This window comes from Schistocerca piceifrons, chromosome 1 (assembly GCF_021461385.2).
Source record: "Schistocerca piceifrons isolate TAMUIC-IGC-003096 chromosome 1, iqSchPice1.1, whole genome shotgun sequence".
NCBI lineage: Eukaryota > Metazoa > Arthropoda > Insecta > Orthoptera > Acrididae > Schistocerca > Schistocerca piceifrons.
This window is the reverse complement of record NC_060138.1, coordinates 824,930,029-825,002,117: the sequence shown is the minus strand read 5'-3', so window position 1 is coordinate 825,002,117 and position 72,089 is coordinate 824,930,029.

Genomic DNA, 72,089 nt, shown 5'->3' with positions numbered 1-72,089 from the left:
AGAAAGGACTGTTCGCAAACCACTTCTCTATATTTCTATTACAAACACTACGATATGCACACAAATCTTGTACTTTCGGAAAAACGCCTTTAATAATTTAAGTACATATCAAGATCCGATGTACAGTACTAACACATAGTAGACAGGAACTTGTGGTGGTGAAAAAAAGTACAGGCTCTGGAACTGTTCTGTAGAAAATTCTCTTCAAGTTGCTAATGACGGTGGTTACCAGTAACAAGAAAACGTCGACAGTTGCTGCCGATCCTACATTTGATCAGACTCCTTCATAATATTCAGTTAAGTGAAGAAAAGTCCGAGTTTGCTGTGCCAAAAAACTGGCATGTCAATGATCTGACGGTATGTCCATGAGCTTTAAGCACATCCTTCTGGTGCTACGGGGATCTGAAACAGGTGCCCTATACAGTAAACAGACTGCTTCCCGTAAGATCGCGTGGAATATTAAGACGAAGTTGCGCAATAGATATTATGGAACATCTGAATTTCAACAGAGGTATCTCAATTATACGTGAAATATGGGTACCGGTACCATAGTTCACATAGAAATAATGAGGAATGATTTCATCAAACTACCGAATGAAATCACATGTCACTCATTGACTTGACTCCAAATGTTGAATAGATGACACAAGTAATTATGAAGTGCATATGGTTAAGATGGATGGCTGAACATACACAATAATACCTTGGCACAGGGGGCGCGGAACTCAAAAAGAATCGCTAGTAATGACGTATAATTTGCTCTGTCCACGTAACCCGCCAATGATTGCAGAATTAATTAACATATTAAAGAAAAGACCCAGAAAATTCCAAATGAGCACCAGTACGCTTGAGTAAGCTTTGCTGAATTCAACTAGCTGAGTGCGTGAATTAATTCAGGAAAGGAAGACCCTAACTCGAAGCAAATGACTTAGAATTCACCTCATGATGTAATGCTGCACATGCTTACCATCGTTCTAAAACTCAGCTGCAGAGAATGGCTGCAGTGGTAGCTGAAAGTTACGGGTTCACTCCCAGCATCTATGATCGGTTCCGAAACAGTGTCTCGAAATGACCATCAGCCACAATGTTGTCTGTTGGGAGCACAGACACAGACCGAGTGTCCCTGTCTGAAGCTCTAAGACCAAGAAAGTGTGTGAATGGATTGGGTATTTCCTAACAGGGAGAAAGGAGCATGTTATCTTGGATGGACAATCATCGACAAATGTAGAAGTAGCTTCAGGTGTTTTTCAGCGAAGTGTAATGGGGACCCATGCTATTTATGTTGACGTGGGAGACAATATTAATACTAACATCAGACTTTTTGCAGATGGTGCAGTTATCTATAAGAAGTACTGTCTGAAAAATGCTGCACCAATCTTCAGTCATATCTTGATACGATTTCAAAGGGGTCCAAAGATAGCCAACTTGCATAATTTTCCAAACATGTAAAGCATAGTATAATACGAATACAACATCAGTGATTCACAGTTGGAACTGCTCAATTCACACAAATATCTGGGTGTAGCACTCTGCAGAAATATGAACTTGAACGGTCACATAGACTCAGTTGTAGGTAAAGCAGGTAGCAGAACTTGGTTTATTGGTAGAATACGAAGGAGATTGGTTATAAATCATTCGTGCGATCCATAGCGGAATATTGTTGCACTGTATAAGACACCTATAGGACGAACAGGGGGCATTGATTGTATACAGAGGAGGGCAGTGCGAATGATCACAGGTTTGTTTGGCCTGCGGGAGAATGTCACAAAAATGATGAAAGATCTGAACTGACAGACTCTCGAAGACAGACGGAAACTATCACGAGAAAATCTACTAACAAAGTTTTAGGAACCGGCTTTCAATGATTACTAGATTAATTACTGCACGCACAGTCATTTAAACAATGGTTCTTCCCGCTCTCCATGCGTGAATGGAACGGAAAGTAGTCCTAATAACTGATACAATGGAACGTACCCTCTTCCATGCATTTCATCGTGGTTCGCAAGAGATGCAGCTGTATCACAGCACTGAAATTAGTGAAACTCATACAGGCATCTTGGTGTAAGAATTTGTAGGGATATGAAACGAAATGATCACGTTAGATTAGGGAAAGCAGATGACAGATTTCGGTTCATTTGAAGGATACTGGAAAAATGTTGTCAGTTTACAGTGGAGATCGCTCTCATGCGACCCATACTGTTGTTCAAACGTTTGCGGGATACATGTTGTTGTTGTGGTCTTCAGTCCTGAGACTGGTTTGATGCAGCTCTCCATGCTACTCTATCCTGTGCAAGCTTCTTCATCTCCCACTACTTACTGCAATCTACATCCGTCTGAATCTGCTTAGTGTATTCATCTCTTGGTCACCCTCTGCGATTTTTACCCTCCACACTGCCCTCCAATACTAAATTGGTGATCCCTTGATGCCTCAGAACATGTCCTATCAACCGATCCCTTCTTCTACTCAAGTTGTGCCACAGTCTCCTCTTCTCCCCAATTCTATTCAGTACCTCCACATTAGTTATGTGATCTACCCATCTAATCTTCAGCATTCTTCTGTAGCACCACCTTTCGAAAGCTTCTATTCTCTTCTTGTCCAAACTATTTATCGTCCACGTTTCACTTGCATGCATGGCTACACTCCGTACAAATACTTTCAGAAACGACTTCCTTACACTTAAATCTATACTCGATGTTAACAAATTTCTGTTCTTCAGAAACGCATTCCTTGCCATTGCCAGTCTACATTTTATATCCTCTCTACTTCGACCATCATCAGTTATTTTGCTCCCCAAATAGCAAAATTCCATTACTACTTTAAGTGTCTCATTTCCTAATCTAATCCCCTCAGCATCACCCGACTTAATTCGACTACATTCCATTATCCTCGTTTTACTTTTGTTGATGTTCATCTTATATCCTGATTGAATAACATCGGGGAGAGGCTACAACCCTGTCTCACTCCCTTCCCCACCACTGCTTCCCTTTCATTTCCCTCGACTCTTGTAACTGCTATCTGGTTTCTGTACAGATTGTAAATAGCCTTTCGCTCCCTGTATTTTACCCCTGCCGCCTTCAGAATTTGAAAGAGAGTATTCCAGTCAACATTGTCTAAAGCTTTCTCTAAGTCTACAAATGCTAGAAACGTAGGTTTGCGGGATCCATACGAAATAGAAATAACTCGGATTGCTGAAAGTGTACAAATCACAAGTTTGATCAACAGGGACCGTCAGAGAAATGATGAAAAAGCTGGCATACTTTGAACACAGAAGCCAACTATCACATGAAAGCCTACGTACAGTCTTTCAAGAACCGCTATTAACTGAGGTAACTAGGAACTGGACCCCCTACGTATGGCTTCCGGCGGCTCTGGGAAGGTAAAGTTAAGACTAGGTACAGCACCAACAAAAGTATTTAAGCCAACATTCTTCCCCTATTCCACACACGAATGGAGCAGGAGAAAACCGTAATACATGGTGTAATGAGAAGTACCTTTTAGGACGCACTTGACAGAATTTGTAGAGTCTAGATGCAGATTCAGAACTGACGAGTTAAGGCTGGATCACTGGTTTGTAGCTTGGCACTTAACCATCTTTTTTTTTCTTTTTTAACCTTGAACAGAGGTCATACTAAACTTCTTTGTATCGCTCTAATTTTGATACATGCAGCGCCGAAGTGAGTATGCCCCCTTAGCCACAGAGCATTTCGGTAAGCGAAGAAAAATGTGACTATCCGAGATTGCTGCTTTATTTGTGCGTCACTAACCAGCCGCAGTCCATTACGGTGGGAATAGCGCCTCGTAGTATTAGAAAGCGACCGGGCTGACAGTAGAGTAGCAGGCAGTGGGTGAGTAGTGACCGGTGAGTAGTGACTAGTGAGTGAGTGGCCGCGAGCGTGTGCGCCGGCTCCCAGAGCGCGCACCTGGGGCAGGGTGAGCGCCGCGCCGCGCCGCGCCGCGCCGCGCACACGCTCGCGGCGTTGCCATCCCGGCCCGGCCGTCATGTCCTCTCTGTCTGTACCCCGCTGGTATGCGCCCGCTCGGTTCGACACACGCCACGCCTGCGCTCAGCGGACAGCTCTAATTTTCCGTGAACGTACGCAGTAAACTACCGAAATATTCATCATCAACCGATGCAGTTCAAGAGTATTACGCAATACGCCTTAGACAGGTATGCGCCGACAGAAGTTATGAGGGATGAGAAAGAGCCGCCGTTAAAAAGCTGCTGCGAAAGCAAAGAGAGCGTCACTGCAAATTTAAACTTAGCCGACACCTCACAGACCAACAAAAGACTGAACGAAACCAAAATTAGCCGAAGGAGAGCCATGCGTGAAGCGTTCAATTAATTCGAATGTAAAATGCAACTACTGACTTGCCGGTCGGAGTGGCCGAGCGGTTCTAGGCGCTACAGTATGGAACCGCGCGACCGCTCCGGTCGCAGGTTCGAATCCTGCCTCGGGCATGGATGTGTGTGATGTCCTTAGGTTAGTCAGGTTTAAGTAGTTCTAAGTTCTAGGTCCTGATGACCTCAGAAGTTAAGTCCCATAGTGCTCAGAGCCATTTATCTACCGACTTGACAGAAAATCCTAATCAGTTTCGGTGTATGCTAAATCAGTGGACGGATCGAAGTCATCTGTCCAGACACACTGGCCATAAATGTATGGAAAGCGCAGGATGACAGAAAAGGTCCAAACACTAAACACCTTTTCCCAAAACTATTTTACAGAGGAACACTGTTCTCTGGTTCTTCCTTTACATAGTCGCACGGACGTAAAAATGTTTACATCGTCGCACGAACGTCAGAATAACAGACATCCAAATAAGTGACAACGGGATAGAAAAAGCGACTAATATGGCACGACAGAGGAAAGGCTTCAGGACCTCATAGGATACGAACACGATTCTACATGGAGTATGCGAAAGAACTTGCTCCTATTCCAGAAGCAGCGTACTGTAGATCTCTAGAGGGTCGAAGCGTTCCTAGTGGTTCAAAGAAGCCGCAGATCATTCCAGTTTTCAAGAAGGGCCGTCGAACACACACACGAACTATAAGCCAGTATCTCTGATGGCAATCATGCTGCCGGCCGCTGTGGGCGAGCGGTTCTAGGCGCTCCAGTCTGGAGCCGCGCTGCTGCTACGGTCGCAGGTTCCAATCCTGCCTCGGGCATGGATGTGTGTGATGTCCTTAGGACAGGTTTAAGTAGTTCTACGTTTAGGGGACTGATCACCTCAGATGTTAAGTCCCAAAGCGCTTAGAGCCATTTGAACCATTTTTTGAGAAATCATGCTCGTGTATTGTGACATTTCTGGAGACCGAGAGTACCTCTGCATGGTTTCGAACACTACCATAGTGTGAAACCTAGCTCGTTCTGTTAGTCCACGAGACCCAGAACGCGGTAGATACCAGCGCCCACGTTTATGCCGGGTGCACTTTCTCCTAATGGCAAAATAAGAATTACGGACTGTCAGATCAGCTGTGTGATCAGACTGAAAAGTTTCTAGCAAACAGAACACTTTATGTCATTCTCAACGGAGAGAGTCTTCACGCGTTAAAGAACTTTGGGCACAACCCAACGAGTCCTATAGGACAATTACTTTTCACAATATATATAGATGTCCTTGTGATTAACGTCGAAAGTTCCATGAGGCTTTTCGCGGATGATGCTGTTGTATGCAGAGAAACCGTAACGCTAGAAAACAGTAGGGAAATGCAGGAAGACCTGCAGATTATCGACACTACGTTCAGAGATTGGCAGCTGACCCTAAACATCATCAAATGTAACGTATCGCGTTTAAGAAGTCAGAACTACCCATTATTGCATGATTACACAGCTACAGAACAATCACTGGAAGCAGGCACAGCCATAAAATTTCGAAGAGTATGTGCACGAAGTGATTTAAAGTGGAACGATCACATAAAAATAATAGTAGGTAATGCAGATGCCTGACTGAAACTCAATGGAAGAATGCTCCACCAGTGTAGGGCATGCACGAATGAGACAGCGAACTAAACCCTTGCTCCACCACTTGAATATGGCTCGTCAATCTCGGAACCGCCCCAGGTGGGAGAGACCAAATATAGAAGTACAAAGCAAAGCAGCGCATTTCGTTACAGGTTCAGGAAGGAGCTCAGCCAACTCCAGTGGCAGACGCTGCAGGAGAGGCGTCCTGCATCACGACATGGTGTACTGTTAAAATTCCGAGATGTGTACGTTTCTAGATGAGCTAACGAATATACTGTTATCTCCTGCATATATTTCGAGAAGAGCACAAGAAAGTAAAATTAGGGACATTCGAGCTCACGCGGAGGCTTGCCAACAGTCGTTCTTTCGCCCTGCCATTGGATATTGGGATAGAGTGGTGGAAGGTGAAAGTAGCCTGTGCCACACACCGAAAGGTGGCTCACGGAGTATAACTGTAGACGTGTAGATGTAAATGTAAAGGATGTACACTTTTATTTATTTGTATTTCACTGCTACACTGTGTGATCAAAAGGATCCAGACACCCCCAAAAACATACGTTTTTCATATTAGGTGCATTATGCTGCCACCTACTGCCAGGTACTCCATATAAGCGACCTCAGTAGTCGCTAGACATCGCAAGAGAGCAGAATGGGGGGCTCTGTGGAACTCATGGACTTCGAACGTGGTCAGGTGATTAGGTGTCACTTGTGTCATACGTCTGTACGCGAGATTTCCAAAATCCTAAACATCCCTAGGTCCACTGTTTCCGATGTGAGAGTGGAGTGGAAACGTGAAGGGACACTTACGGCACAAAAGCGTACAGGCTGAACTCATCTGTTGACTGAGACCGCCGACAGTTCAAAAATGGTTCAAATGGCTCTAAGCACTATGGGACTTAACATCTAAGGTCATCAGTCCCCTAGACTTACGACTACTTACACCTAACTAACTTAAGGACATCACATACATCCACGCTCGAGGCAGGATTCGAACCTTCGACCGTAGCAGCAGCGCGGTTCCGGACTGAAGCGCCAAGAACCGCTCGGCCACAGCGGCCGGCTGTGCTCTGACAGTTGAAGAGGGTCGTAATGTCTAATAGGCAGACATCTATCCAGACCATCCCACAGGAATTCCAAACTGCATCAGGATCCGCTGCAATTGCTATGACGGCTAGGCGGGAGATGAGAAAACTTGGATTTCATGGTCGAGCGGCTGCTCATAAGCCACACATCACGCTGGTAAATGCCAAACGACGCCTCGCTTGGTGTAAGGAGCGTAAACATTTGCCGACTGAACAGTGGAAAAACGTTGTGTGGAGTGACGAATCATGGTACACAATGTGGCGATCCGATGGCAGATTGTGGGTATGGCGAATGGCCGACGAACGTCATCTCCCAGCGTGTGTAATGCCAACAGTAAAATTCGGAGGCGGTGGTGTTATGGTGTGGTCGTGTTTGTTATGGAGAGGGCTTGCACCCCTTGTTGCTTTGCGTGGCACTATCACAGCACAGACCTACGTTGATGTTCTAAGCACCTTCTTTCTACCCACTCTGGAAGAGCAATTTGGTGATGACGATTGCATCTTTCAACACGATCGAGAACTTGTTCATAATGCAAATGCACGGTCTATGGCGGAGTGGTTACACGACAATACATCCCTGTAATGGACTGGCCTGCACAGAGTCCTGACCTGTATCCTATAGAACACCTTTAGGATGTTTTGGAACGCCGACTTCGTGGCAGGCCTCACTGAACGACCTCGATACCTCTCCTCAGTGCACCACTCCGTGCAGAATGGGCTGCCATTCCCCAAGAAACCTTCCAGGACCTGATGGAACGTATGCCTGGGAGAGTGGAAGCTGTCATCAAGGCTAAGGGTGGGCCAACATCATATTGAATTCCAGCATTACCGATGGAGGGCGCTACGAACTTGTAAGTCATTTTCATCCACGTGTCCGGATATTTATGATCACGTAGTGTATCTATTTCACTGTTGTTTATTCGGTTTTACTGTATTACATAACGACACGTTTCGACCTTGTGACGCTCGTCTTCAGTCGCTCGTGTACAAGAACTGGCAGTAACTTAAATAACAACTACGAATGCTAATGGAAATAAGGAATATGAACGAAATTTCCGTTATTTCCGCCATCACTGCGACCCCTAGGATGTAGCTGCACTTGGTCCAAGGTTCGAGGGGCGTTCAGTGCAACTGATGCAACATAATTTTTTTTTTCTGAAAGCTGGTTGGTTTTATTCAGGATCCCAGTACATCGTATTATTCTCCACTCTTCTGGATACAAAACTCTGTTTTACAAAATAATCTCAGTTCAAAGCGACGCCCTTGCGCCACTTTACAGAGAGGGTCTCTATGCCCACATGGTACCACTCTGCTGGTCGACATCGGAGCCACCGTCTTGCTGCATCAGTGACCTCCCCAGCATCCACGTACTGCTTCGCGCGGAGTGCAACCTCCATTGGGCCACACAGATGGCAGTCGGAAGGTGCGAGATCCGGGCTGTCGGGTATAGGAGGAAGAACAGTCCAATGAGGCTTTGTGAGCTCCAACGACTCACCGTCCTTCTGTTGATTGCGGGGTCTCCGTAGACAATCTGCAAGCGACTGCGAACATCTGCGATGCTCTGGTTTCCTACCAAAAGAAATTCAATGACATCTCTCTTCTTGGAACGCACCTACGTTACAGACACCGCTGAAGGCTACGTATAACTGCCGCCTATCGAAACTTCATGAAGCAGTAGGGGTGGAAGAGTGAATTTCCTACGATGTCCTACAACAAATTCCGTATATTTTCAACCGACACTGGCCGAGAAAAAATGTTTTACATTACTTATTGAATGGCACTCGTATAACGTTCCTGCAACATCTCCATCTGGTGACGAGGCTGTAATGGTTCGAAAACTAGTCAGTGGTGGAATAAATTCTATCAGATTTAAGAAGTGAAAACAACTAATTTGTCCTGTGTCTGAGTTATCATGCCATCACTGTTTTCACTTTTTTAATACATAAATACCGTTTTAATTTATTATGGTTTCACAAATTGTGAAACTAGAATTATACAGGGTGAGTCACCTAACATTACCGCTAGATATATTTCGTAAACCACATCAAATACTGACGAATCGATTCCACAGACCGAACGTGAGGAGAGGGGCTAGTGTAATTGGTTAATACAAACCATAAAAAAATGCACGGAAGTATGTTTTTTAACACAAACCTACGTTTTTTAAAATGGAATCCCGTTAGTTTTGTTAGCACATCTGAACATATAAACAAATACGTAATCATTGCCGTTTGTTGCATTGTAAAATGTTAATTACATCCGGAGATACTGTAACCTAAAGCTGACGCTTGAGTACCACTCCTCCGCTGTTCGATCGTGTGTATCGGAGAGCACCGAATTACGTAGGGATCCAAAGGGAACGGTGATGGACCTTAGGTACAGAAGAGATTGGAACAACACATTACGTCCACATGCTAACACCTTTTTATTGGTCTTTTTCACTGACGCACATGTACATTACCATGAGGGGTGAGGTACACGTACACACGTGGTTTCCGTGTTCAATTACGGAGTGGAATAGAGTGTCAGGCCAATAGATGTTCAATGTGGTGGCCATCATTTGCTGCACACAAGTGCAATCTCTGGCGTAATGAATGTCGTACACGCCGCAGTACATCTGGTGTAATGTCACCGCAGGCTGCCACAATACGTTGTTTCATATCCTCTGCGGTTGTAGGCACATCACGGTACACATTCTCCTTTAACGTACCCCACAGAAAGAAGTCCAGAGGTGTAAGATCAGGAGAACGGGCTGGCCAATTTATGCGTTCTCCACGTCCTATGAAACGCCCGTCGAACAGCCTGTCAAGGGTCAGCCTAGTGTTAATTGGGGAATGTGCAGGTGCACCATCATGCTGGTACCACATACGTCGACGCGTTTCCAGTGGGACATTTTCGAGCAACGTTGACAGATAATTCTGTAGAAACGCGATGTATGTTGCAGCTGTTTGGGCCCCTGCAATGAAGTAAGGACCAATGAGATGGTCGCCAATGATTCCGCACCATACATTTACAGTCCACGGTCGCTGTAGCTCTACCTGTCTGAGCCAGCGAGGATTGTCCACGGACCAGTAATGCATGTTCCGTAGATTCACTGCCCCGTGGTTTGTGAAACCCGCTTCATCGGTAAACAGGTAGAAGTGCAACGCATTCTCTGTTAATGCCCATTGACGGAATTGCACTCGATGATTAAAGTCGTCACCATGTAATTGGTGATGTAGCGACACATGAAACGGGTGAAAGCGGTGACGATGCAGTATGCGCATGACACTACTTTGACTCAGTCCACCGGCTCTCCCAATGTCCCGTGTACTCATGTGTGGGTTCATGGCAACAGCAGCTAACACACCAACTGCACCCGCTTCTCCTGTGACGGGCCTGTTACGGACCCGTTTGCGTGCTACGACCATACCTGTTGCATACAGTTGGCGGTAGATGTTTTGCAATGTACGGCACGTTGGATGCTCTGTCCGGGTACCGTTCTGCATACACCCTGCAGGCTTCAGCTGCATTTCGTCGACACTCGCCATAGATGAGTATCATCTCCGCCTTTTCAGAGTTCGAATACACCATGGTCACAGTTCCTACAACACTACACTATCACAGACGTCTGGTAACACGGTGTACTACAGTTGGTCTGCGTGCGGAGACGAATGCAGAATAACAATAGCAGCAAGCGCTACATGCGGACACTGCGACAGCTAGACCAAACCACAACAGTACACTACAGCCACACTCGTAAACACGGTCGTCATCGTAAACATGTCCCTGCAGATGCTGCTCGCCGTCCGTGGCCCGTGTTTGTTACAACACGCAACTGAACGTCGGAGGTTTCAAGCGTCAACTTCAGGTTACAATATCTCCGGATGTAATTAACATTTTACAATGCAACAAACGGTACTGATTACGTATTTGTTTATATGTTCAGATGTGCTAACAAAACTAACGTGGTTCCATTTAAAAAAAACGTAGGTTTGTGTTAAAAAACATACTTCCGTGCATTTTTGTATGGTTTGTATTAAACAATTACACTAGCCCCTCTCCTCACGTTCGGTATGTGGAATCGGTTCGTCAGTATTTGATGTAGTTTACGAAACATATCCAGCGGTAACGTTAGGTGACTCACCCTGTATATTAATACCTTCAGCTACGGGCGTTGATATATATATCAACGGGGACAGGCGAAAATGTGTTCCTCGACCGGGACTCGAACCCTGGATTTCCTGCTTACATGGCAGACGCTCTATTCATCTGAGCCACCGAGGGCACAAAGGATAGTTTGAGTGCAGGGACTATCTCAAGCACGCTTCCCGCGAGACCCACATTCTCACCTTATATGTCCACACACTACATTCGTTGTGTCCCTACCCAACACACTCACTTTTCGTGGAAGACATTCTTACCTAGATCCGTAAGAGTTCGGGTAATATGTGTGCATCCCTACAGGAGAATAAGGTCATGGCCGGTATTGTCAGAACTATATACTTATATGGATATGGTGTCTGTTCTGTCGGACATGTCCGAAAGAACAGACACCATATCCATATAATTATATAACTGTGAAACTAGAGATCAGGACTAATGATTTATAATGGTTGTAAAACATGTCCTTATATAGCTGTTAACAAAACAATTGAAAGAAACAGCAAAAGAAAGTAAAGTTCTCCATCTTGATGCTACTTTGAAAGTTTTGTTCTGAGTCGGCGGAAGGGGGAGTGGAGGAAAGAACGCGAAGTGGAGGTCACTGATTGTCAGTGGTTGTACAGGGTCCAGTAGGCAGACAAGCCTAACCATAGAGAAAGTAGGCGAAAGATAATCAGCGAAGGTGCATTCTCTTCAGTGTGAATGGTAGGCAGTAGCAGGCGAAGAACATTCGGTCGAGTTCGGTTCGTTCTGCAGGTACTCTCTCGTGTTGCGTTGGTTGTTGATCTTTCACAGATCATCGAAGGAAGTTCGCGAGCCCTCTGTTTCGAGAAAATTCGTATCCACTGCCTGTTATTTTTTGGGGGCGAAGTTATTTTATTGTTGAATGTGAGCTGTCTGAGCAACCGATTGATCAAAAGAAATGTTATCTCGCTAAGAACACAATACACCTCAACGAAAAGAGAAAAAAAAGGAAAACGGCGCACCACGAAGGAACTAACCGAATGGACGAAAATCGGTAGACGTGATGAAACGTACAGACAAACAAATGATTACAGTTTCAGAAAAGAGGAAGTCATTAATGCGTTGGTCCACCTCTGCGCCTTATACAAGCAGATGTTCGGCTGCGCATTATCTTGTACTGTAGTAGTATCTTTCACAGTCACGCTGTAGACGAGGCGTTAATTTTGCATGAGTTATCTGTATAATGCTGTCTTTTGTCGTTCAGGAGTAGCTATTGCTGCTACTCATCGCACAGCTGGAGATGAATTCGTAGTCTAGTGTGATTTATGTTACTGAAGCACCTTGGTGAACTCTAGGATGTTAAGAATATTTCTTCCTGAATTCAGTACCGGTGACTCTTGCAACAGAAAGTATGTAAAATTTCATCAGAACTGCCGTCCAAGTCGTGTTCTTTCTGCGTCTGTAACGTCGGGGAGGTGCCCGTACCATATTTACCAAAAAGCTGGTTACCACTCGCAGAGTGCCTCATACTTCTTGTGCAGTAGGAGTTAATGGAAACATATCTATCACGCAGTTCTGGCATGTGTCAGTGAAGTAGAGGGAAGAGTTTAGCAGGAGCGGTCGGCGCTGCAGAAGCGCCTCTGAGTTCTCAAGTCTTCCGCGGCGGGGTGTTAGCGACGAGTTGAAAGTCTGCTCGCTTAATGCACTGCGCATTAGCGTCGGTACTCACTAACATCAACGGGGTCGCAGGCTAACATTTGAAGACAGATTGTAATACGGACTAGTCGCTAATGAAATTCCATCCGAGTGGCAGAAATTCCTAGAATAATCCGCGCCGCATTATTGTCGCTATCGACCGTTACGGCTAACTGGCCGGCCGCGTCGCAGCGGCGAGATGCTTGTTGGTTGCTGGAAGCTGGAAGCCGGCCGCAGCGGGTCGCGCTGATTTGGAGGTGGCGTCGCTGGCGGTTCGCCCGGTTGCCATTCCACTCTCCTAGAGAGGCATTTCACAGTCAACACAACAACGAACAACTGTCACTTACTTGGTTGCCGTGTGGTAAATAACGCGTGACGGCCTCAAAAGCTACACGATAACAAATAACTCTTTGTATCTGGGCTGGCATTAGTCTCTCTAATCCAGTTGTCGTCCAAATTGTTACCCGAATCAAGTATTCGCGAGGCCAGCGGCACTCAACTGTGTTTTATAAAAAGTATGCAACTAACAGCAGAATCCGAAAACGTTGACTAACTTCAAGAGTTGTTGAAGAGTGTATTTTTATTACTCAGTAACAAAGAAAATACTTATAGAGACAGTAATATTTTAAGATGTGCTTAGTTTTAACTGACATCGCTGAATTCTGCACAGTGATCTAAATAGAAAATAGAAAGAAAATACTTATAGAGACAGTAATATTTTAAGATGTGCTTAGTTTTAACGGACATTGCTGAATTCTGCACAGTGATCGAAATAGAGTTTGCCACTTACGTCAGGGACAGAATACATCTAGTGTATAGCACGGCCACTGAGTGGTTGGCAGAAGTTAGAGGGGGAATATTTTATTGGGTTCCAGTGCTACCAACTAACTAGCACCGATCAGCTGCTATGGTATAAATGTCAAGAGGAAGTAACGTGGGTTCCTGAATGCGCTTCGCAGAGATATGAACTCAAATGGTTCAAATGGCTCTGAGCACTATGGGACTTAACAGCTGTGGTCATCAGTCCCCTAGAACTTAGAACTACTTAAACCTAACTAACCTAAGGATATCACACACATACATGCCCGAGGCAGGATTCGAACCTGCGACCTTAGCAGTCGCGCGGTTCCGGACTGCGCGCCTAGAACCGCGAGACCACCGCGGCCGGCGATATGAACTCAAGTTAAGGCTATTGTATAAGGAACGAACCAAAAGTTTCCATTCGAAGGTCACACTAACCCTTCCCCTGCATGTCGGGGCTTATATACCCGCTATACCCGCATTGCCGCATGTGAGTCTCGCAGGGTTGCACATACGCTGCAGCGATACCCTCAAACGGCAACTTCTTCATCGCCCCTTGTAATACAAAGACTGCAGTGAGTAAGAGAAAAATGACGTTCAAAACATTTAGCAAACATTTGTGATCGAGTCTCATAATGCAGTTACTTTTATTAATTAATATAAGATGCTAATTCATGTAGGTTACCAATTAATCGTATTTTCTGTAGGGGAACGTGTGGTAAAGTGGTAAGGACGAAAAAAAAAACAACAGCGCTGCTGGCTGCCCAGAAGTGGTCAGACTGGTTGTAATATACATCGCCTTTGTTGTCAATAAGATTGACAGTGGAAGTGTGTTCCGTAATTTTTTAGCAGAAACTTTTTTGTTTTTGAGTCGTCTGATGTTAGACATTCGTTTATATTATTCTTGTTACCTCACTTGTAAGGAGAGTAATAATATTTTACCACATCAGTATTTAAACAACGTCTTTAGGGCTACAAATGTAGTTCCTTGTTATTTATTTCAGTTTGGTAGTCTATTCTGTGGATGACTAATGCCGACATGGCACCCGATCGGGAAAAGTGATCACACTACTCGCCGGGAAAAGTGGCCAAGGTATTCATCACAATAAGAGTTAGTCACTTCCAAAAAACACCCGTAATACAACAGATAAAACTGACTTCTAAACCATTTTATATACAAAGCTATCATCCGCCATTCTACCCCTTTGAAAAAACTTTGAATTAAGTTACATCATTTAAAACCACCTCTGTTCTCTTACATTTGACCTAATAAAAAACTATCGAAATCGTTTGTTGCAGCAGCTTGGTATTCTTTCAGACAGATACCGGGGCGTGCAGATGCCTAGAAAATGTATGCGGAAATTAGAAACACAAACATGGGATCCTGTTGTGGTCACAATGCCGTCTTAGACACGGAAACCTGGTGACTGTGTAAGCCTTCAGAAAAATGCACGAGGTCGAAAAAATGCGTTACAATATATTATTCTCTTTTTCGCTTAGAAATGATTAGTGTGATATAATATGTGGATTCAAAATGAGTTAAGCTTCTATCAACAACCATGGTCTGGTGAAATTTGAGTTTCTGTTTGAACGGCCACTTAACACTCCTCCGCCCCCTCTCCCCCCTCCACCCATCCCCTTCATGTGCGATCCGAAGTTTCGCCTTATAACGTGAATATTGACTCCTAAGCTTAAAAGTTTGACAACCACTGCTCTAATCTCGCCGCCGTTGTGGAACTGTATTTCTTACGTAGTTGACATACTGCAACCCGACAGCAGAGGGAAACGTATTCTACAACTACCACTTTTTCTCTCGGCATTAGGTGCCAGGTCGTTATTTATTGTTTCTACGGATGTCTTTAAAGACGGCGTCCTCACCGAGCCTACAGAGAAGGTTGGAAATGTAGCTGCGAATTCTATGTAGGTCCACTGACACACACAGTCTGCTCGAGGCTGCGGCTCAGGCAACAGCATTGACGCAGCAGCCGAGCCATGCCGCACCACGGGAGTGTACGTCATCGTCGTCAGCGCCAGCGGTCAACAGTGTACGAGCTCATCCAGAGTGTTGATTTGATGTCTGAGTGTTTGAGAATAAACCATAAAGCTGTGGGAGGAACTTTCCAAACCAGTCTCGTGTCCGGTCTCTGTGTTTTTGATTCTCCCAGGACGTCTTTCATTGCTGACAGCACCGGAACGTTAGGTCATGGTTATGGCTATTGTTAGATGTGTTTCTGCTGCCTTAGCAGGACTTGATAGTTTTAGCGGGAGGTACGTGATACTGTATAAAATGTACCATATGTCGGATCTGGCTAATAAAGATTCTGGGAAGCCATGTTATGATACGCCATTAACTTTGTCTACACGCAGCAGGAGAAAAGTTGATCCAGGAGAAGGAGCGCGCATTCGGGTCAAAGGGCAAGGCACAAGTGAACAGTTAAGATTATTTGGTGATTCAGCATTGTATCATCATTTTTAATAAGGTAATTCACCCATCTATCTCCAGGATTTAATTAAAAAATCATTTATCAGTGTACTCAGTTGCTACGCGCAGGTCTGATTGCACAGCAGCTCAGTGTTGCACAAGAGCGGCGTGCCACTAAATGTTATCTTTACTGCTTCTTGTTGTGGAGCGCAATACAAGCTCCCTTTAGCACGCATGTGGTAAAGCTAATGCTGTAGCGCCTAATTTGAATTTTGGTAAAGTAAACAGTTTTATTCGGTGGTTTATTGCCATCAATAGAAGAATAAGTCAAGGTGTAGAGATCCTCATCACCACATTGTGTGCTGTTCTCCTCGGCTATACAGGGTGAAGAAAAAGAATCTGATAATAAAGTGAGAGCAGGGCACCGGACGTCAAATCTAGCAAAATTTTTCAGACAACTATAGGTCGGGAAATCACCATTGTGTAACTACGGACATAAAACGTTCGACAATCAGCGACGAGGGAGCGGCAGTTTCTTCAGTGAATAAACGTATTTTCGCGTGTCTATCAGTGCTGTTTCTGTAGTGATGTTTATTATCGTAACAAATTAATGGCGTTACTATCCTGAACAAGTTAGTGACATTACTGTCCGTCTGGCATAACAGTCAAGCTTTACTCAGTAAACATCACCGAAAATTCGCGTCTTACGTAACCACCAGCCATGGACAGGAAAGTAAAGTGGCCCCGAGCTTTGACTATTCAGGTGGAACTATTGTCTTTGGCTAATTTAGTTAGAAACTGCAATCTTTAGCATAACAGGTACTACATGGGGCAAGTCATTTTACAGGTTCCTACTTACGTATGCTCGTAGTTGATTGGCTGCTTTTTCATGTCCATAGCTCCACAACAGTGCATATCCGTCCTACGGTTATATGGAAAATGTTGCTCTGAACTTATTATCGGGTTGTTTTACTTCACGCTGTGTCTCTCTTGTAGCAAGGATATGTGGCCCTTTGTGATTCGTCCCTAAGCAAACCAACCAACGATTCCAAGAGTATGGTTTTATGTCCCGTCGAAGACGACATCATTGGAGACAAAGCATAAGCGCGGAGTAGCCAATGATGAGGGAAAAATGTGCCTGTACGGACATCTCCAGTAAGCGACTCAGGGAAGCCATAAAAGCCATAAATCTCCTCTTGCTTAGGAGTCGACTGTCTCAGTCAGCCGGCCGGGGTGGCCGAGCGGTTCTAGGCGCTACAGTCTGGAAGTGCGAGACCGCTACGGTCGCAGGTTCGAATCCTGCCTCGGGCATGGATGTGTGTGATGTCCTTAGTTTAGTTAGGTTTAAGTAGTTCTAAGTTCTAGGGGACTGATGATCTCAAAAGTGAAGTCCCATAGTGCTCAGAGCTATTCTTTTTTTTTTGTCTCAGTCAACATGTACTTCCGTCGGTAGGATCTTTCATGATAGCTCCAATAGTATGCCAACATTTGAATCATTGGCATTGAGAACTAGCAGACCTCTTCCTGAAGCCTAGATCTTTAGTCAATCGGGACTAGAAAGGCACGAGGGCCTCCAAAATGAAACTGTCGTCGGACGTTTCATGATTTCACATTTAGCATTTCATTAGGATCCTCTAGCGAACTGTTCCGAAGAGCAAGAATGTCCATCAGTAGGTCCACAATAGAGAATGACATGGCTGTCGAAGGGAGAATCTCAGTTAATTAAAGCCACTGTTAGTGGCGCTAAGCGATAAACCCAGTCCACAAAAAATGGTTCAAATGGCTCTGAGCACTATGGGACTTAACAGCTGTGGTCATCAGTCCCCTAGAACTCAGAACTACTTAAACCTAACTAACCTAAGGACATCACACACATCCATGCCCGAGGCAGGATTCGAACCTGCGACCGTAGCAGTCGCGCGGTTCCGGACTGCGTGCCTAGAACCGCGAGACCACCGCGGCCGGCCCCAGTCCACACATTTGACCTGAGTTTTTATAGAAAGCATCCTGGTGTGACAGTACAATGTCTTTAAACTCTGCGTCATCTTGTAACAAAGAAAACTAAGTTGTGGAATTCATTGCGTAACAGGAACTACGGAGTGGGAGCTACCCGAAAGCTGTGTGTGTGTGTGTGTGTGTATGTGTGTGTGTGTGTGTGTGCTTGCACGCGCGCCTGTGTGTGTGTAAGTTAGTCCAGATCTGTCCACCTATCCTAGCAGCGAGAGAAACTAGGAACTTTCCATTTCTCACCCCTTTCGAACATGATCGTAACTTCATCAGTTGACATCGCATTAACAGCTGAAACTTCTTTATTTATATGAGTGTGCATGTACTTAAATTGCAGAATGACTGAGAAGATGAAACTTCTGCGTTATTTGATTCCGAAACAGCTGAGTAAAACTGAACGTACTGAGCCTACTTTCTCTTCACTTATTCTTATCATGTCAACACTGACCCACAATATTCTAGCGCAACGCAGTCTGACTGCTCAAAGAAATTACAACCTGACTTCAAATAATTAATTCAAAAGAATGGCCCTCACTAAACAGAAGTCTAACAATAACCCATACACTTCATTAAGCACTTACCTCACAAAAATCTTCATTACGCGAACTACTACAACACAGCGAGCGGTAACACTGCCAGCTAAATAAAAGATTATAACTACTAAAGCCACTAACTACTAATAGGCGTGTGGTTAGCAGAGGAAAGATTTTGTTGCAAACCAAATAATGTATTTTTTACCTTAATAATGTGAAATCCAGTTCAAACACGAATATAAATCGTCATTGACATCTAGTACAAAGGTACATAATCATGAATAATATTCAGTCTCCAAGTCGAACATGTACCGATCGTTAGCCTACGCTAACACTTCAGACCTCTGCCCACCATCAATGCTAACTTCTCACATTTAACATCCACACTGCTGACTGGCTGTTCATCTCCAACTGGCCAACAGTACTTCCATCACTGCTGGCGACTAACTTAAACTGCCCAACAGCACTGGCGATTAACTTCCAACAAAGAGTCCGACCAGCCACAGAGTCTCTTACATAGAAAGCGCAGTCAGAGATCGAATGCAAAGTGCTACACAGAGCTGCCAACACAGAAGCAGACCACTTACACAGCACACCACAATTCAAACCAAAGATGGATTCTCATTAAAGCGAAACCATAGCTAGGGATTCAGTGCCTTAAACAAGCACGAGAGCGTCAGAATAAACTTCCTAAACTTCCATGTATGGAGGAAAAGTAAAATTTACACTGATCACATTCAAAAATTCCTTGTGTCATTGTATTGTTCCACAGAAGACTGTACTCCTTCTCCATGAGCGTCTTTTCAAGGGTGCATTCGACTTTGACTTCATTTTTATGGATGATGATGCCCGACTGCATCGAACAGCGCAGATAGAGGAAGTCTAGGAACGAAAAGATATTCAGCGAGTGGACTGTCCTGCACGTTCCCACGCCTTAAATCCCACTGAGCACGTGTCGGATGGTTTGGGGAGACGTGCTGCAGCGCTTGCACATGCACCCACCATCATCGAGCAACTGACAACCGAGCTGGTGTAGGAATGGAACGCCCTGTCACAAGAACTCTTACCAACCTTGTGGCCAGCACGCGAGCACGTTGCAGAGCATGCGCTGCTGTCCGTGATGATCACATACCCTGTTAACAACCAAGTCCCGCCTTTTGTAATGTCCAGGGGATCATCATAAACTGCGGTAACTTCAGTGTTAATTATTGTCTTTGAATAAAAGTGCTATTTCGGTTCGTCTCACTGCGTATTTTTTTCAGTTGACATCTGTACTATACTGTAGCAATTCTTCCTTTCTATGGCACAAGTTTTATCGAGCTACGATACTTCGCAGTGACACACCACGCAGCAGTTGCTTTCATCGCTAAGTTTTGCACACCAGTGTAGTATTTATTCGCCATATCGTGCAAATTAGTTTTTACACAGTCAGTAAACGTATCATAAGTACGTTTCTGCATAATATAATTTACTCATTCTTCTTCTTTTTCTTGGCCGTACTCTGAGAATTAATGGGGTCGGTGTGTTAATCTGGATTTGTCAATGTTACTGGTACAGTTTTTGTCGGCACACCTCCCTTCCCCCACCTCCATCCCCCTTTCAGGCATAGAAATCTTACATCTGCATCGAGTGTCATCCCATGTGACAGTCAGTGAACGTTTCCGAAATGTTTGCGAATCGTCTGCTGAAGCGGCGCATAGGTAGCAGTCTAGTACTCATATCAGGTCGGATGCGTGAAACCGTCTGGTTCTCGTTGCTGCCTCTGGATCACGGGATCCCGGGTTCGATTCCCAGTCGGGTTGTGGATTTTCCCCACCTGGTGATTGGGTGTTTGTGTTGTCCTCATCATTTCATCATCATTCATAAAAGTGGCGAGATTGAACTCAGTAAAGATTGGGAATTTGTTCGGGCGCTGATAACGGCACAGTTGAACGCCCCACATACCAAACATCATAGTCATCATCAAATGGCTCAGAGCACTATGGGACTTAACATCTGAGGTCATCAGTCCCCTACACTTAGAACTACTTAAACCTAACTAACCTAAGGACATCACACACATCCATGCCCGAGGCAGGATTCGAACCTGCGACCGTAGCAGCAGCGCGGTTCCGGACTTCAGTGCCTAGAACCGCTCGGCCACACCGCACGCAGTCATCATCATCATCATTATCATCATCATACCGGTCCTCTTGGTTAATAGGCAGGGCGGATTCGATTCGGGACCCCCGCACCTTCCCAAGTCCCAGAAGCGGCGTGCGAAGGCACGCTGCTGTCCGGGAGGTTCAAACAATCTGCGCAAGTGTTTGCTATCTTTCTCTAATAGTGTGAAAGGTTATCCTGTGAAAAAGTTTCTCTTTCTTAGGCACGCACGAACTGTTCGTGGTTTCCAATAACGAAAATTAAGTTCCTTAGTTCATTTCGTAAGACAGAGAACAGGAATGCTGAGTTTAGTCTCTGAACGATTCTTGTGTCACGTATCATGGCTATCCCCACTGATAACAACTTTTTTTTGCAAAATATTGAAAGTCACCCTATCCTTTAGTGTTAACGTCAGACTGTGACTCCGTTCTCTCCCCCAAACTACTTCTACCCACCCTCCCCGCCTCGTCTTTACTGAATCACTGTGAAAGCTGAGTTCCGGATTGGTGGGTAGTAATAGCATGTCACTACTATCAGAACCAAACCTCGCAAAGTACTTAACAATTCAAATAAACGTTGGCATTTGATAAGGTATTTGTATTATTTTCAATTATGTTATGAAGATCTCGTATGAAAATGGTTGTAATTGTCGCAATGGACAGGGAGAAGACTTGTTTCGCTTTTCTAGTGACATTTCACAGTCCATGTGTTCATAGTATGTGCCTCAACTGAAATAGCCTAACCGCTACAGAGTACACTGAGGTAACAAACCTCATGAGATACCTCTTAATGTCGTGTCGGACCTTCTTTTCCCAGGCGTAATGCAGCAACTTGAAGTGGCATGGACTCGACAAGCCGTTGGAAGACCCCTGCAGAAATATTGAGCCATGCTGTCTCTATAGCTGTCCATAATTGCAAAAGTGATGCTGATGCAAGGTTTTGTGCACGAACTGACCTCTCCATTATGTCCCACAAATGTTCCATGGGATTCATGTCGGACGCTCGAATTCTCCAGAATTTTCTTCGGAGCAGTCGTTAACAGCTGTGGCCTAGTGACATGGCGCATTGTCATCCACAAAAATACCATCGTTGTTTGGGAAAACGATGTCCATGAATGGCTGCAAATGGTCTCCAAGCAGCCGATCATTCCAGTCAATGATTGGTTCACTTAAACCGGAGGTCCCAGTCCATTCCATGTAAACAGAGCCCACACCATTACGGAGCCACCACCAGCTTGCACAGTGCCTCGCTGACAACCTAGGTCCATGGTTTCGTGGGGCCTGCGCCACGCTCGAATCCTACCATCAGGTCTTACAACCGCAAGTCGGGACTCTTCTGACTTGACCACTGTTTTCCAGTCGTCTAGGGTCCAACCAATATGGTCATGAGTCCAGGAGAGGAGCTGCAGGCGATGTCGTGCTGTTACCAGACGTCTGCTACCATAGCCCATAAAAGCCAAATTTAGTCACACTGTTCGAACGGACCTACAGATTGGAATATTGCGCAGGTCGCACCAGTGTTTAAGAAGGGTAGTAGGAGTAATCCATCGAACTACAGACCCATATCATTGACGTCGGTTTGTAGTAGGGTTTTGGAGCATATGCTGTATTCAAACATTATGAATCATCTCGAAGGGAACGATCTATTGATACGTAATCAGCATGGTTTCGTTCTTGTGCAACGCAGCTAGCTCTTTATTCGCACGAAGTAATGGCCGCTATCGACAGGGGATCTCAAGTTGATTCCGTATTTCTAGATTTCCGGAAACCTTTTGACACCGTTCCTCACAAGCGACTTCTAATCAAGCTGCGGGCCTATGGGGCATCGTCTCAGTTGTGCTACTGGATTCGTGATTTCCTGTCAGAAAGGTCGCAGTTCGTAGTAATAGACGGCAAATCATCGAGTAAAACTGAAGTGATATCAGGTGTTCCCCAGGGAAGCGTCCTGGGACCTCTGCTGTTCCTGATCTATGTAAATGACCTGGGTGACAATCTGAGCAGTTCTCTTAGGTTGTTCGCAGATGATGCTGTAATTTACCGTCTAGTAAGTTCATCCAAAGACCAGTATCAGTTGAAAAGCGATTTAGAAAAGATTGCTGTAAGGTGTGGCAGGTGGCAGTTGACGCTAAATAACGAAAAGTGTGAGGTGATCCACATGAGTTCCAAAAAAAATCTGTTGGAATTTGATTACTCGATAAATAATACAATTCTCAAGGCTGTCAATTCAACTAAGTACCTCGGTGTTAAAATTACGAACAACTTCAGTTGGAAAGACCACATAGATAATATTGTGGGGAAGGCGAGCCAAAGGTTGCGTTTCATTGGCAGGACACTTAGAAGATGCAACAAGTCCACTAAAGAGACAGCTTACACTACACTCGTTCGTCCTCTGTTAGAATATTGCTGCGCGGTGTGGGATCCATACCAGGTGGGATTGACGGAGGACATCGAAAGGGTGCAAAAAAGGGCAGCTCGTTTTGTATTATCACGTAATAGGGGAGAGAGTGTGGCAGATATGATACGCGAGTTGCGATGGAAGTCATTAAAGCAAAGACGTTTTTCGTCGCGGCGAGATCTATTTACGAAATTTCAGTCACCAACTTTCTCTTCCGAATGCGAAAATATTTTGTTGAGCCCAACCTACATAAGTAGGAATGATCATCAAAATAAAATAAGAGAAATCAGAGCTCGAACAGAAAGGTTTAGGTGTTCGTTTTTCCCGCGCGCTGTTCGGGAGTGGAATGGTAGAGAGATAGTATGATTGTGGTTCGATGAACCCTCTGCCAAGCACTTAAATGTGAATTGCAAAGTAATCATGTAGATGTAGATGTAGATACGATCGTCGTACGTCCCTCATTGATTCTTGAAGTTATTTCACCCAGTGTTGCTTGTCTACTAGCACGAACAGCTCATGGCAAACGCCGCTGCTCTCGGTCGTTAAGGGAAGGTCTTCGGCCACTGTGTCGTCCGTGGTGAGGGGTAGTACCTGAAGTCTGTTATTGTCAGCGCAGTATTGACCCTACGGATCTCGGAATATTGAATTTCCTAAGGATTTCTAATCGGAAGTCTCATGCTTCTAGCTCTAACTACCATTCCGCATTCAAAGTTTGTTAATTTCCGTCGGACGGCCATAATCACGTGGAAAACCTTTTCACATGAATGCAAATGATAGTTCCGCCAACGCAATCCCCTTTTATAATTGCGTACGCGATTCTACCGCCATCTGTAAGAGTGCATGTCGCTATCCTGTGCCTTTTGGCACCTGAGTGTATAAATCACGGTGCCCGCGAATCATTGTTAGGAAGCTATACATGTGCCTCTCATACATCTCTATCAGACTCACTGAGAAGAAGATATAATATACTTTTCTCCAGCATCGCATTTCAGTCAATCTGCTTTACCTGTCCTGACTGCTGTCGGTGGGACATTAAACGTTAAACCTTATATAACGTCTGCGCTCCGAAAAAGCATTTCGTCGCCGCTGCCGCCTGACGAAATTTTGTTGACAAGCGTCATACGAAACACAGTTTGAGTTTCCGGCTGAAAGTCTGAGATGGGCTTTTAAAAATGCAGACGCGCGCGCGGAGGGAACCCCTGCGGGCGGCGGCCCCGGAATTGGAGGTAGCGCTGTCGCAACGCGCCGGCTTCATTCCCCCCCATTGTGCGCCGGAAGGGTCAGACGGCTATCGCTATTGATTAAACCGTATTTAAGGGAGCTCAAAACGTGTATTTGCAGTGCGGTATTGATTTGTGCCGTGTGTAGGTGATGTGCGCGCCCCGCCGTCGGGGCTTCACTGTAGCGGGCGCGACTGAGCCGCGGCTCAATACCCATTGCGCCATTACGTAAAGAACTCCCCCGGAGCGCGAACGACGCCGCGCGGAATACATTAAGGCCCTTCCGCTCGCGCCGAGTCCCACCTTTCTTTTGTCGACGACGTGGAGTGTGTAAAATGCCGGCAAATATCGGTTTTCATGTCGCCCGCCTTATGTGCGCAGCGAATACTCTTTGACTAATCTGCGCGACACGTAAGAGCGCATAGGCGTTACCAATCCCTAGCACGCGATTTGTATTAATTGATGTACACGTCGCGCAGAGGAAAGCAATAGTCTTGCACACTTTCGTCTCCAGTCTCAAAACAACTCCCTTCTTAAGTGGGGAGCAGTCAAGGCGCTACAACCGAATCGTGGAATATATTTTGTCTTCAGTCGTAATGACCTTTCTAGACTCTGAGTAGCTCATATGCAGAAATCAGCACCGTTTTAAGAAACAGTGGTCATGCGAGACACAGCTGGCTCTCTTTGTGCATGATATACAACAGACTCTAGATACCGGCTCCCAGGTTGATACCATATTTCTTGACTTTCGAAAAGCGTTCGACTCAGATCCGCACTTCCGCTTGCTCCAAAAAGTGCGCGCTTACGGTCTATCCGATGACATATGCGGTTGGATAGAGAGTTTTCTAACAGACAGAGGGCAGTATGTCGTCCTGAATGGGGTGACTTCAACAGAAACAAGCGTAACTTCAGGTGTGCCCCAGGGCAGCGTAATAGGTCCACTGCTTTTTACGGTTTACATGAACGATCTGGTTGATGGTGTTGACAGCGGCCTGAGACTGTTTGCCGATGATGCTGTAGTCTACAGGAAAGTAGTGGCTCTGAGCACTATGGGACTTAACATCTATGGTCACCAGTCCCCTAGAACTTAGAACTACTTAAATCTAACTAACCTAAGGACATCACACAACACCCAGTCATCACGAGGCAGAGAAAATCCCTGGCCCCGTCGGGAATCGAACCCGGGACCCCGGGCGTGGGAAGCGAGAACGCTACCGCACGACCACGAGCTGCGGACTGGGAAAGTAGTATCACACGAAAGTTGTGAACGAATCAATGAAGATTTGCAGAAAATAAATGCATGGTGTAACGACTGGCTGTTATCTCTCAATATTAGCAAGTGTAACCAACTGCGTATAACAAGACGAAAATCCCCGTCAATGTACGAGTACAAAATAAATTCCCAGTCTTTGGAAGCGGTAACATCCGTCAAGTATATGGGTGTGGCTATTCCAAATGATCTCAAATGGAATGATCAGATTACACATGTAACGGGCAAGGCGAACTCTAGATTGCGGTTTATTGGTAGAATCCTGAAGCGATGGAGTCCTTCAACAAAGGAAATTGCTTACAATACGTTAGTTCGTCCAGTATTAGAGTATTGTTCGTCTGTATGGGACCCTTGACAGTTGGGTATGATTCAGGAGATTGAGAAGGTCCAAAGAAGAGCGGCAAGATTCGTGACTGGTACATTTAGCCATCGCGAGAGCGCTACAAATCTCATAGAAAGTTTGAAGTGGGACACGCTTGCAGATAGACGACGCGCTAAACGGAAGGGCTGCTCACTAAATTCCGGAATCCGATCTTCGCCGAGGATGTAGAGCGTATATTATTACCACCAACTGTCAAATCGTGCAATCATCACCATTCAAAGATAAGGGAAATGAGAGCTCGTACTGAGGCGTTCAGACAATCGTTTTGCCCTGCGCGATCCGCGAGTGGAACAGAGGGGGAATATGACTTTGGCGGGAATTGTGCCCTCCGCCACACACCGCTTGGTGGCTAGCGGAGTATATATGCATCTCCAATAACAGAATACATGTATTTTCTTAAATGTATGATACACAACTGTATTAATGGTCTTATCGAAATCTGATAATGATTAAAAGTGTATACACTGAGGTGACAAAAGTCATACTGTAGAGATACGCACACATACAGATGGCGGTAGTATCGTGTACACAAGTATAGAAGGCAGTGCATTGGCGGAGCTGTCATTTGTACTCCGGTGAGTCATGTGAAAAGGTTTCCGACGCGATTACGGCCGCACGTCGGGAATTAACAGACTACGAACGGGGAGTTGTATTTAGACGCATGGGTCATTCCGTTTCAGAAAACGTTAGGGAAATCAATATTCCGAGATCCCCAGTGTGAAGAGCGTGCTGAGAATACCAAATTTCAGGCATTACCTCTCACCATTGGAAAAACAGTGGCCGACTGCCTTCACCTAACGACCGACAGCGACGGCATTTGCATAGAGTTGTCAGCGCTAAAAGAGAAGCAACACTGCGTGAAATAACCGCAGAAATCCGTGTCGGACGTACGACGAACGTTTCCGTCAGGACAGAGCGACGAAATACGGCTTTAATGGTCTATGGCAGCTGTCGATCGACGCGTATGCTCATAGCACGACATCGGCTGCAGAGCCGCTCCTATGGCCGGCTGTCGTGGCCGAGCGGTTCTAGGCGCTTCAGTCTGCGCTACGGTCGCAGGTTCGAATCCTGCCTCGGGCATGAATGTGTGTGATGTCCTTAGGTTAGTTAAGTTTAAGTTCTAGGGGACTGATGACCTCAGATAGCCCCATAGTGCTCAGAGCCATTTGAACCTCTCCTAGGCTGGAATCCAGACGACTGGAAAGCCATGGCCTGGTCAGATGAGTCCCGGTTTCAGTTGGTAAGAGCTGATGGTAGGGTTCTAGTAGGGCGCAGACGCCTCGAAGCCGTTGGCACAAGTTATCAACAAGGTACTATGGAAGCTGGCGAGCCGGCCGAAGTGGCCGTGCGGTTAAAGGCGCTGCAGTCTGGAACCGCAAGACCGCTACGGTCGCAGGTTCGAATCCTGCCTCGGGCATGGATGTTTGTGATGTCCTTAGGTTAGTTAGGTTTAACTAGTTCTAAGTTCTAGGGGACTAATGACCTCAGCAGTTGAGTCCCATAGTGCTCAGAGGCATTTGAACCATTTTTTGAAGCTGGCGATGGCTACATGATGGCGTGGGTTGTGTTTACATGGAATGGACTGCGCCTCTGGCTCAACTGAACCGATCATTGATTGGAAACAGTTATGTTGGCTGCTTGGAGGCCATCTGTAATCATTAACGGACTTCATGTTCCCAAACATGTCACCGGGCCACAATTGTTCACGATTGGTTTGAAGAACATTCTGGACAATTTGAGCGAATGATATGGCTAACCAGATCCTCCTACATAAATCTCGTCGTACAAGGTGTACAACTTTGTTTCCGCCGTTTTTCCCCAACATTTGAGGCTTTAATGACACAAATTGGTTACGCATGTATCATTCAAAGTATTTTCCATCGCTGGCCACTACTTTCTCCCATATTTCTGGCAGTATACGAATCCTGCGTCGAAAAAGCTGTTCATCTTTTGAAGCGATCCACGAATCGATCCAATTTGTGACTTCTTCATGAGATCGGAAGAGTTCGTCAGTCAGGCCATGCGCCATTGATCTAAACAGGTGATAGTCAGAGGGAGCAACGTCTGGAGAATACGGCGGGTGGGGTAGGACTTCCCATTCTGAGGTTTCCAAGTACTTTTTGACCTCTTTTGCAACGTGGGGTCGAGCGTTATCGTGCTGAAAAATCACTTTATCGTGCCTCTCGCTGTATTGCGGCCGTTTGTCTTTAAATGCTCTGCTCAAATGCATTAACTGCATTCGATAACGAGCACCTGTGATTGTTTCACTTGGTTTTTGAACACCTCATAGTACACGACGTCGAGCTGGTCCCACCAAATGCAGAGCATGATCTTGGAGCCATGAATATTCGGTTTGGCCGTCGACATGGAAGCACGGCCGGGATATCCTCATGATTTTTTGCCTTTAGGGTTATCGTAATGAACCCATTTTTCGTCCCCAGTCACAATGCAATGCAGAAATCTCTTCCGTTTTTGCCTCTGAAGCAACTGTTCACAAACACACATTCAACGTTTCTTGGTTTCATCTCACACGGGACCCAAGTTCCTACTTTCTGAATCATGCCCATAGCCTTGAGACGTTTTGAAATGGCTTGCTGTGTCACTCCCACTAATCGTGCCAATTCTTCTTGAGTTTGACACTAGTCTTCACTCAGCAATGTCTCCAATTCTGCATCTTCTAAAACATTCTCTCTTCCACCTCTGTGCCAGTCTACGACGTTAAAATCACCGTTCTTGAAGCGTTGAAACCACTCACGACACGTTCTTACCATACGCACTTGAGAGCATTCGTTGAGACACAGCCGCTGTTTTCTTCATATTAAAACAAAACAGTAACACCTCCCACAAATAACGAGAATTAGGCACTTAAACTGACATTTCCAATCAAGAACAACTTTATGATGCAGACACAAATCGACTAATGTTTGAATGAGGTTATGTTGACCGAGGTCCAAGCTAACTGCCTGACGTCCGCCATCTGTTTCTTTCGACCGCCACTTACCGTTGTTGCCACCTATCGGCAAACGGCGGAAGCAAAGTTGTACACCTTGTATATTTATGGGATTTAATCTTGAGGGCAGTCCGTGCACAAAGTCCTGCACAAGCAACACTTTCGCAATTGTGGACTGCTATAGAGGCAGCATGGCTCAATATTTCTGCACGGAACTTCCAACGCCATGTTCAGTCCATGCCACGACGAACTGCTGCACTTCGTCTGGCAAAAGGAGATCCGACACGTTATTAGAGGCTATCCCACGACATTTTTCTACCTCAGCGCAATTGTCTTATAAGAACCATCGATGTTGGATAATGATTAAAAGTGTATATCTCATTGTTCTTAGATCTACCGACCCAACTCCGTTGATGTTTGCTCTTGTTCGTTAAATAGTTTCTGTTATTACCACTGTCAAACTGTCATTTCCGAGTCCTAGAAATAAAATTAGTTTATTCGGTTACGAAGCATTAGTGAGTTACTGCTGTGCAGGCCACACGGTGGAGGAATCGTATAAATACGTGACTCCTGGAATACAAAGGAACACACAAACCCCAGTCAGCCAACGAAGTCAAACACTGACTTCGCATCATGATTTCAAACATGTTCAAACGCAAAGACTTCTTTTACAACAACAAGAAGATCAGCACATGCAAATTAGTGACCTTGAAACTCAAACTCAACACGCAGTGACATTAAATTATAATCGCAAGTGGCAACACAGACCGCAAATATGACAAACAGTTCGGCCGCCGGAACCAGCGTAGTTTCCACACCGAGAAGAAAAGAAAAAATTACGCAATACCTAGTTGAGAAGCCAGAATTGTGGTTTGTAAAGTTAGACTTGGCATTCACGCAAAACGACGTTACTATAGTCCAAGTAAAATTATTTGACAGTTGGCACTTCACGCGTTTCCTCCAATCAGTATCACGGCCGGACCATTCGCCGTTGCCAAACTGCCACAACAGTTGGTCAGTTCACTTCTAATTCCTTGACCGGCAATCTGTCTTGATGTGTTTGGATCCAGAATCATGGGTCCGTCACTTTTATTTCGTATTTCATCACACATGATAACCACAGCAAGAACAACATACACAAACACCGATGCTAATGAGACACACCTTTCACACACAGCAGTAACCAAACACTACTGGATACTTTCGCACAAGACGAGATTCAGCATCACATAAGCAGTTATCATAATCACAAAGATAGGCTAACATTAGCGAGAAATTACAGTATGCTTTTACCGCTGAGAGTGAATTTTTTCCGTCTTATTTTTTCGTAGAGGTTAACTTTAATCGCCGTGAACGAATCGACGTGATTTTAGTTCTGCCACAGATTGTTGACCGCCATTTCCTCCGATAAATTGCACTCCACGAGGTTACTGTTAACTTAGGACATGAATTTAAATCCAGGGCTACAAAAAGCTTCATCTGCCGTATTTCAGTCATTGGTCACAAAAAAATCAGCTGTCGATAGAGCATCACACTATTTCCGAAATAGGCGCGGCGGTCACTTCGAACTTTGCTCCGCCCACATATTAACAGCATTTGTGAAGTGACCCACCGTGTGTGTCACATATAACCGAACAGCAGCCAGCAGCCGATGTGCTAACAAAGTAGCGACAGGTAACAGACGTCAACTATCAAGTAATTTTAATTGGACTACTGTGTCAGTAAACAGCTCAGCTGCGCTAACAGTCAGAGTGGTTTCTAACATTAATCAAGCCACCCGTGCAACAGATCCGCATTTGAAGGACATATTAGTCAGCCTATTGTGTAACTCAGTGGACCAACACATGCAATAAGTATTGCATTTTGAACGTATGGGCGACAGAACACAGCTGGAATTCCGGCGCCACCTGAGAAATGTCGATAAAGCAGCAATGTCTGACGTAAAGCATGTTTGACTAACACAACTACCATTACCAGTAAAAACAGCCTTGGCGGCGTGTGAGAAAAGTGATATTAATTTTTTATATCGGTAGCAAACAAAGTTTCACTTAATGATGGAACAAGCAGACACTTCTGTGGTGGCGCAAACAAGTAACGATTTCGACTCGGGCGGGACTGCGGTTATCCGACATGAATGACAACGGAACTTTAACGAACGCCTGCCAAAGTCTACAATGTGAAATGGACACGGATCAGAAGCAGTCATTGTCACTGAAGATAAGCAAGCGAAGCCACACCAGACAAAGTAAAGAAGGTAGTCACTCATTCCACTCGTTAAACCAAACTAAAGAATAAAAACGACACAAGGGAAACAACACCAGCCGGTTGCTGATACCACAAGCGTTTTGACGATGAGGTCACAAGTTGCACGGCATCATGTAGTTTCACAGACGCTGCCAGCGGTCTGTAGTAGGTGCAACAGGCTACACTGTTCCAAAAAGGCGCCGAATCAGAAATGATAGAGCGATCATTAGTTTTGGAAGCGCCGTCGACGACAAAATTAACCACGATACTGTGCTCAAAATTGGCCCATTTACCAGCAGCAAATCGACCATGGCCATACACACAGCGAAACACGAACGTGTGTTCGCAATATGGTGCCATTTGTATGTGATAGACAGGCAAGTAAATCGTTGCTACCCTATCAACTCGGGTTCGAATGTAAGTACACTATAGTAACTGGGCAAAGTCCGTTCTGGAGAAATTTTGATATCAAATTATTTAAGCAAACTAATTAAGTGGGCAATTAATTATCCCCACCACCCTGATGATGTGATGGGTTTTCCCCAGTCAGCATGTGGATCACCCTCAGGGGATTCCCAGCCCCTACATTCCCCCTCCCCTCCAGTGACATAATCCAAGAGGGGGGCCGAGGGAAAAAACGGCGGTAAATTCAAATTTATTGGTAGGTGTATAAAATTTTGTGTGTTTGCATTGAGGTCCAAAGACAAAATGACCTAGTTCACAACACCACCATCAGAGGGCACTGTTTGCCACGCCCATTTCCCTCTCCCCTCCCCTCACCATCTCGAATTTGGTGGGAAAAGGACTCAGTCTGTGCCAGGACGCTGAATAGGAGGGACGTAAGTCTTTATCATTTTGCACGCAGTGAGGTATATTGTTTATTTAATAACTTGAACGGCAATTGATCAAGCATTGAACAGTAGCTCCATCCAGTTTTGTCTGTAACTGTTGAATGAGGAGTGGATATTTCTGCTGTTAGTCTAGCATTGGGGAGTTGCTCCTGGCAGTCTAGCCAATAGCCCTATATGGGAAATAATGATAGGGCAGCAAGCTATCACTGAAGTACAGGGGAGGAGCCACTGCTGGGAGGAACATAAGGAAGGGTAATAATAATATTAGAACACCTACCCCCTCTCCCTCTGCACTTTTTTTTCTTTATTGTAAGTACTGTAAGTAGGCTGTTTTGGTTTTTGTACTGGTAACCCTACCTCTGTATGAAAATCACTGGCTGTGCTGTGTGCAGTCAGTAGCTGGTTGTCATTGTTGTAATACTCGCCATTGTAGCGTTGGGCAGTTGGCTGTTAACAGCGCGTAGCGTTGCACAGTTGGAGGTGAGCCGCCAGCAGTGGTGGATGTGGGGAGAGAGATGGCGGAGTTCTGAAATTTGTAAGACTGGATGTCATGAACTGCTATATACATTATGGCTTTTGAACACTATTGAGGTAAATACATTGTTTATTCTCTATCAAAATCTGTCATTTGCTAACTATGCCTATTAGTAGTTAGTGCCTTCAGTAGTTTGAATCTTTTATTTAGCTGGCAGTAGTGGCGCTCGCTGTATTGCAGTAGTTCGAGTAATGAAGGTTTTTGGTGAGGTAAGTGATTTGTGAAAGCTATAGGCTACGTTAATGTTAGTCAGGGCCATTCTTTTGTAGGGATTTTTGAAAGTCAGATTGCGTTGCGCTAAAAACATTGTGTGTCAGTTTAAGCCCAGTCACGTATATAATTTTTCAAAGGGGACGTTTCATATTTCGACCCTTAGCCGAGGATACCTCACTGGAATCTCCTGATTTTTCCTTGTAGTTTGTGTAATTAGTGTAGCTTTAGTTTATTGCTAGCGCGTAATTATAGAGAGAATTTCCTTTGTAGTTGTAGTTTTTCATTGTTGTACAGTAAAACAGTTGTGGCATGCATGTATATTTGCAGCAAGTATTTCGCAGCTGCGCTTGCAATTAACGAGATATTATTCTCAGTGCTACGTTAATGTGTTCTCTTATTTTTGCTCTTCAAATTGTGCTTTTCTGTGTTATCGTGTGAAATATTGTGACAATAATGGTATGTGAGAAACGTAATACTAGGCTCCAAAGTAAACTGAGAAATAATAGTGACGACGAGCGTAGCTTATCAGCGCCGCCGAGTAATGAATTAACAGAGATTCAAAGTAGTAATTTGGTAATTGTGCATAGGGAAATGGAGCGGGCTGCAAATAATGGTGTAGGCAGTGAAACAATTAGTGAACAGGGAAGCATTATCGATCGATCGGTCGGCAAGAGCTCGCCTCAGGAATCCCAAATGGCAGGACACAATCTTGCAAATACTGTAGATTCAGGTTTTGCGTCCTCACCGTTTTCTCAAATAAGTCAAGACACATTTTCTGCTTTTCAAACTGCGAATATTGCCGGTTCAAATGCATTGCCGAATAGCACTGAGGAACATGTTTCAGACACCAGTGCACTGTTATTACAATTAATGCAACAAATGGGACAAAAACTTCAAAAGTTAGACATAATGGAACAAAATCTTCAAAAGTTAGACACAATGGAACAAAATCTTCAAAAGTTGGACACAATGGAACAAAATCAGAGACAAACACAGCAAAAGCTTCAAAAGTTAGACACAATGGAACAAAATCAGAGACAAACACAGCAACAGTTAGACACAATGGAACAACATCCGAGACAAACACAGCAAAAGCTTCAAAAGTTAGACACCACACTTCAACAAACACGTGAAGATTTAACTACTATGTTACATAACATTGAATCGAAATGTCAAAAAGTCTGTAATGACGTAAAAACACAGATTTGTGAGCATTTTCAACCTATTTTTTCGTGGCATGAAAATGCATTACAGAATCACGAAGCAGCCATAAAAGAACTGCAAACTATTGTTCATGAAAATCATGAGACCTTGCAAGCTAAAATTGACTCAGTTGCATCTAACGATTCGGTTACGCAACGTGCAAAAACTCAAGAAAACTTAAAGGACACAGTAGATACTCTGAAAATTGGATCAGAAAGACACATGGAGGAAATTAGTTCATTATCAGAGAAAGTAGCTGAATTTTCGGATCAGCTAAATAATTTATGTATGAAGGTAGATGATAATCTGAATGAAACAAAACCGGTAGTCTTTAATGACACAGAAGAGTGCGAACAAATTAGGAAATTCAAACAAAATCAGAATCAAATTAATACGCAACACCAAAGAGAAATCCGGGAAGTACAAGATCAGCTGACACAGGTAATACAAGAATTACGTATTTCAGAGGACATTCGCGCTCCAATACGGGAAGAGGGACATAGAAATACGGAACAGCCACAAAATAATAACACAGGACACTTCGGAAATTATGAAAGAAATTGGCAAGGTACACCGAATTTTGAGATGGAACCGCCGAAACGACGTAACAATAACCGACTTGCGACTCACCGACATGATGATTTTGACTATAAGCTGTTCATTACTACACGTAAATTCAAAACATTTAAGAATTCTGGCAACGACATTCACCCACATGCGTGGCTTCATCAATTCTCTCATTGTTTTCCTCCCAACTGGTCATTAGAACACAGATTAGAATTTATGTGTGGCTACTTAGAAAATGAACCAGCTGTAAGAATGCGATCGGTCATTCACGATTGCCACAGTGAAGGAGAGTTTTACCATGCCTTCCTCTCAGCATATCGGTCTCAAGCCACACAAGACCGAATAAAACATAGCATCATAATGATGAAACATTTCGACAATCTGAATTTTCCAGTCTTGTGAAATATTTTGAAGACATGTTGCACAAGAATCAGTACCTGTCAAACCCATACAGCCCCTCAGAACTCATCTGCATTTGCTTAATCAAATTACCTGAGCATTTACAACATATTATTTTGGCAGGACGTTGCAAAGACGACATTGAAGCTTTTCAGGGACTCTTACAAGAATTAGAAATTGACACTGACAATCGCGGAACGCGAAAACAGGAACACAACAATTACAGGTCACATCCGTCACAATTCCGCGATGAAAGAAATAATAACTGGACACGACAAGGCTATTCTTACAACGTAAATCGTGAACAAAACAGACACCACCCATATGACAACCACTGGCACAGTAATAGTTACAGAAAAAGATCGCATTTCCGTAGTAATGAATATGACAGAGATAATCATAGAAACAGACAATATGGCAACCAGAACTATTATTATCACGGGAGACAGAATAACTTCAGACGCGACGGACCACCGTTCAGTGATAATTCTGGGAGAAATTCTCCACCACTTAACCGACAAGAAAGAAACTACCGACATGACGACAGACGATATAATCATAACGACAGACCTGAATTTCATCAGAACTGGCGAGATTCAAACAGAGCAGGGCACTCTCGACAAGGTGAATTTGTAGAAGTTAAGTCTCCTAATACCAATAACGACGCGTGCCAACAAAGAGACAGACAATGACTCGCACCGCAGACAGCCATGTGCGCCCGCTGGCTCCGAGAAAAATAACATAAGACGCTAGCCATGAGAAAAATTTTAGCATTCCTTACCGACGTATACAACTTGATAATTGCTTTGAAGTTGAAACTCTGCGCACTAGAGAGTAAAGGTTTACACCACATTTATCATGTAAAACCGTTTATTGAAAGATAATCTGCTTTTTAACTTTGTCTTTGCCATAAAACTTTTCACTTCACATTTCTAGTACGCTTTGTCAGACTTAAGAAACTGTTAACATGCAACAATGTTTGAAGTTAAATATCCAGTCTAGAACCTAGGGAACATTTTTAAACAGTAATTACGAATGCATTGTTATAGTGAACAGACGACACAGTTTTGTTATTTGTACATTCTTGCTTGTTAGTTGCACGATTACGTAACGACTATCAGGCTTACATACTTTGGACATATACTGGTACTGCTAATGAGATTTTAATGCAACATTTTGGTTTACTTGAAAATACATTCTGGATTTAAAGTACTTTATGTGAGATACCAGATGACACAGTGGTTAGTTTATGTGACAGCTACACGATTTTATCACGACGCTACTAATGAGTGACAATTTACAATGTTGCTTTTGCGGTGTATCTGTTTTATATCTGCACAGTTTTTCTGAATTATTCTGGAAAGTAAAACATGTTTTAGTAGTAACTTTTGTGGTATAGGTACAAGGAGACAGCCTTTTCCGTAGCACAACAATACGTTACAGCAGAGTACTTTCTTCATCACAACAATAAGCGTAATAACTAAGATATCTATACACAAAGCATTTCACTTTTGTTTATCATGAGGTAAGTACATTGACTTCTGCAGAACTTAGCTTTCGGAGGACGATAACTACGAGACTTACACAGAGATTATCTTACAACATGACGCACAGTTTAGCGCTACAGTACATGTATTTGAGTGATTAATTTTGTACTTAAAACATTTATTTTTAAAGATATTTGAAGTACAATGATACAAAGGTTTTCCGTGATACATTTCATTCCATTGCTGTAATCTGTAACACCTGAGGGTATAATTACATTAATCCTCAGGGGGGTACACGCTTACTTTGTGTACCATGTGTTTGGCAAGCACAAGGAGCCCTAGCTAATATGGTATTTGCTTATACAACTTTACACATCGGTACCATATTTCTCTAACACATAAATTACGCAGCTATCTCATCATTTAACTGAGAGAGACAAACATTTATTTTACTACATCAGTGACAGATATTTACGTAATTACACCTTTGGATAACTTCACACTTACGAAATTGTATTTTGTCTGTACTTTGTGAACTGTTCATATTTTTTCGGACCCATTGTGATATTATGACAGCTTTGAATGATATATTTGGTATGGGATCACGATTTCTAAAGTACGTTTGAGGCAGATGACACTTTTGACATGAGCAGAGAATTTTTTTTAGGTTTTGAAATTATTGGAGGAAGCTACGACGATTTTGAGAGTTGACTGAGGTGTTATGATGTTATTATTACGATGACTATGTGTATTATGCTGTTGCGGTATGTTTATGATCAATAAGCTGATGCTATATGAGTTATTTGATTATGCTACGTATCTGTTATGATGAAATATTGAAGAAGTGTCGACGAATAAAGTAAGGACTAATGAGCAGTGGTTAGGGACTCTGGTTTGTGAAAAAGGTTGTTGGAAACCAAGAATCGTACTTTAAGAGTTATGAAATGTATGTAAATGCGTGAATGTATTACAATGCCGACGAAAATTTTTTGGACGCTGTTATATCAGTAGGATTTTGTTTCTACAGATTTGTAACGCAAATTCTTGACCTGTGAAATATTTTTATATGAGACTGTCACTGTATTGGAAACTGCTGTCGTAAATATTTTGGTAAGAAAGTTAAGTGACCACCTTCACGTAATGCGTTGTGGGCACCCAGCTGCACAACAGACACCTGGAAAAAAGCCATTAGTGTGTGCCTTTCAGAGTCACAGGTGGAGAAGAAAAAAAAAGGGAGGCCATCATCCTCCCTATTGACATTCCTTTGTAGAAAGCATCGTAAATACGACACCCTCAAACTTGAAAACATGATTACACTGTAGAGTTCTTAATTTACGATATTTACTGAAATGAAATGATGAGAAACATTTCATGTCTATTGTCTTGCTAGTTGAAAGATTGTTTACTGCATTACAAAATGCCATATGGCTAGTGAATGACGTTTCACGCCTTGCTTTGCCTATTTTGTTTAATATCTAGTTCCTAGCTGCACTGCAGCATTGGTTAAAATAAAATCTAATAGATGTACTAATATAGTTATTTTATGCCTACAGATCCAGTCAATAATAACTTTATAATCTATTCAAAAAAAATGAGGGAGCACAAAAAGACATTTCCACTTCACAGGAATTGCATACATAATTTTTGTCAGTGACTTGGTAACTTGTCTGGTAGAGCAAGTTACAGTGATGCATCACTCTAGTGTTAAGATGTGACATAGGTATTAAACATAGCCATTTTTACTGTAATATTTTTTCTGCTTGTGCTTTGTCATGTTTAGATGTAAGTTATTGCATTTGCTGCTGCTGTTTGCCAGGCATAATGTTACTGAATTTGACTTTGTATTACGCTGTTAAGCCAATTTTACTACGGATTTATTTTTCTTGTTTGCTGCACAGTGCCTTATATTAGTTGTAATATTGCAATTGCTTTGCCAATTTGAATTTTTTGTCATTGATGTTTGTGTTAATTGTTTTGTGCTGCTGCATTGCCTTGTCCCTTAGTTTATGCATCTGAGCTCAGAAGATTTAAGTTAGCTTAAGAGGGGGTAGCCTATAAGAGAATGAGTTGCGATGAATTTGAAGAAATGCACTGAGAGGTTATACGAGAAAAGTACAGAAAGCAGGTATAGATAGGACTTTTTGGAAATAATGAAGAACGAAGGGAGATCTCTGAGAAGTAAAGAAAGTTTTATTTGCAAAATACTGCAGTAAAACAAACCCTGTCCTTTCCTTGTGTTATCCCACTATGTGCTTGTGTACCCTTGTGTATTTATGTTCATCCTGTCTTTATATGTTTACCTGATAAGACTTATGTTGTAGAATTTTTCTAATACTCAGCTACATGAACTATGATGAGGAATACTGTTATCCTCAAATATAATTTGCATTAATAATATGTTATTTACTTTGTAAAGATGTTAGACATTATTAATTCTGTTCTGTTTTAATGCTCATGTGTGAAGTTGATGTTTCAATAATTATTCTGATCTTTTATGTATTTACTTATGTCATAATTCCTGTAACACTGATGTATATGTTTATTTCTATTCTTTTGTAAAGCCCCTATTACTACAAAAGTTATCTGTATTATTGTGTTTTTAATTATGCATTTTGTTCCTTTGTTATTGTATTCTTATGTTATAAAATTGTAATTGATACCAGTTCATCAAATTAAGTAACTTGTAATTTACATTTCACTGCACACGTTGCTGTTGGTCATAGTATATGGACAATATGTGAGAAGTAGGGACTCATAGTCTTTGCACATGTCTTAATAATTCAGCAAGGGACTGGATAACAGCATTGCTGGTTTTAAGGACAATTAAAAAAAATATTTTTTTTTGTGAGTGCACAAGTGGTGGTTTATGGACTTGCTATATTGTCCACAAGACTCTTCGATGGTGATTGTGCACCTGCACAGTCGCAACAGATGGTTGCTGGCTGTCTCTACAAGGACTACAGTGGGTCTGCATCTTTGATGATCCACCAATACCATTATTTCTACAAGGACTGCAGTGGGTCTGCACCTCTGGTAGTCCACCAATAATATAATCTCTACCAGGACTACAGTGGGTCTGCTCTGTGATGACCTACCTACCAATACTCTTCAAAATTTCGACTGACTCTGCTGTGGGTTTGCTCTGTTGTGGACCAATACCTGTCTGCATGTCAAGAGTCAGCACTGTCTTTCCGTTGGAAGGACAACACTACTTCTTCAAGATTGCATAGAAATCCACTACTTCCATGTGCATTTTCTTTTACTGCTCAGACTTTGAGAAAAAAAAACACTGCAATTTTACTGTAATGGATGATCAGGACTGTCTTTATGGACTGTGAGAAAATTTTGGCTTTTCACCAACATTGTATCAATAAGTGTGTGCATTTGATTTATTTGTTATTGTAATTGTGAAATTTTTTTTAACATATATGTATTGGCCAGTGCCCAAAAAAATTTGTAAAATTTTTTGTGGGGAGCATGGGGGCTATGTAAGTAGGCTGTTTAGGTTTTTGTATTGGTAACGCTACCTCTGTATGAAAATCACTGGCTGTGCTGTGTGCAGCCAGTAGCTGGTTGTCATTGTTGTAATACTCGCCATTGTAGCGTTGGGCAGTTGGCTGTTAACAGCACGTAGCATTGCGCAGTTGGAGGTGAGCCGCCAGCAGTGGTGGATGTGGGGAGAGAGATGGCAGAGTTTTGAAATTTGTAAGACTGGATGTCATGAACTGCTATATACATTATGACTTTTGAACACTATTGAGGTAAATACATTGTTTGTTCTCTATAAAAATCTTTCATTTGCTAACTATGCCTATTAGTAGTTAGTGCCTTCAGTAGTTTGAATCTTTTATTTAGCTGGCAGTAGTGGCGCTCGCTGTATTGCAGTAGTTCGAGTAACGAAGATTTTTGGTGAGGTAAGTGATTTGTGAAAGCTATAGGTTAATGTTAGCCAGAGCCATTCTTTTGTAGGGATTTTTGAAAGTCAGATTGCGTTGCGCTAAAAGCACTGTGTGTCAGTTTAAGCCCAGTCACGTATATAATTTTTCTAAGGGGACGTTTCAGTACACACGCCGGACCCAAATGGGCAGGGGAGGGCTGTCAGTGGCACAGTGCGCTGCTCTTCAGCCGATACAAATAATGAGAAAAAAGATGAAACAAAACATACAAGAAGGTGATAGACAGGGGAACAGGGGAACATGAGAACATAATAATACGGGAGACAACAGGGATTCAAATATACACTTACACGGAAACATTTGTTGTGTGTCCCAGTGCAAATGTAACGGCCTGCACTATAAACAGGACTCCTGTTGCAACATAATTTAAGAACGAAACACACGTATATTTATTTACGAGACACAAGTTGCTTCCAAGACAGGAGAAATATGGGAAATATATCGTACGATATCTTACCTGAACACAGTGTCTCAAGACGTAAAGCAAAACTGACAAGCAATGTCCAGTCACCTCCATTCTAGTCCAATGCCATCTACTGTGTGTACTGTGTACCCGAAGAAACAGCCAGCTGGGGCGCTGCTGTCAATCATATGCCAAACTTCCTGCCACCCAAGGCCTCCCACCATGAGCCGTGGCACAATGCAGTCCTACTCTGGCTAACTGCAGCCCCATCCATGACATAGACTCCACAGCATAAAATAATCCAAAACGGGGATTTGGCTTGTCAGTACACCTCGAATTTCTCATGTGAAATGCAGACTTCTCCCTTTTATACGAGTTATTTTCGAAGATAGAAGAAATCGGACCATACACGCGTTTTCACGTCGCTAAAGTATCGTTACTTGTGAAAATCTTGTACAACACTATCACATAGGCCATATTTCGTATAAGTGTTCTCTCATCAGGTAGAAAAGGCCTCCTCATTTTCGAACTCTCCTAACGTATGTCTCATCAGATACGAAGTCCCTCAAGGCAACAGCACAGAGAAGTTATAAATATTAGATTTAAACTATGTGTCACTTTATAAATTCGATAATATAGCTGATTTTAATATGATGATCATTTCGCCCTGTGTAGATTTCGTCAAAAGATCTCACCACAACGAAGAAACGCCTGATTAACACTCCAACTCTCGAATCATATCCATGGTACTCTCACCATCCACCTGCCGGCAACGCGCAATTGATATCAAATTGATAGTCTAATTAATTAATTTGATCATGAGAGTCCGTTTGCATGGTGAGTGTATTTTTCGTGCAACCATATTACACTCGCCAGGTAACCGTTAGAGACGCTTCCATGACGTATATGGAGGCTTCCCATAAGCTGGGTAAACACTTCCTCTGATACCGAAAGGGGGTGTAATCGACATCAAATAGCTGAAGACATCCAACACTATTTGCATTCTCTCTCTTGATTGTCTTGTTATGCTGGTGGAAGTAAGTCACTTGGACTTTGGTATACTGCTACCAAACTAATCCTGCTGAGACCTGTTAGTCTAGGGGAGGCAGTAGGATGTTTCACTCTCTTCTCAACCCCATACTGCATTGAACAGCTGTCACTGGGGCGCGAGCCTCCGCCCGTGCATCAGGGCTGTACCGCCACCAGCGACAACCCACCACTTGCCATGCTGCATAGCTGTTAATCATTTCAGACTCGCTAAAGTTGACCTATCCTTTCCAGAAGGAGTGGGCGCTTAAATGTCGCTGGGCTAAATACCAGGATGTTGAATAATATGCTTCCCCCTTCATCCGCACTAAAACTGAAACCTTCTGAGATTTGCTTTCGAAATATCGTGGAAAGGCTGGCTCAGTGAGCAATAACAAAACACCAGTATACTGACCGCCACGTCCCAAACGTGTATGAGCATGCAGACCCAGGTTTTCCTCAGAATGAAGCCCTATAAAAGCGTTCGTCTTACCTCCTGCCAACTTAGCGGGTGGATGATTCAAGAATTCAAATGGGAATCCCTGGAGGAAAGATGATGCTCTTTTCGAGGAACTGGCATATGAAGCTGGCAGCAGAAGGATTCTACTGCCACCAACATACATTTCGCATAAGGACCACGAAGATGAGGTACAAGAAATTAGCGCTCATAGGGAGGCATATAGGTAGATTCTCCCCTCGCTGTATTTGCGAGAGGAACAAGAAAGGGAATGACTAGTAGTAGTACAGAATACCCTCCACCACACACCATATGATGGCCTGCGAAGAAGGCATATAAATGTAAGTTTAGTCTACCTATAAAGAGTCAGTCCATCCATTTATAGATACACGAAAGTCATGGAAGAATGTTTTCTCTTAATTATTGAGAAAATAAAACATGGAACTTTGCTGCTGATTGTCTGTCTGTGGAAACCTTCCTATTAGGCCCTAATTTTCCTGTTGAAGTCACTTTGCGAGACGTATGAGACAGGCTGTAATATAAAATACTTAGAAAAAACGGTATAGGGCTCGCCTCTCAACTCACCTTTCGTCACAGTATCGCTTGCCTGCCGTGTTCTCACGAATCGTCCAGGCTTCGATATATAGCATTTGAATCCACATGATTTCGACGAGTAAGAGATGTCGCCCACCACAGACCCCTGCTGATTCTCTCGAAATTCCATCACGTTCCAACAGCACTGTTCGATTAGGTGGAGAGCTGACAGGTAGAGAGCTATCACAACGAGAAAAATAGCACACTAATGCACAGGAGAAAATTCATAACCATGTGCAGCGCGGGATTACCCGAGCGGTCTGAGGCGCAGCAGTCATGGATTGTGCAGCTGGTCCCGGCGGAGGTTCGAGTCCTCCCTCGGGCATGGGTGTGTGTGTTTGTCCTGAGGATAATTTAGGTTAAGTAGTCTGTAAGCTTAGGGACTGATGACCATAGCAGTTAAGTCCTGTAAGATTCCACACACATTTGAACATTTTTTAACATAACCATGTAAGTAAACATGAGCTGCACAAAGAAATTCAGATGGATAATACCTACAATTCACTCACATCGAATGACTAATAGTAAATATCCCTTCTGTACATGACCTAATTCCTTCATCGTATTCCTATCTATGATTAGCACCTTAGAAATACGACAGTGTAATGGTGTCCGAGTCTTCATTGAAAGCACAGTGCCTCTCTCCCCATTATTTTTGTAACACGTAACTGAATAAAACTACGAATTATACAAACTTCGCTAACGTCACCTGGTACAGAACTCAATAAGATTTTACCGCATCTCACTCTTTTGATATATGGGGAAACAAATACTGTCCGCATGTTGGCATCAACCGTAAGTGGTGGTCGCATTAAATATACATGTATTGGTCCACTGGAGCAGGCGACCAGCGATCGAAATCACTTCCAGGAACCTGTGTAAAGCTTTGTTGCCTATACTGGTGAAAGATCAATAAACTACCAAATGAACAAAATACTACGACCAATACTCACCAATACATTGGCTTTTCTGATAGAAATGCTGTCTGCATTTTGGAATCATATATCTCCGTTCAATCACGTAATAGCGTTGGATCCCTAAGACGTTTAATAATTACAGCCACTGTGGCACTGTGGTACTCTCATCTCTCGAAACGACTCACCTTTTTCGAACCTATCTGCTAAGAATCCGCAGCTCGTGGTTTTGTGGTAGCGTTCTCGCTCCCCGCGCATGGGGTCCTGGGTTCGATTCCCGGTGGGGTCAGGGATTTTTCCTGCCTTGAGATGACTGGGTGTTGTTGTGTCGTCTTTATCATCATCATTCAACCCCATTACGGTCGGAGGAAGGCAATGGCAAACCACCTCCGCTAGGACTTTGATTGGTATGGCGGTGCGGGTCTCCCGCATCGTCCCCTATGCTCCTTGGAGTATGGGACCTCATCATCATTATCATCATCCGTTAAGGACCCCATACAGAAAAACTCCAGCGTGAGCTTCGACAGTTTCTCCGCATATTGTCACTGTTCCTCAGTCTATGTCCCGCCCTCCCTGCACCATTGTCCATGTGACCATTCCAGTTGAAATCGGAATTCAGTGGAAGTCAGATAGCGGTATATCTAAGACCTTCTGCAGCCCATGGAGAAACAGGGTGAGCTGAGCTAATGTGATGATTACTGGGGGCAAATGAGAACATGCTGCCATTTATTTATTTATTTATTTATTTAACCTGGCAAGATTAGGGCCATCGGGCCCTCTCTTACATCTAACCAGGCATTCTACTTATTTTACATTCATATGTTTTAGTAGGCATGTTAAAATACATCTAGTACAAAAAGTGAAATAAACAATTAGAAAGGTACACCTGGAAAAATACATACATATAGAGTTTATATTCGTAGATCATAAGTACTGTTATAATTAGACATTATTGAAGAGACAGATTTTAGATAGGAGTGCTAGCAGTAGGGAGTATGAGGGAGACTCATGGTGAAGGGAGGAGAAGAATAGAGAGACATGATGAAACATAATTAAGGAAATATAAAGGAAAAGAAGATTGAGTGGCTAATAGAGATAGATGAAGAGGAAGGCATCTCAGGAGCAAGATAGGAGACGCTAGCTTTGCTATTTGACAAATGAGAGGATTGGCCTTGTACATTAATTTTGTGGAGAACTTTATGAGGATGATAGTAGGCAATGCTTCAACTTCTTCTTAAAAGCAGTAGGAGATTGAATTTTGCGCAAGGTAAGGGGCAGTTTGTTCCAGAGGCGGACAGCGGCAACTGAGAAGGAGTTTGCAAAAGTTTTTGTTTTGTGAGTGGGCACAGTTAGGATACCAAATAAGAGTGACCTCGTGTTTCGATTATGATGGCATGACAGGTTTTTAATCTCTGAAGCAAGGTACTGGGGTGCTTGCACGACAAGGAGTCGGTGAAGTAGACATAGAGTGTGGTAGTCACGCAATTTGTCCGGCCGCAGCCACCCTAGCTCGGAGTATGAAGCACTAACATGATCGGCGAATGTTGCAGGTGTAACGCACACAGGCATTCATGGTTAGTTCTAGCAGTCTTTTGTTTTCACTGCTCATGCCTTGTTGAATCACATCACAATACTGGAGGTTCGGTAGAACGAGTGCTTGCACGAGCTGGCGTTTCAAGTCCTGTGGAAATATGTTTCGAAACTTTTTGAGAGCACGGAGACAAGCAGACGTCTTTCGGCACACTACGACTGTATTCTCCGCCCAGTTGAGATGCTCATCCAAAGTTACACCCAAGTTCTTAACTGTTTTCTGATATGGTATTGGAGTACCGTCGAGCAGAATAGGAGGTAGCCGTTCGCAGAAATCCGAACTTATTAATTTCTGATGGGCTATTAAGATTACTTGCGTCTTTTTTGCATTTAGTTTAAGCCCCAGGTTTTTCGCCCATGTCACTACTGAAGACAGATCATCATTCACCTGAGCGATTGCAGTGTTTACATCTTCAGGTATGACGCTTAGGTAGAGCTGGAGGTCGTCGGCATAGTAATGATATTTACAGGAGGACAGAACCGACGAAATATCGTTGAGATATAAAGAAAACAAAAGTGGTCCTGAGATTGATCCTTGTGGCAATCCCGAGGAAACATGTTTCCAGGAAGATTTTTCATTTACGCAGACAACACATTGCTGTCTGTCTTTTAAGTAGCTTTCAAACCATCTCATTGCACTATCAGAGAAATTAAGCTGTTGCATTTTTCTGAGCAATATGTCAAAGGTAACAGTGTCAAAAGCTTTGCTGAAGTCCACTAGCGTCAATATTGTTGCCTTTCGATTCTCGATGGCATATTTCAGGTCATCAGTTACTTTAATTAGAGCAGTGTTTGTGCTGTGATGTTTACAGAAACCGGATTGAAATTTGTCATATAGGCTGAATTCATGCAAGTGTTCAGTGATTCGGTCATGAACAATATATTCAAGTGCTTTGGAAACAGCAGGCAGTATGCTAATTGGTCGGTAATCACTAGGCAGTAGCGGGTTTTCGATCTTAGGGATGGGTCGAATTATGCTTCTTTGCCATAGCTCCTCCAACTGTGTACAGTGTTAAGGACAGCACCAAATGAAGTTTTCTCCAGCAACATGTATTAGGTCTTAAAACACCGAAACAATCCTACACAGTGTCAAATACATGATCCGTTTGTAGCTGTATATTGCAGCCCCCCAGCTGGCAATACAACACTCTTTAGCTAAGGACACTTTATAAAAATCTATAAGGTGGTTGTTGATAACTTTGGGGTTACAGCTGCGCTTGTGATGTGACAAATATAAATTGATTATACTACATTTGGTGGTCCTCAGCATTAAACATTCTATTTCAGCCGTCTTATTGCTGTCGACGAAAATTGACTGTTTCCCTGGATCTCAATGCATCCATGTCAGCTTTTTCTCATATTCCTTTCGGTGCCACATACTTGTCCCCATGTACAAGAATTTTCCTGCGCCAAGCAGAAGACATTCTCCCTTAATTTCCCCATATTTCAGCCTATTCTCCCTCAATTTGCGAGGGTGGGAGTAACTCGTATATTATTCAAGAGTTGGAGCATTAATCAGCCTTTTTTTCGTTGCAGTGAGATATTTTGAGACGGCGTAAAATCGGCTGTCTATAAATACATAAGAGTAGGAGTGGCTGAAGATGTCTTCTGAACAGCACGTTGCAAGGCGTCCCAGATATGCTCAATAATGTTCATGTCTGGAGAGTTTGGTGGCCAGCGGAAGTGTTTAAACTCAGAAGAGTGTTCCAGGAGCCATTCTGTAGAAATTCTGAACATGTGAGGTGTCGCATTTTCCTGCTGGAATTGCCCAAGTCCGTCGGAACGCACAATGGATATGATTGGATGCAGGTGATCAGACAGGATGCTTACGTACGTGTCACCTGTCAGAGTCGTATCTAGACGTAGCAGAGGTCCCAAATCACACCAACTACCAACTGCACACGCCCCATACCAATGCAGAGCCCACACCATCTTGAACAGTCCCCTGTTGACATACAGGGTCCGTGGATTCATGAGGTTTTCTCCATACGCATACATCTCCATCCGCTCGATACAATTTGAAACGAGACTCGTCCGACCAGGCAACATGTTTCCAGTCATCACCAGTCCAATGTCGGTGTTGACGGGCCCAGGTGAGGCGAAAAAGTTTTGTGTCGTGAAGTCATCAAGGCTAGAGGAGTGGGCCTTCGGCTCCGAAAGCACATATTGATGATGTTTCGATGAATGGTTCACACGCTGACACTTGTTGATGACCCAGCGTTGAAATCTGCATCAATTTGCGGAAGGGTTGCACTTCTGCCACAGTGAACGATTTTCTTCAGCCGTCTTTGGCCCCGTTCTTTCAGGATCTTCTTCCGGCCGAGGCGATGTGGAGATCTGATGTTTTACTGGATTCTTGATATTCACAGTACACCCGCAATGTTCCATACATCTTTCATGGACCGTATGAGTCGTCTGTCCGATGCGTGAAAGGCAACATTCACAGGGGATCTGTAAACCCCAGCCTTCCCGAGCATCAAATCATCTTTATTGGGAACCAAGATTGCTGCTTTCTTCGGTGGAGGACGAAAAACAGCTTTTACTTGGTGCTTGCTGTGGATCCATCGTGTTTTTGACGATGTGCTTCCAATATTTGGCAGGAAAGCCATGGATTTAAATATTTCTGTGTCTTCTTCTGCATTGCTTATGGCAACTTTTGCTTTCATTCGTAGCACCTTATGTATCTGCAGTGGAGAATACCCATCTGCTTCAGTGAAGAAGCTCGTTCTGCAGACTGCTCTCGCCAGCAGTGATGTATACTCTGTGAAATAAAGTGCTGAGAACACCCACTGTATGCGCAGGATGGTGCCAGCTGTTTGCACATAAATATAAATCTGTATGTGACAGTTTCTGATATTGTGCAAACATCCTTGCGCCAAACTAAAACTTTCAAAAGTGGAAAGTATATCTGCTTATCAATTTCCATTGTGAACTGGATTTGTGCATGAATGGAAAGATTCACGATGTGGAATTCATCTACCAACAGAATGGTGCTCCACCAGCTTCCATAATGAAGTTCGTTAAGTGTTAAACAGGAAATTGAGAAGCTGATGGTGCGGTCGTGGTGGGATTGATGTTCAGCAATTCATGTCATCGCCCCACTGCTTTGCCGATCTAACTCCATGCGATTTTTTGTGTGTGGTTGTGTGAAAGATTAGTGTTTACGTCTGCTCTTTCAACAAGTCTACCAGAATTGCGAGCTTGCGTCAAAAGTGCTTTTGAACAGATTGATACGGACATGCTGCGCCGAACTTGGGAAAAGCTTTGATTATCGATTTGATATCTGCAGAGTGAGTACGGGGCCTTGTATTTACGATTACTCATAGTTGCACTCGACGGGCTAAGGCGACAGCATTTAATGACATCTCAGCAGTCTGCGACGACGCTGTTCCTCGAACTGCCCAAGTTTTGAGTGTTCCAACACCACCATATGACCAGCTACCATTTTGCAAGCACCGGGTTGAGCGCTGATAGAGGACATTAAAAGCAGCGCTTGTGTGCCAAGAGAACATCTGGACCACCACGGTGCCACTGGTCTTACTGGACCTCCACACAGCTTTCAGACGAGACTGGAGCATCGAAAGCAGAAATAGTTTATGTAGAGACATTACTCCTGCTCCCACAGTTTTCTTCGGCATGATAATTGTCGGTTGAACCAGAGCTACTCCCTTCGCCTGCATCCTATAGGGGAAAACAAAGAGCTTTCGTCCGCAAGGACCTTAAAACGTGCTTGCAAGTGATGATAAGGACAGATGCTGTGTGCGCACCCTTGCAACGACCATTCTCTGGGCATTTCCAAGTACTCAAATGTGATGAACGTATTTGTTTTGTAAATATGCCACGCAAACAAACTCGTGATGAACATACTTTGCAAATAACGTGCAATGACATAAAACTAACGGTATCACTCGAACGGGTCAAGCTGGCATTTTTGCTGGCACTCCTGCATACCGGCAGAAACCTGAGATTCCACATCAGCTACTTCAAACCAACCCAGTAGTTGGCCTGGTCACCTAGTGTCGCGCTCGCCTCAACAAACTAACTCTCAGGAAGAACCAGACACGAGGACGTTACCCTAGAGCAGGCCGACGGGTGCGTTATAAATACTCGCACATTCCGGGAGCTCTGCTCTACCGCGGGAAGGAAGGGGACGGGAGAGGGGGAGGGGGGGGGAAGGGCATCGACTTTCAATAATGATTGAAAGTGTATATATTGTCCTTTGGTCTACCGACCTCACTTTGCTGATGTTACGTTTCCTATTTGTTTTGTAAGTAGTTTGTGTGTGTGACTTACCGTTATCGAATTGTCATTTCCCAGACCCGAAAATAAAATCAGTTTATTTGGTTCAGAGTATTAGTGAGTTATTACTGTCTGTATGATGAAAGAACTCTGCCGATTTCGATGTTGCCGAAATGAAATTTTCACTCTGCAGCGGAGTGTGTGCTGATATGAAGTTTTCTGAGAGATTAAAACTGTGTGCCGGACCGAGACTCGAATTCGGGACCTTTGCCTTTCGCGGGCAAAAAACGTCTCGTTTTTTTCGTTATTGTTCGTTGCGTTTGCTCGGCGCGGATGCCCAATGACACCCGTTCAAGTCTCTCGTTGACCCATTCACTCAGGTTTTTTTTTTTTTTTTTTTTTTTTTTTTTTGTTACAGAGGGCAGCTAACACCATCTGAGATACCCAAGCAGGACCCAACATGACCCGTCCTCACAGCTTTACTTACGCCAGTACCTCGTCTACATTCGCAGGAGAGCTTCTTTGAACTTTGAAAGGTAGGAGACGAGGTACTGGCGGAAGTAAAGCTGTGAGGACGTGCCACGAGTTGTACTTGCGTAGCTTAGATGGTAGAGCACTAGCCCGCGAAACGCAAAGGTCCCAAGTTCGAGTCTCGGTCCGGGACACAGGTTTAATCTGCCAGGAAGTTTCGGTTTAGATGTTGTACCATCATCTCGGTATTAAAATATCATTTATTAAGCAGTTGTCACATCATTTATCCATATGTCATGTGATTAATAACTGATCTTTTCATACAGAGATCACAGTACAATAACGAAATTGTTAATAATGAAAGACTGTTACTACAGTTGGGTGTCACGCATTTCAAAACATACATTACCTCTGTTGGAAATCGCCTGCAAAAAATGTTAAAAATTTTATACAATGTAATCTTGGTATGACCATGCAGTTTTGTCTGTCCATTAATCACTGCAACATAAAACTGCACAGCTTAGATATTTCAGTAAGCTGTTTCTATTATACTTTACTCTGTCCCTATCGGTACAATTAATTTTTTAATATCCTGCTACGCCGCTACCATTCTTCCAGTCTCTTTTTCGCCAATTTTTCAACAATCGTGTATACCCTATCCTAAGATCTGCACTTCTTCGAAAACATCTTCCTGAATTTCATGTTAATATCCACTATTAGTACAGCTCTGTCACTGAATAATACTTTCCACCCTGGAGTAAAATTAATAGCACCCTTGATCCCCCTTCTCGACTAACATTTCTTCTTAAAAACAAAATTCTTTTACTTCTACTTCGCCTTCGCCGGCTTTGAAGTTCAGGGTTTCACTATATGTGTGGATGACTTATTTTTTGTGCTAAGAAACACTTCATCAAAAGGTTTCTTACTATCGAAAAGAAGGTCCGTATGTCCTATGAACATCAGCACTGATATCTGTTGCACTAACACTGCTCTAACATTTTCTTTCACTAACGACACTCGGCTTATGGTAGAGTGGTATTAAGGTACTGGCAGTTGCATAGGCCATTTGGATTCTGGTTGTCTCCAGTGCTGAAGGACACGTAATTAAGGAACCTCAACATGAACTCTACGATCTACATGCTGGTACAAATGCCCAGTTTGATTCACAAACCCAAGAACGAGAGGACAGTAGCTTAACGTACTACGCCTGTTTTTTAACATCTCTTGCAAACTTTTAAATGTGAATACGTCTCATTGGCTTCCTAAAAAGTTCTGGCTAGATTCCATTAATGATGTATTTTTCACGCGGCCTAGAGTTCCAATCGAATGCTCTTGGAAAGGCCTTACTAAATGAGGTACTGGACAGCACTGCTGAACTCTGACAATCCTCAAAAAAGCGCTTAAAAGTACAGGCTAGGACTTCAATCCTTAGTGATATATAGGTCGATACAAAAGAAACGAAACATTGTATTACTGAGGACCTTTTGGTCGTGATGTATTAGTACGTGGCTGCTTTAAGATTCTGAACTTTGACCTTACACAATCAACTCAGTGGCACCGGGTGAACGATTTACTGCAGGCGTGTTGCGGTCTCCCCCAGACAAAGCTGCGTCCGAGGTCTGACACTGAAGGAAAGAAACAGACGTTGCAAATCAGTTTACGCGCCAAGCGCGTTCAGTTAGTGGTGGTCGCAACCAAGGAGGACCCATCAGAGCCCACATATTGCTACATATCCTTCCTGGCCAAGCATGTGGGTTCGTCCTCTTGGTTACTGAGAATGCATGAGCTGGTTTCCGGAGGAAGGATGAAGGGGATTTTGTCAAGCCTGGAGATGATAGATCAGTATTTCTCTAATCCATCTAAGTAGTTTGCAGTCGTCACCCACTATGTTGGCTTACCGGCTAGCAACTTACCCATGAAAGCCGTTGTTTCCAACCGACCGGAAACATACTTGAGAGAAGTGGTAGCATGGAGTAGCACTTTGCAGAGGAGTGCTGCTAACAAGACTAAGAAATGGCCAATGAAAATGTCTGCATTCTGCTTCTTGCAGAACGTCTGCTGACAACCTTCGTGGGTGCAGAGAATGTCATAAACCCGGTGGAATGGTGGTGACTTGTAAAAAGCGTTGTTTATATCAAATCAGGGCTAAGTGATCCTTTTTGATCTGAAATGTTAGTTTTTTGAGGACGTTCTCATCAAGTTACACATTTTGCAAATTAGTGAATCGCAGTGGCAGTAACAACGGGGCTTCTGGTGACGTAAGTATACTGTCATCCTGCTCGACAACTCTGGATATGCCATCAAATGTGGAGAAGTGGGAACACTTAATGGACCCTGGAACATAGTCGAATACGATCGTGCTGATGGTCCAGGTGCTATGGTGGCCTCTATATACATAAATGATTTGGCGGACAGGGTGTGCAAACAATCTGCGGTTGTTTGCCGATGATGCCGTGATGTACGGTAAGGTGTCGACGCTAAGTGACTGTAGAAAGACAACTAAGACAAAATTTTCAGTATGTGTGATGAATCGCAGCTAGCCATAAATGTAGAAAAATGTAAGTTAATCCGGATGAGCAGGATGATCAAACCTCTAGTGTTCGGGTACAGTATAACTAGTCTCCTGCTTGACACAGTCAAGTCGTTTGAATATGAGCGGACGTTGCAAAGCGATATGAGGTGGTACGAACATGTGAGAACTGTGCTAAGGAAGGTTGAAAGGTGGCTACACTGTGCCACTGCGCCAGAGAGTGCGCCAAAGAGTACTATTAAGCCGCCTCCACAGTGCGTGTTAAGAGCTCATAGCAGTCAGTGCTTGTTAAGAGATCGGAGAGGACAGTGTGTGTTAAGAACTCATAGAGACAGTGTGTGCGTGGGCAGAGCTCGTGGTTGTCGTGAAGTTGGAGCGAGATGTTGTAGTAAAGAGCGTTGTTTCATGTCTTATGCAGTTATTTGATGGGAGAGATAGCAGATGTTATTGTAATGAGTGCATTTCGTCAATATATATGAAGGTAAAATTTATAATGTTCCTTTATTAGTTGTGTATCTGAAATAATGTGTCACTACAGGTTCAGTCAACAAAGCATCTGGCTTGTGTTCTTGGATTAGAGTGTAATTGTGATTTTTTTGCGTAATTGTAGTTTTTCTAAATTTCTTTGTCACGTCAGTATAGTTGGTATATAAAAATTCTTGTCTTGTTGGAAAAGAACCGTGCCAGTGTGGGCATTGAGTCACACTCCCACATACAGAACAGTTACTCTTGTGCTCATTGGTTTCGTAGATTTTTATAGTTGCTGGGGTCTTAATTAATTAACTGTGTTTACGAAAATTTTCTTACATTGTTCCTTGCAGTCAGATAGCGTAATAATTCTAGTCAGGGCCAACCGTTTACGAGACTTACGTAATCGGACAGACAGTTACTAAAATTAAAAATCATTTTCAATCTTATATATATAATTAAGCCCCCATGCACGTGGCGACCCTGCCAGGATCGTCCCTTGGATTCTTCTGATTGTGAAAATTGTAGACTGTAGTATTGTTGTAGTGATTTGTAGTTTATTAATAGTAGTCTATTTTGCATGTGTAGATTTGGTAATTGGCATTCTTCTAATGGTATTTTTCAAAATTTAATTTTTATTGCCTTGTACACGCGTTTGACAAATTAGTGCAATTATTTCAATTGTTCGATTGATCGTGTCTGAGGGAGACATTTCATGTGAATAGTATTGTTGGAGATAAGGAGGCATTGTGTGTAATTTTCGTACAGTGACGAATCTTTCGTATATTTTGTAAATGATTACGCGGTCAATGAAACAGGCAAAAATGATGAATAGTCAGAATAACGAAATTGTTAACATGGCGAACTCGCCAACAGAGGAAAACAGTGTCATGAGTAATGTAGTGGAAAACAATTTAATAAGTCGGGAAAATAGTCCGGAACTATTTCAAAATTTTTCTCAATCAGAAAATTTACAGAATCTGAGACTAACGACAGAAGATTCTGGAATAGCATCGAACACAGATAGCCTTACGGCTATGACGAAGGAAACTGGTTTTGCGGGAAATGTTAGGGGCGAAAAGAATTCTGAACAATTTAATATGGAGCAGTTGATGAGTGTAATATTAAATTTTCAATCTGAATTAAAAACACAGATAGGAACAATGGAAACACGGATGGGAACAATGGAAACACGGTTTGGATCTGAATTTAAAACAGAGATGGGAATTTTACGGACTGAATTAAAAACTGATATGGGAACAATGGAAACTCGGTTAGGGTCTGAAATTAGAACTGAGATGGAAGCAATGACAACACGGTTATGCTCACGAATAGGGACATGTTTCAAAAATACGAATGACGAATCAAATAATGAAATTAGAGAAGAAGTACAACCGATTTTGAAGGCTCACAATAATAGTTTAATTTCAACAGAAATTAGACAAAAGGAACAGGATAGAGAACAGGAAGAAAAAGATCGCGTGTTAGTACAAAAATTTTCAGAATTAAATTTACAACGTGCACACGATAAGGAAGAAATAATTGAAAGAATCGAGGAATCCGTACCAAATGACAGAATAAATAACTTAACGCAACAGTGTGAACACTTAACTACTAAAAGTGACAACACCGACACCCGAGTCGCGACATTTACAGAAGACGTAAATAAAGTGAAAGAACAATTAAGTGACTCATCGGAAAGAGTTGAGGAGATCTCAGATAAATTGACAAGTGTTAGTTTAGCAAAAGGATGTGAAGAAAGTAATTTTTTTCATTTACGAGAAGCAACAAGAGAGCGCCAGGCGCGCGAACATGACAATAATCGACATTCGGACTGGGACAGACGCGGTAGGTCTTTGTCGACACGAGGCGAAAACTTTGACTATAAACACCTTTTGACTGTCCGGACATTTAAGATCTTCCGTAACTCTAAGAATGACATACATCCATGTGCATGGTTAGATCAATTTATGTACGCACTTCCGCCAGATGTGCCACAAAGTCACAAACTAGAAATTATGTGCAGCTATTAAAGTCCTCAGGGGATTCACTACTCTAAGTGAATATGTGCCGTAGCGAGCATAGGGCCCCGAGCTGTAGTGGTGCTATTTCTCTTTTAGTTTTCTGTACCGCTGCCTACTCTTTTACTATTCTTTGCATCTGTCAAACCAGCTCTTCGACTATCAATCTATCTAGTGAGTAAGTAAACAATAACCGGATTTGACTAATTGTACCCAAAAGTGACTTTGGAAATTACCGATTGGACTTAATGTACCTACTGCAGCATTCATTCGTAGTTTAAACGAAATGTTACCTGTTTATCTTCGTGACAACATTACTTCTTATGTTGACGATATTATTATTGCTAAACGTTCTTGGAGTGAGCACAACAAAATTTTGGATTCATTATTACGTATTTTTGCAAGAGTTGGCATTACAGAGAACTTGGAAAAATCTGAATTTAGTCGTTCTCAGGTGAAATTTCTCGGTCACTTTATTTCTACAGAAGGTATTCTCCCTGATCCAGAGAAACTAGACGCTATTCGTAATTATGCTGTTCCTACCACAAAACGTGACGTTCGTAGTTTTCTTGGTGTCTGTAATTTTCTTAGACGCTTTGTTAGTTTGGACGATTTGGCCACACCTCGTTTTTGCGATCTATCTGGAAACTTCTTTTTAAACGAAAATCGGTCGACAACTCCGTTTGGTTAGTTTGTATTCCTGATGAGTGGGTCAATAAATTGATTTGGTATACGCATTTCAGTTATGCACACTTTGGTCCCCGAAAATGCTTTCACAAATTACGAGAAAATTGTTACTTCAGTAATATGGAAAAACGTATTCGATCTGTTCTTGCCAAATGTAAATTATGTCAAATGGCTAAGCCTCCAACGATTTCTCACAGAGCACCGTTGTTTCCCATCATTCCAGCGAAATTAAAGGAGATGGCTGCAGTCGATTTGTTTGGTCCAGTGGTTCGTTCTACTAATGGTTTTGCGTACATTTTCGTAGCAGTGGAGTTGACGTCAAAATATGTGTGTTTTACACCTTTACGCAAAGCAACAGCTCGTTCAGTATCTAACGCTTTCATCAAACATTTTCTTAAAGAAGTTGGTCATGTTGATAAGGTTATATCAGATAATGGATCACAGTTTCGTTCTAAAATTTGGCTTCGTACTCTACACCGTCGTAAAATTAAACCAATTTTCATTTCACTTTTTCACCCTCAATCTAACGCTTCAGAGAGATGGATGAAGGAAATCAATAAATTGTGCCGTCTTTATTGTCATCAGAATCACAGAACTTGGGATCAGTATCTTCATATTTTTCAAAATGTTCTGAATGAACTTCCTAATGATTCAACTTCTTTACCGCCTATACTGGTATTAAAAAATAAAGCACCGACAAATCGCATTTCTGAAATCGTTCCTTTTCCGCCTTCACGGAAACTGCGGCATTCTGAAGTTGTTAACCTGGCTCTACAAAATATTGCATCTGCGGCTGCTAGAAGAGAGAAATCAGCTAAGCGTCCTGGTCGTTCAAAAATCTTGTCAGTTGGTCAAAAGGTATTAATTAAGTCCCATCGTTTATCTCACAAAGGAAGAGGCTTGTGTCGCAAATTTTTTCTGCTTTATAACGGTCCATATAGAATTCGCAAAATTATACATGATAACACTGTTGAAGTAGAAACTCTTAAATCTCGACGCTCTAAAGGAATACATCATATATCAAACGTTAAAATTTTTGTGGAATAACATACTTTGGAGAACTAACAGCTAGATGTAAACATGCGGAGAGTACAAGGATACCGCGCTGTGTTTTGGCGGCGGCACATACTCAAAGCAACAGTGAAGTCTGCGCGCCGCACAAGGCAGTCGTTGACCGCGAACAATAGCTTCCTACGTCACGCGCCCACAGCTGATCGAGCGCTCAGTGCGAATGCACTGACAGCCGTAAACAAATACACACTCTAATTTCTCCGACTAAATTCAGTATAAAGCTATAGTGACTTGATGAATTTTGTTATTAACATTCAGTATTTTTCAGGATACGGTTGTATAAAATATTTAAGAACTTCAGGTAAATTCTGTGCGTGTCCGACGTTAAGACGACCTGCTATCGAGAAATTTTCAGGAAGAATGTAATTTCGAAGAAGAAACTAATAAACTAAAAAAGGTAACTATTAATTGACTTTATTTTCAGGTAACAAATTTCCACTTAGGTACGTACTTTAGACGTAATTTGCTGCTCGCGATTACGTGATTCATACTTTGTGCTAATTTCATGTTCTATGGATTTACTTGTGAAGCGACGTGCTTGTATACATTTACTGATTTTGACAATTATTGATTAATGAACTGGGTTGTAACTTGTGTATATTATGCATCGCTTGGCTGCTATGCTTTTTCACTGATGTCATATTTTTTTTTATTATGTGCCTGCTGTGCTTATTTATTTAAATTGTAATGGTAACCTGATTTATTGTGCTGATGTGTTTAGGTATGTAAGTTATACTTTGTCATTTATCTGCTTGCGCCTTCATGTTTACTTATTAAGATGACATATGAACATTTATTTGCTTATGCTTATATGATGCTAATGACATGTTTACTGCTATGCGTATGGATTGCATATTTACACATTTCTGTTTTGCTGTCATAACTACTCTTTAATTTGGTATATAGCAATGCTGTTGTACAGTGTACAAACATAGGGTTTAGGTCACACTACTGTATTGATTATAGATTGTTCGCTTGGCAGAGCCTCGTTGTAGGAATTGTGCTGCATCCACTTGTTGACTTTTTGTTCTCTACTGGTATATTTACTCGCTATTGCAAGTTTTGCTTACACATTTCTGTTTTGTTGCCATAACTGCTCTTTAATTTGGTGTATAGAAATGCTGATACACTGTGTATAAACATAGAGTTTAGGTCACACTATTGGATTAATTATAGATTGTTCACTTGGCAGAGCCTCGTTGTAGGAATTGTGCTGCATCCACTTGTTGACATTCTGTTCTTTACTGGTATATTTACTCGCTATTGCAAGTTTTGCTTACGCTCAGTGTCTTACATTTTTAAGATAAAAAAATTAACTGCTATCATTCGACGAACGACATTAGTACAAGAAAGTCATAGAAGTCACATGAGCTGAGGTTTTATGAAAGCTGTATAAATTTATGCTAATAGGAAGGAAGCTAACGACATGACATACCAATACTAGGTTTAGACCATTAACAGTTATTACACTGCATTTTTCGTGAGCAATTGAAATAGGAAGTGACACTTGACACAAAAAATAGTCCACATGTTTGCTTCTGCTATGATTCTTGAAGTGGTGTACACACTGTGAAATATTATGATCTTTCACACTCCGTAATCGTACTTAATTACTGAGAGTTATTCAAACTAAGTCTGTTAGAGGTCAGGTATGCATTTCTTTTATTTAATAATGGACAAGGAACCAAAATGTATCTTATAATTTATAATGAGTAGAAAATTTGGGTCAGATGGATTACACAGAGGTTGTGTGTTGGCAATGTGTCTTCGGATTGTATGGGATGCTGAATTGAAGTTGCATTAGGATTTTATCTGTACTTGTTCGAGGAGACTGACGAGAGGAAAGAGTTGTTATGGAAGTGAAATGATATTGGTGCTGAGGTTTATATTTATCGATGTATTATTATAGGTATTGAGAGTATATGAAGTTGTTTGTGGACAAGAGGTAAGGTGATATTGGTGCTGAGGTTTACATTTATCGACGTATTATTGAGGTATTATTGAGATTATGTGATGCTGATAATTATTGGAGTTTTGGTGGATAAGAGGTAAAGTAAGTGAGGAGCATATTTTTTTTTTTTTGTTGGTGTTATGGAACAAGGAGGATGAAGAGAGCAGACTAGAACACTAAAATAGAAGGAAGATAGTCTATACACACACTTTGTTAAATAACTAAGCAGTATATACTTTTTTTTTGGAGAGAGGAAGTAATTGCATATCTTGGCTCACTGACAGTTGTTCAACAACAGTACATTTTGATCTGGTTTGGCAAACATTGGTCTTGACATGATGACTATGACGTTGACTTAACTATTATTGACTGTTATACATTGCTGCCAGTACTACTTGACACACATGATGAACATCAGATTTAGACAGAATTTCATTTACACAATTAACACTATTCAGTTACACAGTAGTACTTAATGTGGATGAAAGATGAGTGAGTGTGTTTTGTGTGTTGTGTGTTTTCCTTTCCTAATCCTAACCACCTATCTCCTAAATATTATTTTATTTGTTTGTAGTGGCTTGCACTGACACCCATAAATATTATAGGTTTACTGGTATTTGTGTATTGTAATAGTTAATAGGACAATTATCTGATATCATTTGTGTGTTTGTTATGATTTGTATGTTACTGTAAAAGCACTGTATGTGTATTCAAACTATTGTTCATGCCTGGACTGTCTGATTAGTGAAGATAAATATTCTGAACTGTTACCTGCACTTTTCAACATGATGTGTGACATTTGGTTGATGGAACTGCTTCTGTTGAGAGATGTGACTTTTTGCTGTCTGCACCTACTCAATATTGCTGGGTGCAACTGATGAACTGCTTCTACTGAAAAGATGTCCCCTGTTGCTGTGTGCACCTGATCAACATTGCTGATGCCACTAATGGACTGTTTTTTTTACTGAAATGAAGTCACTTGTTGCTGTCTGCACCTACTCAACATTGCTGGGTGCAACTGATGGACTGCTTCTACTGAAATGATGGTCACTTGTTGCTGTCTGCACCTACTCAACATTGCTGGGTGCCTCTGATGGACTGCTTCTACTGAACTGATGTGACTTGTTGCTGTGTGTACCTCTTGAACTTTACTGGGTGCCACAGATGGACTGCTTCTACTGAAATAATGTCACTTGTTGCTGTCTGCACCTGCTCAACATTGCTGGGTGCAACTGATGGACTATTACTACTGAAATGGTGTCACTGGTTGCTGTCTGCATCTGATCAACATTGCTGATGCCACTAATGGACTGCTTCTACTGAAATAATGTCACTTGTTGCTGTCTGCACCTACTCAACATTGCTGGGTGCAACTGATGAACTGTTTTTACTGAAATGAAGTCACTTGTTGCTGTCTGCACCTGCTCAACATGGATGGGTGCCACTGATGAACTGCTTCTACTGAAATGATGTCTCTTGTTGGTGTCTGCACCTGCACTCAACATTGCTGGGTGCAACTGATGAACTTTTTCTACTGAAATGAAGTCACTTGTTGCTGTTTGCACCTGCTCAACATTGCTGGGCGCAACTGATGAACTGTTTTTACTGAAATGAAGTCACTTGTTGGTGTCTGCACCTACTCAACATTGCTGGGTGCAACTGATGAACTGTTTTTATTGAAATGAAGTCACCTGTTGCTGTCTACACCTGCTCAACATTGCTAGGTGCAACAGATGGAACTGTTTCTACTGAACTAATGTCACTTGTTGGTGTCTGCACCTGCTTAACATTGCTGGGTGCATCTGATGGATTGCTTCTACTGAATTAATGTGACTTGTTGCTGGGTGTACCTGCTAAACTTTACTAGGTGCCACTGATGGACTGCTTCTACTGAATCATTGAAAGCATTTTATGTGAACATTTGTATAAACTGATTTTTTGTATATTATGTAAACTATTATGTAAAGTCACATGTATGAAAATAAGTTGTATTGCTTACTGTATTTCATATGTTAGGTTAGTAAAAGGTCAGTGCAAAGCCAAAATTTTTAACTAATTATGTGATATTTAGGTATTAATATTATCTTTTATTTTTGTCTGTATTTTTGTGGACGAATTTGGTGGTATTTTCACCACCAATGCTGGCAAAAATACCATCAAATTCTGGCCTGTGGAGGAGGGGCATATGAAAGGTGGCTACACTGTGCCACTGCGCCAGAGAGTGCGCCAAAGAGTACTATTAAGCCGCCTCCACAGTGCGTGTTAAGAGCTCATAGCAGTCAGTGCTTGTTAAGAGATCGGAGAGGACAGTGTGTGTTAAGAACTCATAGAGACAGTGTGTGCGTGGGCAGAGCTCGTGGTTGTCGTGAAGTTGGAGCGAGATGTTGTAGTAAAGAGCGTTGTTTCATGTCTTATGCAGTTGTTTGATGGGAGAGATAGCAGATGTTATTGTAATGAGTGCATTTCGTCAATATATATGAAGGTAAAATTTATAATGTTCCTTTATTAGTTGTGTATCTGAAATAATGTGTCACTACAGGTTCGGTCAACAAAGCATCTGGCTTGTGTTCTTGGATTAGAGTGTAATTGTGATTTTTTTGCGTAATTGTAGTTTTTCTAAATTTCTTTGTCACGTCAGTATAGTTGGTATATAAAAATTCTTGTCTTGTTGGAAAAGAACCGTGCCAGATGTGGGCGTTGAGTCACACTCCCACATACAGAACAGTTACTCTTGTGCTCATTGGTTTCGTAGATTTTTATAGTTGCTGGGGTCTTAATTAATTAACTGTGTTTACGAAAATTTTCTTACATTGTTCCTTGCAGTCAGATAGCGTAATAATTCTAGTCAGGGCCAACCGTTTACGAGACTTACGTAATCGGACAGACAGTTACTAAAATTAAAAATCATTTTCAATCTTATATATATAATTAAGCCCCCATGCAAGGTGGATGGTCAACTTCGGTTTATTGGGAGAATTTTAGGAATGGAGACCGCTGGTGTGGCCTTCTCTTGACTACTGCTCGAGTGTTTGGGATCCGTACCAGGGGAGATTGAAGGAAAACATCGAAGCAATTCAAAGGCGGGCTGCTAGGTATGTTAGCGGTAGGTTCGAATAACACATAAGTGTTACGGAGATGCTTCGGGAACACAAAGGGGAATCCCTGGAGCGAAGGCGACGTTCTTTTCGAGAAACACTATTGAGAAAATTTATAGAACCGGCATTTGAAGCTGACTGCCGAGCGATTCTACTGCCGCCAACATACATTTGCGCGTAAGGACAACGATCATGAGATACAAGAAATAAGGGCTCATACGGAGGCATTGTGTACATACATAAGGAAAAGCCCTAACACGCTACGAGAGAAGTTAAAAATCAATGATAATAAACACCAGCGCGACAGCTGTAAGCGTCGAAAAAGATGTATTTTGCAACGCCGGAAGGCGAATGACAAATTATGGAAACTTCGTTCAAATTTTTTGTCAATTATTTAATAGACTCTGTCCTTAGTCCTCGTAGGGAGAAGTATTTTTTGTGAGGAGTGTGTAGTAGAATTTGTGATATCTGAATAATAATTTTTTGAAAATATGAAGTGTGAGGATTCTTATTAGTGCAAAACCACGAAAGTTTTTATTTTCTTCCTCGCATTATGCTAACGTCATGTCACTGTAGCTGCCTGCATCTGAAGAGGAAGTCCAGTAAAAATCAGTATTGTATTCACGGTCAAAACTGAGAAGTACTTACAGTAGAAGAAGAAGCATATAACTAAATTGCGTAAATCTCAACGGCGTAGAGAATGCAAAAATCGACTTAAGTCCACGCTACTACTGACTTACAATTTACAAGATTTGTAAATTAAGACTGAAAGACAATTCATTCACTTCAAAATTTATAAAAATCAAATTTGATAATATTATAATTAATTCGGTTAATAATAATAATATTTATTATTTTTATATATATTTGCACAGCATACAGACAGGCGTTTCTCCCTATCTCTATTTTCGAGTGGGGCAGGAAAGGAAATGATAAGTAGTGGCACAGGGTACCCTCCGCCACGCGTCGTGCGGTGGCTTGCGGAGTATCTATGTGGATGTAGATAGAGACGTGTGAGGAGCACAGTGTTCCGTGGGCGTACTGACGTCCAAATATTTGCGCGCGGCACACTCACCCGTCAACGTTATTGTGACGCTGTACTACTTCCCCATGTGGTGTCTCTGTAGGGATAATTCGCCCATGAATTCATTGTTATGGATGGCAAAGCGGAACCGTATCGAACAGAGCAGTTAGAGGACCTCAAGGAAGGAGAGAATTTTTAGCGCATGGACTGGCCTGCCCTTTCCCCCGACTTCAGATCCGTCGACTATGTATGGAATACGTTGGGGAGACGTATTTAAGCACGTCCATTTCCACCAACGGCCGTCCAGCAGTTGTCAACCCTGCTGGTGGAGTAATGTGTTGCCATACCATAAGAACTCCTTACCAACGTTGTGGCCAGCATGGGAGCACGTTGCAGAGCATGCACTGCCGGCCGTGGTGTCACGTACCCTACTAAGAACGGTGACCCACGTTGTGCAATGTCCAGTGTTCATCATGAACCTCGGTGACTTAGTGTAATTATTGTCTTTGTATAAAACTGTCATACCCGTTAGTCCCATTGTGTATTTATTTCTCTTACATTCTGTACCACACTGTAGCACTTACTTCTATATATGGTCCAAGATTAATCGAGACATGTTTGCTGGCAGTGACACATCGCGCAAAAGTTACTTTCATGCTTAAATTTTGCACACCAGTGTATTATACGCAATACCATATGACTTCATTACGAGGTTACTTTTCAGTACCTGTGTAGCGTAACGTTATTAAACCTCTCCTGCCGTATTCAAGACGTCTTTTGGAGTGACATATGAGTGTAAAATACCCCGGTTGTGCTGCGCCCGTGGTCAAGGCCAGATAATATCCGTTGCCTTACAATTCTGGCTCGCGGCTAACCCGAGAAGAGAGCAACAGAAATGGCTCTTTGAAGGTAACTATGAGAATTGTGTTGACCCATACAGTATGCAACAGACTGCACACAAGCATCCGGACATACCCGGAAACATACGTTTTTCATATTAGGTGCATTGTGCTGCCACCTACTGCCAGGTACTCCATATCAGCGATCTCAATAGCCATTAGACATTGTGACAGAGCAGAATGTGGCGCTCCGCGGAACTCACGGACTTCGAACGTGGTCAGGTGATTGGCGAGATTTCCACACTCCTAAACATCCCGAGATCCACTGTTTCCGATGTGAGAGTGAAGTGGAAACGTGAAGGGACACGTACAGCAAAAAGCGAACAGGCCGACCTCGTCAGTTGACTGACAGAGACCGCCGACAGTTGAAGAGGGTCGTAATGTGTAATAGGCAGACATCTATCCAGACCACCACACGAATTCCAAACTTCCACTGCAAGTACTATAACAGTTAGGCGGGAGGTGAGAAAACTTGAATTTCATGGTCGAGCGGCTACTCATAAGCCACACATCACGGCGGAGAATGCCAAACGACGCTTCGCTTGGTGTAAGGAGCGTAACCGTTGGACGATTGAACAGTGTGGAGTGACGCATCACGCTACACAATGTGGCAATCCGATGGCAGGGTGTAGGTATGGCAAATGCCTTTTATCGTCATTTGCCAGCATGTGTAGTGCCAACAGTAAAATTCGGAGGCGGTTGTGTTATGCTGTGGTCGTGTTCTCCATAGAGTGGGCTTGTACCCCTTGTTGTTTTGCGTGGCACTGTCACTGCACAGGCCTGCATTGATGTTTTAAGCATCTTCTTGCTTCCCACTGTTGAAGAACAATTTGCGGATGGCGATCGCATCTTTCAACACGATCGAACACCTGTTCTTAAAAGCACGGCCTGTGGCGCAGTGGTTACACGACAATAACATCCCTGTAATAGACTGGTCTGCACAGAGTCCTGACCTGAATCCTACAGAACACCTTTAGTGGTGGCGGCGAAAATAACGAACATTCATTTAGTTAATTGATATGTAAGGTGCATATATTGCATGAAATGAATTAACTCCCCAGCACCGTCGTGCGCGAAGAATGATGCCAAAGGAATGTGTGGAATGAGATTTGGAAAAATGGCGTCTAGTTCTTTTCATCGAAGAGTGCAGAACTCGTCTCGCAGCTGATAACTTCGTAGATGAGGGTGTAGGCCGCTCTCGGACGGAGCTACGACAGGAAAGAAAAGATTCGCTTCTCCGCTTGTGACAAGCTAAATGTGTAGTTTCGTTTTAAAATGATGCATACACATTGCAATCACCCGTAACTTTAAATTTCAGATATCAGCAGGTGCTTTTACGCATATAATAAAAGTATCACCAGGACTCAATTTATACATACGTCTTGATGTAATACATAATAGTTTATCAACGGGAACACTTGCAGTAGGTTTAACAGAATATGTCCACACAGCTTCATTCAACAACAAAGTCTTGTAAGCTACAATATCACGAGGTGACTCACGCGCCAAGAAGATAATTGTATCGACACTGTCCGTATCACAGGAACAACAACAATAGTAATCCAGTTCTTAACACCATGAATATCAACTGAAGTTCAAGCGAAGTCAAACTTAAATCCGCGACACACAGCAGGCCTACAGAACAACTGCTGACGGGTGGCACTACCAGTTGAAACACGTAAGTCAAGATCTACACCATACAATTGTTAATAAACAGTTGGACGCCAGCGATAGCCACGACGAACATGATGACGAGGCAGAGAGGTTGCCCAGTCAGCTTTTGGGCTGGTACCACGTACGGGCAATGGACGCCTCACATCGTTATTGAGTGTAATTTGAGGTCTGAGCAGTATTGGTACAAGACCCTCCAACATATTGTTCAGACAATCAGTATCTTGGCGATGGACTCGTATTTCAGTACGATAATGAACGATCACGCCGTGCCCACCTCGTGAATACATTCTGCAGGAGGCAGGGATCAACCAAATAGAGTGGCCTTTGGTATCTACTGATAGGATCCCGATTGATTACGCCTGGAACGAATTAAAACTTGCAGTACGTCGTTGCATGAATCCTCCTCGAACACCGGATGACCTCAGCTGGGCGGCGTCGAGAAAAGAAAAAGGGTAGGCAACGACGTTTTCACTGTCTTGTGCCTTGTGGACAGCATACCAAGAAGGAAACAAGCATCGAACAGTACACGACGTGGAGGAATACGGGTTGAATGTTAACCGGCAGAAGATTTTTGACTTCACAGATCATGTGCACTTCGAAACAGACTGTCTTATTTTGGTTATCGTGATGTTTTTGTCTCTCATTTTTTCCTTTGAGACTTATTCTTTAATTCCTCGCTTCCCTCAAATCTGAATTTACTGCCGTTCGCAGATATGCAGGTAACTTAGCACTTTCTTTTTGAGCAGTTTATATTGCCTGTCAAAAGTAGTCCTTCACTTTACTTTTTACACATCACGATAACCGAACAAATCCGAGGTGTTCGAACTGCGACTTATCTGATTAAATGAACGTAAAAGAACGCGTCTCTCTAGCCTAGCTCGCTAGCAACGCGGCGTTGGAGTGCGACTAGGCATTTCGTATCTTGTTAGCAGAAGAAAGTTTAGAAACCGATATTTCTCGACATGATGGAGGAAGCGATGGCGTACCGTCCATCAGGATGAGACTGTGCCCCAGTACCTTGAACTAAACAGACCTTTCTGCAGTATCTCAAATAACCAAGCCAAATTATAATTTACATCCAGTCTCCATCGAATTCATTAGAAACAGATGTCTAGTTTACTTGGTCTAGTGGTCAGAAGGAAACCGGTAAACTCATTTTTTAAACCACCGTCCTAGCAACTACCTTAATTGATTTAGAAAAACCATCAGAAAGATAAGTCAGAACTGGGGCCCACTCCACCAGCATACGAGTCTGATTTCTTAAAAAGTTCACCATATCGTTCGTTAGTGCCTCTTGGAGTGAGAACATGTGACTGTTGATTCTGTGGTGCTGCGCCAAAGGAATGGGCTATGTGACAGCTTGTATTGTATTCTGCCCGCTTCTTCCACTTACCGTAAGTATTCCTAGCAACACAAACGTTTCACTAACATAACCATCCATTGCTGTTAACCACTCGATACGGAATCACATGTAACAAATTACTGATGAAGGGCGTGAATTTCAGTGTGTCCTTAAACTCGCGTGATAATCTATTACACCAATGCCTAGAAACTAGCTGGTGTACGCTATCCTACACCAGAAGCTTCACTACATATACTTAACTACAAAAGAGCACAAAAGAGGATTATTTTTACGAAGTCTACGGTTTTCAGACATTTTACGTTGGTTCCGTGTTACAGCGTGCACTTGCGTGATATGATGTCGCCTATGAAAAGGAGAAGGGAGAGACAGCATCGGATGGGGAGGGGGGGAGGGGAAGAAAAAGAGGGGGAGAGATGATTAATGGAGAGAGCGCTGAATTTATAATTTAAGTCTCGCTGTAAAGTTTTAAACTTCCTTTGTTTGTTTTGCCCTTCAGTACTAAGTCTGTATGACTCCATAAAAGCTTCCAACCAAATTTATACCAGAGAGTGAATATAACTTCGTTCTGTACCGTTTTTGTTCCCTCGTTTTGGATATGTTTTTACAAAGACAAAGCAGAGTTGACGCAAAGAGTCTTATCCTTCAACACGCTTACTTCGCTCTTTGTACCGCCTTGCTAAATGCTCTGCCACTGCAGAAAAAGATACAGCTGGGAAGCTCGGCGCTACATAAACGCCGCGTCCTTTGTAAACCTGATACACCGCATCTTCAATAGACTCCCGAATTCCTGCCGTTCCCGATCGCACGCTGAAACTTCCACAGCGCATGCTGCACAAAGTACTGAGGTATTCTCCATGTAGCGATCAAACGAATTCCTCCACAATCGAACGGAGTTGACAAATCAGTGACTGTGATAACAACCGGATTGTAAGGCATCTCTAATAGTAATATGCGGAGTAAAAACTTTCGATTTGCAATTTATAGTATACTGCCATTTAACAGAAATATAGGAGAGAATGTTTACGACTCACAACTCAAGTCCTTAAAATGTTTCAAACTTAAAGTTGAACTTCTCGCCTTGAATGATGAACCTTAGTCCTTGTTGTGGGGGAAGAGAGGGACAGAGCTGTTTTTGTAGGCAACATAGTGCTAGGTCTTTCAGTAGAAAGGTGGTAATAATCTCGGCTCGTATTTGAGAAGAGCAAGTAGCAAATTCCCTTGCGGACATTCGAAATAAGCTTTTAAATTATTTCCCTAAACGAATTCTGCCATTACAGGTTGATACCTTACATAGGTCGCCAAAACGCCACCGCCATCTTCACTGAACCATCCTGCAACTGACTTATAGCTGTGAATCTAATGATCTTGACGTTGGCGAATCTAGAAGGGCGTGCTAAAAAGTAACGCCTCCGAATTTTTTATGTGAAAACTCTCCAAGTGTTTATATAAAACAAACGTTATTAACTTTCTATATCTTTATTCCTCATCTCTACGCATTTCTTTCTCAAGTTAGTCACCCTGGCGACAAACACATTTCTCGCAACGAGAGACCAGTTTCTTGATACCGCAGTGTAGAATGTTGGGCGCTGTTGACGAGCCAAAACCTCACCTCCGCTTGCACCACTTCATTACCATCAAAGGGAAGTCCTCGAAGGTGTTCTTTAAGCTTTGGAAACAGATGACAATCGGATGGAGCCAAGTAGGAACTATGTGGGGGTGATTGATGACAGTGAACCCAGGGCGTCGGAATGTTGCAGATGTCGCGGAGCTCATGCGTGGCCTAGCATTTTCATGCTGAAGGTGAGGACGCTCCATGTATGTGTGAACTCTTCGAATTCTAAACTCGGCTACAGTACGCTGTTTCTCATGTAGTGACATATGTTACACACTGCCTTGTTATATGCTACAATTCTGAGCCTCCTAGTGGCAGGGTGCTACAAATTGAGGGCATGAAGAACAAAGATGTATAATGTTAATAACGTTTGTTTTGTTTTAAAAGAGTTTCTGTAGGGGGCATAGGCAATTAAGAGCTTTCACATAAAAAATTCGGAGCCATTACTTTTCAGCACGCCAATGAAAATCTTTTTTCTCTCGTATACACCCCTACTACCCTCGTTCCTTTCCTTTTAGGGCTGAGTCAGTAAATGCCAAATATTTTTTCATCCCATTTTTACATCCCGTAGATCATTAGCTAAGTGTTATTTTGAACATAAATTGCGCCACGTTGAAAGATAGAAAAAAAAAAGAAAAACCAACTCTAAATTCTTTTATTCAGATTGGTGCTGCATGACTAAAATCGCCTTAGAACATGCGTATCGAAAAGGTGCTGGAACAGGTAACGACCTTATAGTTTGAATAATACTCATCGTTGCTTCGAATGAGTCGTCAAACCCCAACACAGTTTAACGCTGTTGTGAGGCGCATAGACGAAGAAGGTTGCCCGCACTGAAAGGCTCCAATTGCATATACTAAAACTCGCAGTCCACCTCTCCGAGATGGCTGTTTACCGGGATAGGGAGGAGAGGAACAAATATTTGCATTGATTAGCTTCGCAGAAAGCAGTCTCTGAGGAAGAAAAAAGGTTCTTATCAATATCCGCTAATCCCACGCCAGAACTGGCGCACAGCAGAACGTGACTGTTGACCTTGTTCTGGCAATCGCCGGCTCAGAAGTAATCCACATTGTCAACGACACTACGTGAGCAAACATATTTCTGAAACACGCAAAGCAGATGTTATACCGCATAGGCAGTTTATAGACGTACTGTAATATTACGTTCCTCCTCAGCTTTAAGATTCAATTAGGCCTAACGAAGAAGGTATGGATAACGTTTTCGGAAATCCAGAAATTCGGAATTTTCCTATCCATCTGCAGGTGTCAGTTGCGTAATATAACGTTTAACACAAGTGGATTTTCTGGAGTGTGTGCAGATTTTCTTCCACAAAGTTTTCGAGATTATAATATCCAGCAACGGCTTAGAATGTCCTTCAACAGCCGACTTTGTATCAAAGCAAAAGTACTGCAGTGAAGTTTCACTATTTAAGTTTCGCAGTGGTAAGCTGCATCAGTTACGTTTTCTGCTTGCACTAGAGTGTCCATAGATGTTTATTCAACTACGAAGCTCCGGACATGTGTGTAATTTATGAACGGGAGACAACTACATATTTCTACATGTACATTTACGTACCTGACCACAATCTGTTGGTTATGAACTGCAGATTAAAATTGAAGAAACTGCAAAAAGGTGGGAATTTAAGGAGATGGGACTTGGATAAGCTGATTAAACCAGAGGTTGTACAGAGTTTCAGGGAGAGTATAAGGGAACAATTGACAGCAGTGGGGGAAAGAAGTACAGTAGAAGAAGAAAGGGTATCTCTGAGGGATGAAGTAGTGAAGGCAGCAGAGGATCAAGTAGGTAAAAAGACGAGAGCTAGTAGAAATCCTTGGGTAACAGTGGAAATATTGAATTTAATTGATGAAAGGAGAAAATATAAAAATGCAGTAAATGAAGCAGGCAAAAAGGGATACAAACGTCTCAAAAATGAGATCGACAGGAAGTGCAAATAGCCAAGCAGGCATGACTAGAGGACAAATGTAAGGATGTAGAGGCTTATCTCACTAGGGGTAAGATAGATACTGCCTACAGGAAAATTAAAGAGACATTCAGAGAAAAGAGAACCACTTGTATGAATATCAAAAGCTCAGATGGAAACCCAGTTATAAGCGAAGAAGGGAAAGCAGAAAGGTGGAAGGAGTATATAGAGGGTCTATACAAGGGCGATGTATTTGAGGACAATATTATAGAAATGGAAGAGAATGTAGATGAAGATGAAATGGGAGAAGAGTTTGACAGAGCACTGAAAGACCTGAGCCGAAACAAGGCCCCGGGAGTAGACAAGATTCCATTAGAACTACTGACGGCCTTGGGAGAGCCAGTCCTGACAAAACTCTACCATCTGGTGAGGAAGATGTATGAGACAGGCGAAATACCCTCAGACTTCAAGAAGAATATAATAATTCCAATCCCAAAGAAAGCAGGTGTTGACAGATGTGAAAATTACCCAACTATCAGTTTAATAAGTCACAGCTGCAAAATACTAACGCGAATTCTGTACAGACAAATGGAAAAACTGGTAGAAGCGGATCTCGGGGAAGATCAGTTTGGATTTCGTAGAAATATTGGAACACGTGAGGCAATACTGACCTTACGACTTATCTTAGAAGAAAGATTAATGAAAGGCAAACCTACGTTTCTAGCATTTGTAGACTTAGAGAAAGCTTTTGACAATGTTGACTGGAATACTCTCTACCAAATTCTGAAGGTGGCAGGGGTAAAATACAGGGAGCGAAAGGCTATTTACAATTTGTACAGAAACCAGATGGCAATTATAAGAGTCGAGGGACATGAAAGGGAAGCAGTGGTTGGGAAGGGAGTAAGACAGGGTTGTAGCCTCTCCCCGATGTTGTTCAATCTTTATATTGAGCAAGCAGTGAAGGAAAGAAAAGAAAAATTCGGAGTAGGTATTAAAACCCATGGAGAAGAAATAAAAACTTTGAGGTTCGCCGATGACATTGTACTACTGTCAGAGACAGCAAAGGACTTGGAAGAGTAGTTGAACGGAATGGACATTGTCTTGAAAGGAGGATATAAGGTGAACATCAACAAAAGCAAAACGAGGATAATGGAATGTAGTCGAATTAAGTCGGGTGATGCTGAGGGAATTAGATTAGGAAATGAGACACTTAAAGTAGTAAAGGAGTTTTGCTATTTGGGGAGTAAAATAACTGATGATGGTCGAAGTAGAGAAGATATAAAATGTAGACTGGCAATGGCAAGGAAAGCGTTTCTGAAGAAGAGAAATTTGTTAACATCGAGTATAGATTTAAGTGTCAGGAAGTCGTTTCTGAAAGTATTTGTATGGAGTGTAGCCATGTATGGAAGTGAAACATGGACGATAAATAGTTTGGACAGGAAGAGAATAGAAGCTTTCGAAATGTGGTGCTACAGAAGAATACTGAAGATTAGATGGGTAGATCACATAACTAATGAGGAGGTATTGAATAGGATTGGGGAGAAGAGGAGTTTGTGGCACAACTTGACTAGAAGAGGAGATCGGTTGGTAGGGCATGTTCTAAGGCATCAAGGGATCACCAATTTAGTATTGGAGGGCAGCATGGAGGGTAAAAATCG